The sequence below is a fragment of the Clarias gariepinus genome, chromosome 7 (assembly GCF_024256425.1).
Source record: "Clarias gariepinus isolate MV-2021 ecotype Netherlands chromosome 7, CGAR_prim_01v2, whole genome shotgun sequence".
Lineage (NCBI taxonomy): Eukaryota > Metazoa > Chordata > Actinopteri > Siluriformes > Clariidae > Clarias > Clarias gariepinus.
The window spans coordinates 29,369,092-29,441,180 of NC_071106.1; the positions used below are offsets into that span (position 1 = coordinate 29,369,092).

A 72,089-nucleotide genomic window follows, 5' to 3' on the forward strand; every position below is an offset into this window, starting at 1 on the left:
ATGTTTTACACACACACATGGTCACAGTGTTATAGTAAACAGAACACACGTGCATGGATGTTGAATATACCGGTAAGAGATGAGCACTAAGACCCAGCAGGTCAAAAGTAAAAAAATTATTAAAAATCTTTGCTCGTCTTGCGGAACACTCGTAAACTGCGTTATTCGTAATCCGAGGTTCCACTGTATTTTTTTTCCCTCACTGCAGTCAAATGACATGTGCTCGGCCCTTCTAGTGTTAAGTAGATTTAATGCTGTGCTTCAAATGATTGCTTTATTGCATGGCCAAATTTTATCCAAGCTTTAGGTGTTGAAAAGAGGCTTCACATTCATCACTGGAATATTATGGTGTACAGAGGAGTTCATGGCCAGCTCAATGACTTCAAAGTGCTGTAAGCATTGCTGAGATGTCTACTCTTGGGAATGCTTTACATTTGTGAATAATCTTTCTCACTGTAGAATGTTGAACTTGAATATTCAAATGGCTGAGGATTAGTACACTTACCTCAAGTCAAAATCAAGTCAAGTCAAATTTTATTTATAGAGCACAGGTTCAACACAACCGTAGTTGATCAAAGGTGCTTTACAATAGAAATAAACAGCAAAAAATAAAACAAATATAATAGGAATTGAAAAGAAAATTCACAACACAACAATTAAACACAAATTTATTATGCAAAATACTTGCACATCACCACCCAAATGCTAATGAGTAAAAATGTGTCTTTAAGCTTGATTTAAAAACTTCCAATGATGTAGAAGCTCTAATATGCAGTGGTAAACTGTTCTGGAGCAACTACTGAAAAGGCCCGATCACCCTTCGTTTTACAACATGAACGGGGGACGAATATTAGTAACTGATCATTAGATCTTAAAGACCTAGAAGCTGCATAGGGTGTAATAAGATTGCAGATATAGTCTGGAGCAGAATTATGCAATGCCTTATATGCAAAAAGAAGAATCTTAAAATCAACTCTGAATTTTATAGGAAGCCAGTGCAATGAAGCAAGAACTGGGGTGATGTGATCCCTTTTCTTAGTACCTGTTAAGAATCTGGCTGCCGAATTTTGAACCATCTCAAATTCAAATTCAAATTTTATTTGTCACATACACAAACATACACAGTACGAAATGTAGTGAAATGCATTTTACGGCTGCCATTGACCCTAGAAGAGAATTAAAGTTTACAAATAAGAAATAAATATGAATAAAAGAAATACGATAGAAATTAAACAAAAATTTAATTAAACTAGGAAAAATAGAACTAAAAATAAAAATAGAAATAGAAATATGATGTGCAAAAATAGAAATCTCCTGTACAAATTGAAATATACTGTGCTGTGTGTGCAAATATGCATGGAATAAAGTGACTTTGTGCAGAGGTTATTAAAGTGTCTTTGTGCACTGGTCCAGGATGTAAACGTAAAACTGTAAAATGTAGTGTAGTTGTGAAGGTAGGTGTGCAAAGTTATTAAAGTGACTTTGTGCAATGGTCCAGGATGTAAGCAAACGACATGTAGTGTATATATGAAGGAAGGTGAGCATGTAATTGTCCATAGTGTTTATGGATGTAAGAAGATTGATGGATTTGATCAATTATGAAAAAGATGAAAAGATTGTTAGTTCTGCATAGTGGTGTGGTTGTGGTTGAGAGACCTTATCGCCTGCGGGAAGAAGCTCCTCCTCAGTCTCTCTGTGTTGGCCTTCAAGGAGCGGAATCGCTTCCCAGACTGCAACAGAGTAAACAGTCCGTTATTGGGGTGACTGAGGTCCTTCACGATCTTCCTGGCCTTGGTCAAGCACCGCTTGCTGTAGATTGAGTGCAGGTCAGGGAGCTTGATGCGGATGATGCGCTCAGCTGATCGCACCACCCTCTGTAGAGCTCGTCTGTCCTGCATGGTGCTGTTCCCGAACCAGGTCGTGATATTTCCCGTCAGGATGCTCTCTATGGTGCAGGAGTAGAAATTCCTGAGCACCTTGGAGGGCAGTCTAAAGTCTCTCAAGCGTCTGAGGTGGTAGAGACGCTGCCGGGCCTTTTTTACCACGGTGTTGATGTGACAGGACCATGCCAGGTCCTGCGTGATGTGAACACCGAGGTATCTGAAGCTGTCCACTCTCTCCACTGGGCTCCTGTTGATGACGGGGGTCTGGTAGTTCCTCACCTGCTTTGTACTAAAGTCCACTATCAGCTCCTTTGTCTTACTGACGTTCAGGAGGAGATTGTTTCTCTGGCACCAGTTCTCCAGATTTCCAACCTCCTCCAGGTAGGCCGTCTCATCGTTGTTCGTGATCAGGCCCACCACAACAGTGTCGTCAGCGAACTTGATGATGGTGGTGGAGCTGGTAGTGGCCACGCAGTCGTGGGTGTACAGAGAGTACAGCAGGGGGCTCAGAACACAACCCTGGGGGGCTCCAGTGCTGAGAGTGAGGGAGGCTGAGACATGTCCGCCCATCCTTACTGCCTGTGGTCTGCCAGTCAGAAAATTGGAGATCCACTGACACATTGATGAGCTGAGTCCCAGGTGCTCCAGCTTGGTGGTAAGTGTGGAGGGAATTATGGTATTAAATGCAGAACTGTAGTCGATGAAGAGCATTTTCACATAATTCCCCCTCCGAATGTCCAGGTGAGTGAGAGATGTATGGAGGAGATGAGAGACTGCATCGTCCGTGGAACGGTTTGTACGATAAGCGAACTGTAGTGGGTCTAGTGTGTCTGGTAGTGAAGAGATGATGAAGTCTCTGACCAGGCGTTCAAAGCACTTCATCACTACTGAAGTGAGGGCTACAGGGCGATAATCATTGAGGGAAGCAGGATGAGGTTTCTTTGGGACAGGAACAATGATGGACTCTTTGAAGCATGTGGGGATCACCGACTGAGATAAAGAGATGTTGAATATCTCAGTGAACACAGGTGCTAGCTGGTCTGCGCAGGCTCTGAGGATACGGCCTGAGATGCCGTCTGGTCCTGCTGCTTTCCTGGTGTTCACACTCTTGAAGGCTCTCCTCACGTCATGCTCGGTGATGATGAACGCGCTTCCGGTGCTGGCAGTGACTTCCTGTCTGCAGCCGTTAGCGCCGCTAGCATTAGCATCGCTAGCGTCCTTAGCTGCAGCCTCGAAGCGAGCATAGAAAGTGTTGAGCTCATCTGCCAGAGTCACGTCTGCGTTTATCATACCGGATGTTGGTGCTTTATAATCCGTTATTGTTCTTAATCCCTGCCACAGGCTCCTAGAGTCACTCTGTTGGAGTTGTGACTCTAGTTTCCTCCCGTAGCGCTGCTTCGCCTCTTTCACCGCCTTCCGGACGCTGTATGACGCAGCCTTGTACGGTTCCATGTCCCCCGACGCGAGTCCCGTGTTGTAGGCAGCGGTGCGAGATCTCAGAGCGTCGCGGATGGTTTTATCCACCCACGGCTTCTGGTTGGGAAACGTTTTAATAGTCTTTTTTTCTACGGTATCCTCCGCTAGTTTCCCGATGAATCCCACAACCGCTTCCGTAAACACGCTGACGTCACCATCGGAGCTGTTTCTGAACATGTCCCAGTCTGCGTCATCGAGTGCGTCCTGTAACGCGGCCACCGATTGGTCCGTCCAGCACGCGACCTCCCTCTGAACCGGAACTTCCTGTTTCAGCCTTTGTTTGTATTTTGGCATGAGGAAGATGGCGGCGTGGTCGGATTTACCAAACGGTGGACAAGATTGTGCCTTGTAGCCGTCCTTGACCGTTGTATAGCAGTGATCCAATGTCCTTTCGCCCCTGGTGGGGCAGGTGATGTGCTGATAAAAGTTCGGCGCTGCGCGTTTGAGGTTGGCACTGTTAAAGTCCCCCGCCACAATAAGCGCAGCGTCCCGGTGTTGTGTTTGTTGCTGTGTGAGTGCCTCATGCAGCTCGCATAAGGCAGTGTCCGTGTCCGCTTGTGGTGGAATATAAACGGCACTGATTATGACCGATGTGAACTCCCGAGGAAGGTAAAAAGGACGACACATGATGGACAGTAGTTCCAGGTTGGGTGTGCAGGAGCGTGTGAGAGGAACAACGCTCGCGCTGTTGCACCAGCTGCTGTTCACCATTAAACACACGCCGCCTCCCCTTGACTTCCCCGAGTCCCGCGTCCTATCCATGCGGTGAACCGAGAAGAACTCGGCCGGCTGGATGGTGTGGTCCGGCACCGCTGGGTTCAGCCATGACTCGGTGAAGCAGAGGAGATTGCAGTCCCGAATGTCTCTCTAGGTCATCTGTAACCGAGAGAGTGTAAATTGAGGTAGGCTATCATACAGAGAGTTACAGTAATCCAGATGAGAAGAAATTAACGCATGAATTAAAATTTCAAGGTCTTTACCGGATAAAAAGTGTTTACCTTAGCCAATGATCTAAGATGAAAAAAAAAAAATACTCTTTACAACTGCATTTATATGCTTGTCATAGAGAAGAAAAGGATCAAGATGGACTCCAAGATTCTTTACGTAGCCGTGTAGGTTGTTACTTAGAGAACCTAACTGTGTTTTGATAGAATTATTAATAACAGCAGGGCCTAATAGCAGCACCTCGGTTTTATTTTTATTAAATGGCAAAGAGTTTTTTGCCATCCAGGTCTTGACTTCACTAAGACATGACAAAAGATGATTCAATGAAAAGTCATTTCCTGATTTGAGTGGAAAATATAACTGGAGGTCATCAGCGTAAAAATGGTAATTAATATTATGTTTCTGAAGAATTGAACCAAGAGGAAGCATATAAATGGAGAACAAAAGAGGCCCAAGAATAGATCCCTGTGGACAACCACACTGGATAGGTGCAACGGGAGAAGTAAAACATCCAATATTTACAAAAAAAGTTCTCCCCTTTAATTATGAGGCAAACCACTCTAAGGCTAAACCCTGCACACTCAAGTTGATTCAAAAGAATATTATGATCAACTGTATCAGATGCAGCACTTAAGTCCATAAGTATTAAGATAGCAGAAGATCCTGAATCAATGGAAAACAGAATGTCATTTGTGACGTTCAGCAATGCAGACTTGGTACTATGCAGTGCTCTAAAACCAGAGTGAAACTGATCTAGAATATTATGTGTATCCAGGTATGAAGTAAACTGTGATAGTACAACTTTTTCCAAAACCTTTGAGATGAACGCAAGCTTAGAAACAGGACGATAGTATGTACGATATAACTAGTACATAGTTATGTACTGCGGGGTAAAGATAAGGGCGTTTCAATGAAGGTTGAATAACAGCATGTTTAAAACTTCCAGGAAATGACCAATTTATTAAAGAGCTCTTAACAATAGCTAAAAGAATGGGACTAATTGTGCTCAAAACCTCTCTAAACAAACAACTTGGCAATACATCAGATTGACAAGATGTGAGTTTCATCTGAGAGATTATTTTGAGCAATTGAGATGAAGACACTGGCTGAAAGTTTATAAAACTACTGGTTGAGTGTGCCAGATTAGTGAGATCTAAGTCAGAGAAGAACTGTGATCTAATGTCTTCTATTTTCTGAACAAAAAAGTCTGAAAATTGTTTACTGAGAGTATTGACATCAGGAACTTGACCCCTGTCAGCTTTCCAATTACAGGCCGATATCAAACCTCCCGTTTATCTCTAAAATTCTGGAAAAGGTAGTATCACAACAGCTATGTTCATATCTACATAGGAATAGCATACATGAACTGTATCAGTCAGGATTTAGGCCTCATCACAGCACAAAGACAGCACCCGTTAAAGTAGTAAATGACCTCCTAGTGGCCTCTGATCAGGGTTGTGTCACTATACTTGTGTTACTCGACCTCAGTGCAGCTTTTGACACTATTGATCATAGTATTCTCCTTCACAGATTAGAAAATGTAGTAGGAATTAAGGGAACGGCCCTCTTATGGCTCAGATCCTATTTGACTGATCGTTATCAGTTTGTAGATTTAGATGGTGACCATTCCTCATGTTCTCAAGTTGAGTTTGGTGTTCCACAGGGTTCTGTTTTAGGCCCACTGCTTTTTTCCCTTTACATGCTTCCTCTAGGCAACATAATTCGTAAACATGGTATTAGTTTTCATTGTTATGCTGATGACACACAAGTATACGTTTCAGCAAAACCAGATGAGAAAAAACAGCTTACTAAAGTTGAGCAATGTGTGCAGGACATAAGAGATTAGATGTTATTTAATTTCCTTTTGCTTAATCCTGATAAGACAGAAGTTCTAGTCATAGGACCACAAGCAGCTAGAAGGAAGCTTTCTGATCACACTGTGATTTTAAATGGCCTTTCTGTTCCATCAAGTGCAACAGTAAAAGACCTCGGTGTGATTATAGATTCCAGCCTTTCATTTGAAGCACATGTAGATAATATTACCAGAATAGCATTCTTTCACCTCAGAAATATTGCCAAGATAAGAAATATATTGTCACTAAACGATGCAGAAAAACTAGTTCATGCTTTTATCACATTTAGGTTGGATTGTTGTAACGCCTTACTGTCTGGTTGTTCAACTAGGTGCTTAAACAAGCTTCAATTAGTCCAGAATGCAGCAGCGAGAGTCCTCACTCGAACCAGAAGATATGAGCACATCACCCCTATCTTATCCACATTGCATTGGCTTCCTGTGAAATTTCGCATTGATTTTAAAATACTACTCTTGACGTATAAAGCATTAAATGGTCTCGCGCCGCAGTATCTGAGTGAACTGCTAGTGTTTTACAATCCGCCATGCCTACTTCGATCAAAGGATGCAGGCTGCTTGTCAGTACCGCGTATTATTAAAACTACAGCAGGGGGCAGAGCTTTTTCTTACAAAGCCCCAAAGTTATGGAATAGTCTTCCAAATAGTGTTCGGGACTCAGACACAGTCTCAGTGTTTAAGTCCAGGCTAAAAACCTATTTATTTAGCCAAGCATTTTTATAAATAGATTTGCCTTAGGTAAAGGAGCAGATCTGGGGAACTCAAGGACGTAGAGTATTAGGTGAACTGGTATGTTTAGATGCTGTCTTCCCCACTCTCATTGATCACTCAGGTTTGTTGACGGTGAGGTGATTGGTTGCCTTACATCTCTGGAAGCCCTCATGTTTGTGTTTCCTTCTGGCTCTCCCTTTTTAGTTATGCTGTCATAGTTAGTCCTGCCGGAGTCTCTGCTTGCACTCTGCACTAAATATACATTCACTTTTTGCATTGTTCGACTGTGACCATACCTAACTGTTATTTCTCTTTATCTCTTTGCTCTTTCCTTTTCTGCTCTCTCTCTCTCTCCCTCTCTCCTTTTTCCTCTACCTATCTCTCTGTTGAGTTATACATGTCGCTCCTGAGCTGCCAGTGATCCAGACCCCCTCTGCCCGCTGGACCTCTCTAACTCATCCTGGAGTCCTGCTTCTGGTTGGAGATCTCATCACATGGATGGCTGTTCTCTAAGGACCTGTGACTTCAGTCGCTCAATAGTTCAGGACTGGAATTTCTCACAGTCTACCTGAGCCTCCAGAAACAAACTGGACTTTAATCTTACACATCTCCTCTTATACTGAACTTCCAGTCTCGCATATTATTATGCACATCAATCCCTGCTATCTGTTTTCACCCAGATGAGAATGGGTTCCCTGTTGAGTCTGGTTCCTCTCAAGGTTTCTTCCTATTACCATCTCAGGGAGTTTTTCCTTGCCACTGTCGTCCTAGGCTTGCTCATCAGGGACAATCATTTAATTTTAATTTTAATTAACACATTCATATTTCATACAAACTTAATTCTTTTGATTGTGTAAAGCTGCTTTGTGATGATGTAAATCGTTAAAAGCGCTATACAAATAAAATTGTATTGAATTGAATTGAACTGAACAAGCAGCAGGATTAAGGACAGAATTTATGGTTTTAAAAATAACTTTAGGCCTATTGGCACTTTTTGCAATCAAGTTGGAAAAATATTTGGATTTTGCCTCTTTAACATAATCTTGATAGGAGATTAAGGAGTTTTTAAAAAATTTGGTAGGACACCTGAAGTCCATCTTTTTTCCACCTGCGCTCGGCCCTCCTACACTCTTGTCTGAGAGGGCGAGTGAATGCATTTAACCAGGTGTTGATGTATTCCATTTGCAGACAAAATAGACCATGTGACTGTTTAGTATTTCTTTTAAACAGCTGTGTTCATAGGTTTAATTAGCTATTTACAAGACGTTGAAGCACTAACGGCTAAAATGCCAGTGTGTGTGTGTGGGTGCGTGTGTACAGATCTGGCCTTTACAAAACGCACGTTTTGAGAAAAGGGATCTCATGACTTGCCGCGGCTACGCGCAGCAAGCTGTGAAAATGCCCTTCATTACCTTTAGGGGGCAGTCGTGTTTCAGTCTGAAGTATTGTGTGTCTACTGAAGCCAAAAATGTGTTATTGACAGCAAGCGACAGAGCTCATAAACGTGTCAAGCTCAAACTGATATGTATTTATTATTCATTATCTTCTCTCCTTCAATGATGGTACTTCTTTGAGTGTGTTTTCTCTATTCAGAATTATTATTATTAGTAGTAGTAGTTCTCCGAATTTATTATTATTATTATTAATATTATTATTATAACATGCGCGTGTGTGCAAAAAGACTACACATGTATGATATGTTAGCCTATAACATTGTTTTATAGTTTTTATGCGCTTTAAATATACACAGGCACTGGTGGCTCAGTGGTAGGTGATTCGCCTGCCATGCTGAAGGCCGGGGTCGATTTTCAGCCAGTCCCCAAGGTGCCAGTGTTATGTGCTGAAATGCCCCCCTGCCACGATATAACCATGCCATTACATTATCAAGGTATGCTTCAGTACTAAATGCATGTTTGCAATTGAGATTTTTTTTTTCTTAAGTTATGAAAAACATAAGCACTAACACCACAGTTGCTAAAATTTAATGATAATCATAAGCAAAAAGTGTAAAACAAAGGATTCACATTTATTAAATTTTTACCCAGAGCGGGATTCGAACCAGGGTCTGGCCGATTTTATACTATTATTTAAACAACGCCACACCACGTGGAAAGCTGCAAAATGCTTCAATTTCTTTGGCTGTCACTGAGTGTCAGCTTTTCACGACTGGCCCCCGCGGAACGCGGAATCCCCGGGCTTTGACTGTGCTTTCTCTATTCGTTATTAACGGGCCGGACTGGGACCAAAAAGTGGCTCTGGACTTCCTGGCCCACAGCAGCCCATACCATAATACATTGGCTCATAAATGTAGAGATAAATTTTTAACACCAGTTACTAGTATAAAAATATATCACAATACTGAAATCAATGCTATTTAAACATATTATTTGAAGTATAACTAAACACATATTGGGTCATATTAGTAAAACAAAGAAATGAAGAAAAGAACATCAAGACAAACAACATATAAATCTATAAAGATAATATTTTAAAAGGAATGGCAATAAAACTGAACATGTAAGCTGAAATAAAATCAGCAGCAGCATTAGCTTACGCTAGTAAACTAGTTACTCATTTTAATTATTATGGTAGTCAATATTAATACGAAATAATGCTGAGAACCATTATTTTGAATTAATATTGACTACCATAATAATTACTAGCATGAGTTAATGCTGCTACTAATTTTATTTAGTTTGATTGCCATTCTTTTTACTTGGCTCTGGTAGATCAGGGGAGACGTGTTGGTCATCATCAGCAGGCACTGGTTCATCATTACCGACCTATTGCACTTGCAGCTTACACTGATAAATGGTACATGGCGTACTTCCTGGACCTCGGACTAAACTCCGTGCCTTGCTTTTATATTGTGAAACAAGCCAGAGATCATATTAACGTTAATTATCGCCAGCCCAACAAATAGGCGGCTCTTTCCCTTTGCCGCCTATTTAGGGAGCCTACGGAGTAAGCGAGTAGCGATAGTAAATTTGGGCGCACACCCATCACAATATGATAATCTGTCACGCCGTGCACGCCGTGACAGATCATCATAATTTTCTTTTAAGGTAAATAATGACCCCCGTTGCCCTGTACCACCGCTGGCAAAACCTTATAAAATACAAGTTAAACATTAAACGAATTTACAAAACTTTATGCGTGCGGTTAATCACTCATTCTACGTACAGTAGGAAAGTAAAGAGGAGCAGTGGCGGACTGGTCATCTGGAGCACCGGGAGTTTTTCCGGTGGGCCGCTGGCCAATGTGGGGCAGTCCAGTCAGTACGCAAATATATGTATATATAAAAAAAAAAATGACAGAAACCATAATATTGCATCCCTTTTCTACGCATATGGATGCGCAAGTGCGCCACCAACAAAGAGCGCGTGTTTGTTACTAAGGATGCGGATGTATCGCCCCCCCCCCCCCTCGACCCCTTCACTTTTAATTTACAGAGGGAGAGATATTGATACTTTCTCGATACAGCGAATTTCTCTGAGCAAATTAATAATAATTTCCATGAATGAAAAGAAGGAAAAAAAAAAAGGTGGAGCTGAAAGTTACACGAAAATAAGAAAAAGCTTTAAAGGTAAATGCTGTGAAATGCTTAATATGAACAGATTCTGCCTATGACTGTAACTGGTCAGGGACAGCGAGGCTGGATCCAGCAGCCCACCACATCCCACATCATAATACACTGGCTCATTAAAGTGGAGATTAAATTTTAAAACTACTTACTAGTATAAAAATATAACACAATACAAAAACATTTTTAAAAATGTATCACTGAACATATATATATAGAGAGAGACCCAGGAGGCTTATAAACAGTTTGACAGCAAGTTGAGACATTTTCGCGATATTGTGATTGTAATTTTTTTAATTTATTTATTTCAAAAGATGCAGGACAGTACTGCTAAAATATATCATTTACAGGCTGTTAGAAAATATTTTGTGCATTGTCTCTTGTTGAGTCACAAGGGTGCTAAAAAGCATTCATCATTCAAAGTTATTCATATCAGTGTAAAGTTAGTGTGATTTTGAAAGTGCTACAACTCCACCTGGCACAGTTTTATCCCAGTGGAACAATCTGACTACATGTGCAGAAAAAGTATTTGCCCCTTCCTTATTGTTTTTCTTTGCATATTTGTCACACTTTTATAGGTGGAATTTCACCCAAACATTTTATGACGGAACGACAAATTGAAAAAACAATGCAATTTATGCTATCATAAGGAAAATATCAATTTCTTCCATTCCAAGGATTAAAAACGGTAACAATGTTAACTTTAGAATCTAGAATCCAGAAGATTAAATTTACACAAATTTAAAAAGAGGCCTTAACACTAGAAGCGCCGAGCAGCCGTCATTTGACAGCAAGGGGGTAAAAAAAAACAAAAAAAACTTCACACTCGATTAAATTCCAGGACCCTCCTTTCATGACTTTTCCGAGTTCTGTGAGCTCAATCACCCTGTATGCTTACATTTTCAATATCGCACCAGTAAAAGCCAGTATAAACTATTTTGCTCTTATTTACGTGAAATCGCTGACAGCTGTGCGCCGGCCATGCCGTTTCCAACCTGCGATTCTCATTTCTCTTAGCAGATGGCGCAAGGGATCGCGCATACTATCTATGCGTCTTTCAGTGCGTATATGTAACTATCTCAGGGTTCATTCCATATATGCAGTTTATGTTATATATATATATATATATATATGCTTCCGTGAAATATTGACAATTCGCCATTCATTCTTGATAATCAGCAATATTTTATATGGACATTTAGAGGATTTCGCTTTACTTAATTTTATAACGTTTTGAGAAAATTCATTAGTTTGTTCATTCTGTTAGAAGCTTCGTGAAATTATCTCTAAAACAATGTAATAACCCCTGCTGAGGATATAAAGCCTCAATATTGAATTTGAATAAATCAGATCTACCACAGCAGATAATAAACTATGCTATGTCATAACCGAAGCAAACACCACGATTATGCCTCCTTTCGTTCAGTGTTGCTAGGCAACGAACCACGCGCCTAATCGGCGGGAACGTGGTTCACTTTGCCGCGGTGTATTATAAACCTGCGAATTGTTTCACTGCTTATGCTCATGTAATAAAAGCGTGGAAATGTGGACGTTATGTGTGGCCACTGAATGAAAACTAAATCAAAGATTTTGGTAACTACACTAAGTGTAACATCTGCATAGTGACACTAAACAGCTGAACAACTTCCCTTTTCCGTTTACCTCTGAGAAAAAAAAGCTGTATTTTGTTTGTTTATATTTAGAATGTTTATAAAAGTACAAAAAGTAGGCGTGCGTGCGCGCACACACACACACCTCCCCTGAGCCCTCGGTCAACATCTGATCACCGTCAATATGCAAATGAGTCAAGACGTAGCCTAACGTAGTGTCATGTCGGATTTCAGCGGTCATGAAGTGGAAAGACTTTAAAGCAGTTGCAGCGTTTTTTTAGTTACAGTACAACAAGCACAGCGATGAGTCCACGTTGTTTCACTGTTTATGACATAAGGACACTAAACAGCTGAACAACTTCACTTTTCCTTTTACCTCTGAGAAAAAAAGCTGTATTTTGTTTGTTTATATTCAGTAACACCTTCCAACCACCTCTCATAGGCTATTGTTAGTTTTATTGATTTGGCAGAAACTAATTATCACTACATAAGTACCGCAACACCATTGATCATGTGTTTCAGCTGAACAGAAAATGTAGATGCAGATTCCAAATGTATAAAGATGCATGCTAGGGGCAAGAGGGGCAGAGCCCCCTCAACTAAATGTCTGCACGTGGTTCATTGCCTAGCAACACTGAACGAAAGGAGGCATAATCGTGGTGTTTGCTTCGGTTATGACATAGCATAGTTTATTATCTGGTGTGGTAGATCTGATTTATTTAAATTTAATATTGTATTAGCGATAATTTCACGGAAGCAAATTCAGAACAAAATCGCTGAGCGCGTCAGAAAATGAACGCATGATGGTCAAAGTCAAATGGTCAGAGTCAGTCTGCTTGCTGTTTTCCAGACGCATTCATTATCATTAGTCTACTTCTGCCGGTGCACTGCGGAAAACTATGTAGTAAATTAAAGGGGAGAATCACGATGCCGAAGTCCTGAGCCCAAACCTCATTTAAATTAAATGAACAAATATTATAAGTAAAAAAAACAATAGCCCACGTTTAGAAAACGTTTATAAGTTCTTTCCGACATGAGTTGGCCCGGTGTTATGTGCAGAGTGCCGGGAGATTTCCTGAAGCTCCAAAATCACTGGGGCATTTTTTCTAAATAAATGCCATCTTTAATGGAGGTTATTGGAGGTTTTGAGCTGTATACACACGCGTTTTTGAGGGGTTTAAAATTAATTAATAACTCCGAGCAGACCTACATGAAGGGCGAGAAATGGGATTACATTAACCGAGCGAGCTGTCGCGTTGTACAGTATATACTGTACAACACGCATTTATCAATTTTTTTAAAAAAACGCTGCCTTTTGTAAAGTGAAAGTATTTTACAAAAGAGGAACAGCTTTATTTCAGTCATAAATTCACAATCACATCACATTCCAGCTATTATTTCCAGCAGTGGTTAATAAATAGATGAAATAATTATTCAATGCTGGACACAAACAGCAAATATAGGGCAGCCGCATGCCATTCGCATGCCATTCACACAGCTGCAGCTATTTGACATGGCACCCTCTGTATATGTCGTTCCTGAGCTGCCAGTAATCCAGACCCCCTCTGCTCTCTGGGCTTGTCTGACTCGTTCTGGTGTCCTGCTTTTGGTTGAAGATCTCGTCACATGGATGTCCCATGTGGTCTGCTTGGGATGCGTGTGGGGACTGGGGATGGTTCTATTTTTCCATGAACACGGGCTTGGCCTCAGCTCATGCTGACAGCTGTTCTCTGAGAATGTAGGACTGCAGTCACTCGATAGTTCAGGATAGGAGTTTCCTAAAGTCTACCTAAGCCTCCAATAATGACCTAGACTCCATATTAACCTAAACACATCTCCTGTTATACTGAACTTCCAAATGAGGATGGGTTGACAGTTGAGTCTGGTTCCTCTCAAAGTTTCTTCCTACTGCCATCTCAGGGAGTTTTTCCTTGCCACAGTAACCGTCGTCCTTGGCTTACTCATCAGGGACAATCTTATCATTTTAATTCATCCACATTTCATATAAAACCCCTGTCACATCTGGGCCACCTCAGTCCTGGGGAGTAAGATCGGGCTCACCGGATTACTGAGCCGTGGCTTTTTGTCTCCCCCTAGTGTGTCTGTGTCGGTACTGTTTCCCCCATTTATTTAATCAAACACTAAACAAATATCACCTGTGTCTACCTCCTGTGTCACTCTATTTAACCCAGCCGAACCCATACCACCTCGTCTGGTCAGTGATGTGCACGTTATGTTTGTGTCTCACCACTTTGTGTGTTTTTTCTCTCTCCCAGGACTGAGTGGCGTCTGCAGGAGGTGGCGGTTAAAAAGAAAGGACTTGCATTAAGGTTATACGTATGTTTTTTGGAAAGTCATTCCACGTAGTGATTTCTCTCCCGTAAAAGAAGGGAGTACATGCATTCTCAAGTGCGCTTTACACAGCCCCCTGCAGACCCAGCCTGGGAACACGGTCGCTGAGTCATTTAGATTTCATTTTGCCTGGTTCTGTTTTAGTTTGTGCTTTTGTGTTCATTGTTTTCTTTTTTCAAAATAAACCTGTGTTCTTCCTGACAACCTGCACCTGCGTTCGTCTCCTCTCTATGGAAGTCATGACAACCCCAATATTTATTTTTATTTTGATTAGCTTATTTATGACAATGTCAATTTTTAAAAGCGCTATACAAATAAAATTGAATTGAATTAAATGTGTCTGTGTGTGTGCGTGTGCACTTGGTGGAGTGAGAGTCTCTATCGGGATGAGGAATGCATGAGTGCATAGGTGTGAACTGCTGACACATCAATAAGAGTCAGCAGGTGTTAATAGGTTTTACATATTCATGAAAAGTTGTGGATTATTAAGTTAAACGATGTCTCTGCTTATATTAGGCACATCAGTCAATTTACCCCAAACAAAAGTTCTGTCTATTATTTAGTATTTAGTTGTTTTTTTATAGACATAACCAAGACCAGGGACACACAAACACGGCGGCACCTGCGCAATTGATGCACTCATCTATCTGCACAGAAAAGAGATGCAATATCATGGTTTCCGTCATTTTTTATATATTTCCCACATTGGCCAGCAGCCAACTGGGAAATCTCCCGGTGCTCCAACTATGAAGTCTGATTTTATTGCTACAATTAAATATTTTTTTTAAACTATTTTATGTTTTGCTGGAGAAATAAATGTTAAACAGAGACATCTGCGTTTGTTAATTCATCTTTAAACCTCCTATTTTCCACCAGCAAAACTGGTTTGATAACTCCTATAGTGTATGAAAGGTGAGAAAAGATTCCAGCAGAATTCCCTCACATGAATCCCATTGAGATGATGTTACATGCCCTGTAGGACTACAGTATATTTCACAAGAATTTAGAGAATAAGAATCTTTTGTAAAAGAAAAAAAAATACTCGTTTTGTGAACCCACAGAAACACTTTTGGCATTTTTTTTTAAATAATAGTAATCATCATGCTTTTTGGCTGTTTTTTTTTTTTTTGTCATTAAATAATTATTTGTGATCTGGTTATAATAGGACTGATCCCCCTGAATGATTAAATAAACAAAATAAAATTATTCTTTTTGTATTTTCCATTTGAAAAATAGCATAAAATAAATCATGGGTTGTGTATTGAGCAATTAAAAACAATACAAGGCATGTTATGACAAGGCAAGTTTCTATCTATTCCATTCCGGTAATAAAAAATGGTAAAAATGTCAATTTTGGAATCCGCAGAAGCTCAGTGGTCCGAGCACACCGTAATAATCTTTGTATAATAAAATGACTCGTGGCATGAATCTATACGCTTGTTTCAAATAATCATTAAACGCTGAACAAAAACAGCAAAAGAACATGATAATAATAATCGAAAGAATAATAATCATCGTGCTTTTGCTGTTTATGTCCAGCATTGATGCAGTGTTTAATTAGCAAGTATATATTTGTGCTCTTTTGGTTTTTCTGGGGTACTGATTTTACATTTTGTCTGTTTTGCAAATATCACCCCTCTTTATGATAGATGAATATTATGACTGAAACAAAGCTGCTCGTGTCGGTTCATATCGGGAGCATTTTGATCAAAGGGGAGATGAAAAGTGAAAAGTAAAAATGTGTACCAACAACAGTGCACAATGCATGTCTGCAAATGGCTGAAATGTGGTTGTAAATAAGCCTTTTAGTAAATGTAAATTCGCGCGTAAAATCCATGGCACGCGTGTTCTCACTTACTTTGCCAACTTTTATTTTAAAGTCAGATGAACGCGTGCTTCGATATGAAAGATTTATAAGAGATTTCTCTTTCCAAGAAATACAACAAACACAAATTTATTCTTGTTAAATCAGTGCTGTTTTGGTGGCGCTATGCAAAACGCACGCAGATGTGAGCCGCTTTATTTCAGTCATAATATACTAACATGTTTTTGCTATGTAGTGGACCGTGCACAATCTCTCGCAAGCAAGCCTTTCTCTGGATACGCCATTTTAATGGTGGTGGCGATAAAAAACACCGCACCGGCAGAAGTAGACTAATAATTATAAATGCGTCGAAAACAGCAAGGAAGCTTACTTTGGACATTTTAATAATTCATTGATAAGTTGATATCTTTGGTTTCGGCTGTAATGAAGGTGATCATGTCATCACGTCATCTCCGCAGCAGTGGATGCGCAAATAATTTACGTTTCATACGAATTACATAAGCTTGAATTTTTTTTTACCATTAGTTTATATAAAAGCAAACATTATGCTTTCTCTAAGTATATATTTTTCACGTCTGTGAGGCGAGCATACACGGAGTATAGGTTCATTTTCAGACCCGCTTAAGTTCAGAGAAACCGCTACAGAATATTGCTGTATCCCTGTTTGCTTTCATTATTTTACAACATCATAACGTTTTGTCATCATTGTGCTTGCACTTAAATGAAAAAAGAGTCTTTTAAAGGCTATGTAGCTTATATAATTTTATTATATAGTTTTCGCACATTAATCTGACAACACCTGTGGCTCACCCACTTTTTCTGATACACACCCAGAGTTTTCTGGCTATGCAAGTGTTACACATGATTAAATATAAAGGCTCACTGTATTAACATTTACTTTGCTTTAATTCGATGAAACTAAGAAATGCCTATATTTAATTTAAATTCTAAATTTGTACTGCAATTTTAGTACTGTGATTGTAAATTTGTTTAATGTTTCACTTGTATTTTATAAGGTTTTGCCGGCGGTGCAGTGCAGCAGGGGTGCAGGGATGTAAAAATGTAATTTTTAAAAATGTTTTCATTATTAATTAAAGAACATTTTGAACATTATGCATTTAAATCTTATAATAACACAAAAAACATCAACATCTGCTGACACAGTAGCACGTCCTGACAATGTTTGAGTTTTTATGGTTATTTAGTTTTGTTTATTTCAGTTCAAAAATCTACTACAAATTAAAAAAAAAAACACAAAATATAAGATAACAAAAAAACCTACAGTACACATGTAGCTTTTTTAATTACACATGATTAAATCTAAAAGCTCCTGTGGTTAATGTTTACTTTGCTTAAATTCGATCATAATAAGACTTAATTTAATTTGAATTCTACATTTGTACTGTAATTTTAGTACTGTGATTATGAATTCCTTTTAACTACAATTTCACTTAATTTTATCCGCTACTACGTGCAGCTATAAAGGAGCTCCTTAATCCTTGAAAGAATTAACTGATGCCCGGGGCGTCGGTCTATAGTTATATAACACCACTCAGCGGTAAAAGCCAGCAAACGCACAAACCCAAATGCTGTTACCGTGAGGCATGGCGATAAAACCAGAATACCGCTTGAGTACCATCTGTAGCACAATGCACATTGTCTATGAATAGCTGAAAGTGGCGGTGAATATGCCTTTTAGTGAATGTAAAATGTTCAAGTGAATCCGCGGCACTTCTACTTTACAAATGGCAGAGAGAAATCAGAAAGAATAGGGGTGAACAGCTAAGACATGAATTGACAGAGATTTTCCTCATCGTAACATGCGTTGTATTGTTTTTAAATCAACACAACCCATGATTTTTTAATAAAACTAGTTATTGCACTATATTTCAAGACACCCTAATTTGACTTAGTTACCTTAGTTTACAGGGGGATAATTGATAATCAATGTTAATATTTTGCAATGTTAATGTTATGGACAATAAGTGTATGTTGTAAAAGTATTTGTGGACATATAATTGGGACAAAACATTAAGTACTAAAGGTAAATTAAGGATGTCTTGAACCATAATGCAGTAACTAGTATTTTATTTATCTAGTTAGTTAGTTACTTATTTGAGTATTCTACTGCTAACAAAACTATTTATTGCATTATTTAAAAAAAATTCCTAGTTTACAAAGGCAGATTTAATTGCCATTAATAAATAGGTTTTTTAATGTTCTTCCAGTTGCGATTAAAAATCAGGGTGGACACACTGAAATGTAACTAAAACCTGCATTTATTAGTCAAAAAAAAAAAAGTTTAGAAAATCTTTTATGTATTTTTTTTTCTATATGAGCTCTGTTGCTTCCTGTCAATAGGCATCTAAGAGAGATTAATACATTATCGGCTTCAGTAGACACGCAATATCTGAGATTAAAATATGACTGCCCCCTACAGGAAATGTATGTTATGTGCCCGAAATCTTTACAGCTGTCCGCTCACTGCTGTAAAATAAAAAATTAATATTTTATTGTACAATACAATGTACAATGCTTAAATTATTATGTATGTACACTATGGAAGCAGATCGGTCTCATAAGTAATTCACACAAAAAACACGATGTTCACGTGCGTATCCCAATTCACATGCGTAAAACCCAATTCACGTGCACAAAAAAATATATATATTCACAAAAAACACATTCACGTGCATAAAAAAAATACATATTCATAATATACAATTCACATATGTACAACTGTGTAAAAAATTTTGAATGTTTAAAATTTACGAGTGCATCATGGGCTGTGCATGTGAAAATCAACTTACGTGTGTGAACATCGCTGGATTTGTGTGTGTGTGTTTTTGAGACTTTGCTGGCACGCTGGAGCGTCATTCGTACTCTTTAGCCAATCAGATGCGACCTTACTGTTCAACCAATCACAGCCCTGCAGGAGCGCTCGAGTACCTCAGCTTTGCACACCTTTTGCGCAGTCTGAGTTCATTACAACAGCAATCAAGTTTTACCTCCTCAAACCAGCATGGCGAACCAAGACCGGGATGCACGTGTAAGTTATTACTTGATGTTTTATTAATTAACTTCGCCAAAAAAAAAACTTTATCATCTTTATAAACACTTCACCAATTTTACGTTTATTAAAAAAAAAGATAGATATTAGAAATTTCTTTTAATTTGTTTCATGAGGCTGAATAGGTTACAGCAGAAAACGGCAATGATAGTAGCTTTCTTTGCCATCAGTTTTTAAAGTAAAGCATGACATCTAAGTGACTACAGCCTATAACATATATTAGAATGATGAGTATTGTTGTTTTAACATTTATTTATGTAAGGTTTTTAAGGTAAAAAAAAAAAACAGTTTGACAGGAATTATCATCAGAAGTGGAATCCGCAGCAAGAGCTCTTATCAATGTGTTAGCCAGGGGCCTGGCTCCATCTTCATCTAGTGGCACTGGGTCATTAAGGAGTGCTAATGTACCAATAAGAGAAAACATCCGACCGAGCGGGACAAGTGGTCTTACTCCTTTGCCCACTCTACCAGAACCTGAAAATAGGGTGAAACAGGCATTGAGAAGGTAAATTTCTGTGTTCAATATTTAGCATTATTCAATTATTTTAAAACACTTTTAAATGCCTAAAAATAGAGCTTTTCTTGTATTTCTTTTAACCTTCTGCTGCTTGTAAATTTGTCTTTTTGTCACTTTTATCGTAGGCAGTTCCCAAGTATGTTTGGGACTGAAAATGATCAGCCTAGGAGCAAAAAACTTTTTCTTTTGCCAAACCAGGCATTGTGAAAAAAACAGATTTTCAAATTTATGTGCTCTCCAAACCAACCCTGTTTACTCCAAAAGGAGATGAAGACCTTGATCTTGTACATGCTGGGCTTGGGAAAAGGCTGTTAACTGTTCCAGACAATTTTAAACACTCTGAGGTAATTGCAAACATTATAATAATGCAAGTAATTATATGATGCAAAATTTTCTTTCCATAACTTACAGTAAATGAATTATGATTTTTTTTTTGTGTGTGTGCTTGTTTTAGATTGTCGTTCTGCTTGAGGAAGAATTTCCTAAATTAAAGTTCTTCAGGGGGGCTGGATGTTTTACAAGTCTACAGGTATTTATATTTTGCATGTCAAGTATAGATAAAACATGTAATAAAGGATTTACATCTTTCTGATTTAATTGAGAAAAGGGTATGAAAATGGAAAATTAAGCTGCTGCCTTGTGCTATCTAAATTGTTCTACGTCACACTTCTTAAGTCCTAATTACAAGCTTGTAACATTAAATTGCTGCTTTGCTGTTTCTGGAATCTTTGTCCAATACAGACAATTTTTGCTTTGTGTAAAACATAAACACTTAAAGTGACATTTCATTAATGCAAAAATCCATTACAAAGTAATGTCGCTATTGTGTAAAAAACAATAATGCATAGCAGTCATAGGAGGAGTTTAAAGTTTATGGTCTGAACAACTTGGGCATCAAAATGATCACTGAGCTTCCCAGTGGTAAATACAACAAAAAGAGAACATTCATGGCCACATTTCAGTTTTGATAGCACATGATGGCAGCATTCTGAGTTTGATTCTTCTCTGATTTTACTGTTAGGTGGTGGTGGGCGGCGTGAGCTGTCTATAATTCCCACAGACTCTGATGGATACTCTACTCGGCTTCTGAAATCGGTGTCGAATAATGGGAAGAACATGCTTTTTGTGGTGCCACTTCAAGAGCAGCTTTCCATTGAACCATTACCCTTTGATTCTGTGGAGTTTGCAAAGATGCCAATGTCAAACTGTATGAAATGTGGCAGGAAGATACCTCTGCCATTGCTGCCCGTACACATTGAAAAGTGCAAAGAGACTGAGACTGTAGGTTCTAATTACAGTGTTTGTTTTTTTGTTTGTTTGTTTTCTTTTTGTTTTCTTTTTTTTTTAGATCATATTGTTTCTTAATATTTTCATTGCCACTATTACCATTATTTCATCAGGAGTCTGTTACTGATGTGACTGTTCATGATGATGATGAAAATGTTAGTGGAGCCACTGACCAGCCAAGCTCACCTTACACAGATTTGGAACAATCAGCACAGGTATTTCAATAAAATGAATTTCTTAATAAATGCAAATATGTATTGTTCTTTAGCAAAATCTGCACCCAATAATCTGTGGTTCCATGCAAACTGTTGTGAGGCTGTTCTGTAATTTGATTAGACTCATTTGAAAATTTTACCCTTTTACCATCGTATCTAAGGTAGGAAATGCATAGCCTGCAAATTTTTTGAAAAGGTTATCTTTTAAGTCAACAAGTTGATTGCTTTTGCTGGGAACCAAGCAGTAACATATTACAGGAGTAACTTTTCTTTTATACATTTTATTTTCACAGATTTGTCCCATTTGCCAGATTACTTTCCCAGCTGATGTCTTGCCTTATCATGCAAGCATGTGTGGTGAAGGGTAAAGTTATACTACAATATGAATGACATTTGTCCTTTCGGCCCTTACTTTAATAACTTAATGAAGTTCATCCAAAGTTGATTATTTTTTTCATAATTTCATCCATTTCATCCAAATCCAGCAGTTTAATTTAGAAGGCACACTATTAATTCATATTGATCCAGTTGCTCAGTTTTCTAAAGAGAAGTGACCTGAGAGAAAAAAACATCTACCAAATCTAAAACAATATAACCATATAATGTGTTGCTGGGCAAATAGGCAAATGATCAATGTTGATAAAGACCTGTTTTGTTTAAAATATTTTACAATAGACTAAGATGAACATAAGTAGAGGAATGAAGTGAAGATGAAATTGAGAAATATAATTTTTGAGTGGTTCTTTTTTTATTAATTCTATAAAGCATAATGGACTGGTATTAAAATGAGTTATGAGTAGGACTTAAGAAATTAGGAGATTTAAGTAAAGTAAACATTATTTTTGTCTGTGTAAAATTAATGTTTCTTTTAAATTTTAATGGCATTTTTTTGGTTTGGTTGGATAAACAACTGAAAATTTGTATGTGCCGTGCCTATTTTAGAGGGAGGTCTTTCAGTGACATCGAGTCTCCAAGCACATCAACAAAAGAAGAATTGCCAGGACCCTTAACTGCACAATCATCCACATTGCTATCAGCAGGTTATACATGACATATTCTGCTTAAGTAGCCTTGTTGTACTGCTGTGAAACAGCTTTGCCATACAACTATGCTTGTAAAATGCCCTTTGCATAAATTATTTTCTTTTTCAGCATGGAAAAATGAAAATGACCCACAGAAAGCATCTAGAATGTTTTGTGAGGAACTGCTCTGCCTAAGTGAACATTGTCCATCTCTGTCACTACTGTTCAACCAATTTGACACGGTGGAGGAGCAGGACAGTTCATTAATTTCATTTTATAAAATGAACAGTGCTAACTGGTCAGCTCCATTTAAATGTAGATTGGCAGGTATTACTGTCATTATTAAAAACATTATTTTAGGCAATTTTTGTACAATTTGTGTAATGTACATTAGCTTGCTGTTCTTTTGTTGATCCCATTTTAGGAGATGCAGCTGTTGGCAAAGGAGTCAACCGTCATATTTTGTCAATGATGATGCAAAAATTGAAGACTGGCTTCGCTTTAAATTTGGGTTTGTAATCAGTTGACATTCTTTTCCACACATACCCATACACTTTATTGATATAGTGATCACATTTTCTACTCATTCCGATGGTTAATGTAAAATCAACAGAGACTCCTGACATATTTCTGTATGATTTATGCACTGCACCTCTGAGACATAATTGGCTGATTAGATAATGGATGATGGTGTGTTAGACAAACTGCTTTGAGTCCATCTGCCTATCTTATCCCAGCATTCTGTCTGTGGAGTAGACCTTTAAACTTAAAAGAACAATAGTGTGCACACTTCATAGGGCAATTTTAAGTTGGCTTTTTTTTTCTTTTTTTTTTTTTTTACAAACACATTAGAACTGTTCTTCAGTTCAAAAGAATCTGGTGTAATTGATATAACTGTAATGTCCTATTTTTCCCCTCAGAATAAAAGACATCATAAAAATAAGTAAAATTAATTATTTCTTTATCTTGCTCAGACTTTGAGTACAGTGCTGGATTTAGTTGGGTGAAATTTCTAATGGAGAGAATCTTATGGCTGTTAAAAAATAAATACTGCCATTTAAGACGATTCTTATAGTTCATATTTTTCTCAAGGGTCTTCTACCACAGCCCCTTTTGAGGGGGAAAAAAACCACCGTGTCCCCTCAGCATGTGCTGTACTACGGGACAGCAACCTGTTTCAGATGGCTGGCCGAATGATTGGTCATTCCTTTTTACATGGAGGTCCTTGTCTTTCTGGACTGAGTTTACCTGTTATCATCCTTCTGACTGGAGGGGATGCTGACAGTGCGGCTTCAGCTCTGACACTGCAGGACTGCCCAGACATAGACCACAGGGAAACTATTAGTTTGGTGAGTACTTGCAATTTAATGAGGTACTTTAGTACAAGATTTTTACTTTTTGTATGAAAATGGCACTGAATTATTGTAATATTTTTTCACATTTTCAATTTGCTCTTGCAGCTCAAGAAAACAGAACTCACTGAAAAAGAAATGACTCGATTGACCGATCTTTGCCTTTTCTGGGATCTTCCTGTTCCATCGTCGAGTAATCAGGACTGGCTGTTTCAACAGCTATTGTCTCATGCTGTAAGTTTTGCAGTTTTGTTTGTTTAATAATGTTGTGGCAAGAGTCATTGAAAAGGATTCTCTCTATTTACCTAATCAAAATCTTCTAATATGCTGAAAAAAAGCTGCATGTGTTGTTACAATACTAAATATAACTTGTAACACCCTAGCAATAAAATATGCATGAATCTCCACTTCAAAACAATCTCTTTGTCTGTCTTTTTCATGTGTATATATATATATATAATATATTATTATTATTATCATTATTATTTTTTGGACCAGGCTTTTTCAAGCTAACCTCAAAGTTTGTCTGTTTTCAGGTACTTGGACGTGTCAAGTGCCAGATTAAAGATTTGAGAAAAGGCATCAAAGATGCCGGCATCTGGCCCCTTCTCTCCCAGAGACTCGACAGTCACCACATTGTTTTCTCAAGGGAGTCAGTTAGGGACATTACATCACAAGTAAGTAAAGGCTACTTGTACATGGAATCTGGTCTTCTATTGTATTAATTCTTGTGTGTGGAAACTTGGTATATTGTCTTGTATTTACATTGTATAATTGAAGTCCTACTGCTGAAACTACTCATTGCTTACTTTCTTGGACATGTGATGTCACATGGTCAAATACATCAGAACAAGAACAAATTCACAGTGACTTTCAAATGGTCTCACCTGAGCCCTACTCAATATTCAAACCCCATAGGAAATTCTTCAGCAAATCGTGTGGCCTAAACCTGTGGATGATGATGACAATGATGATGACATGACTGTTGAGAGAATGAGTGTCATCACAGGATATATGCGAAGCTTTATTGAGGAAGGTATGGGTTTATTTGTGCTACTTGCATTGCAAATAGGTTTTCACTTAAAAATTAAAGTCTCTGTTGTTTAATAACATTTATTGTTGCTTTGTTATAAACATTTTTTTTCCATAGCATCACCAACCATGCTGAATCACTTAATGAAGTTCTGGGTGGGATGGGAGTTGGCAGAAGAAAACCTGGTGTTAGAGTTGGTGACTGCCAAGTTCCCTATTGCACAAACATGTTTCAACACATTGCGACTTCCCTGTCACTACCATAGCTACCCTGCATTCAGAGCAGATATGCTAATGTGTCTGAAGTCTATAAACAGTGGATTTGGCCTGGTTTAAATAAATTGCTGTGAGGGGAAGGGGGGGGGGCATACTGTATATTAAATTGATTTGGGTTCATTTAACAAGAGTTCTAAAAAGACAAGAGGCCAATGTGTTTAAACTTCAACAATTTTAAATGTTGGACCCTTTTGTTTGTTAGTTAATATACATTTTTAAACATTGTCTTTTAAAACAAACTTTTGTAAACAAGCAAAACGTACAGTGCACTTTAAGGTAAGTTTTCATTTCAATTTGATTACGATGTTTTGATTCCTACTGACTTTCATTGCATAGCCCCAGACATTCAAAATTAATCCTTTGCTATGCTAAAAACAGGAAATACACTTTGTTAGCTCTTTACTTAGAAAAGTTGCAATTACACTAAAATTGTCATAGTAATACTTGTTGGTATATATACACACACCACTTTGTTGAATGTTGAAAATGTTTATTACCTGCTGGACTGGTATACACATAAGTTATAAGAAAAAAAAAAAGGAATGAAGCACAGTTTAACTTCATGTTTAATAACTTAATTCTTTTTGCATGTGTTTTAAAATAAAGTCTTTTTTCAGTAATAACATGAATAATCTTATTGTACACTCTGGGTAAACATGCAAAATGACAGCTCCATACATGCAGAGTTATACAACAAGATAAATGGTACTTGACCCAGATTAACGTAATCTGTCAACATATTGCACAACAGTAAAATAGATGTCCACTCCAAAAGACTCAGAATGCTGCATTGGGTCGATGGATCTTTGCAGTTCTGCTATTTCATTGTCTGTTAATGGAATGTCAAGCACCGGAACATGCACACCAAGAGTTGGGTCCTCAGAGTATCCGCTGTACTCCCATTCAATGTTTGGTATGGCAACATGCTTAAGAAAACAAATGTGTTAGATATTCTGTGTGCACAGATTTTACTTAAATTTTTTACTTTTTCCTTGATCTTATTGAATTTACCTCTGGATCCAAAACTGGATTCTGCAACTGGCCCACTTGCCACAGCTGATTGGGTGTCAAATTGTGTTCTGTCCTTATGGGATGGTTGTCCCAACCCTCACAAAAGGCATCCAAGCTGGCCTGGATGCGCGGCAGGAACACATAATGGCAGCAGAATAAATGCAAGGAGTTGCTTATATCCAGCAGGTGATTGTCCTCCAATGTGTGCAGAATGTTGTAGTAGACACTTGTCACACCTACAAATACATCACGCCAGAGACGTTCTATTCTGTATTTAAAAAACAAAAAGAAACATGAATGTATAGCCCAATATTATCACCACACAAAAGTAATAAAAATTATCCTGACCTACAGTAAATGGTAAGCAAACGATATCTTGTTTAGAAGCCTTCCTGCAAAACTACATTACTGGTAAAAGTTTGTCATTTAAGTAAAAATGCTGTAAAATGAAGATTGTCAAAATAATGTAAAAAAACCCAAAAACAAATGGAACTAAATGAACAACATTTAGTGCGAGCATCCTTTGTTTTAATGCAGGTTTTGCTTCCTTCACTTGCTCATAGTTTTTTAGTGAATTTTGCAGGAAGGTTTCTTGAAGCATCTTGGAGATGTTGCTCTCCACAGTTCGTCTGGATTTAGTCTGTTTCAGTTTGTTCTGTTTCTTCATGTCATTGCAAACTGACTGATGGTTACATAAGACAAAAATCTCACTGGATTATTACAAGTTGGAAAATATAAACTGATATTTCCTACTGACACTAAAAGATAGAAATAACTGACTTAAAACCATTTATCATCTGGTGCAAAGTCTAGTGTTCTAATAATTTTGGCCACAGCTGTATAAGTATCTACATTTGCGTGTGGTTACTACTGTAAATGCTGAATAAAGTCAGTTTAATGGTAGTATTAATGCTACTGTGAATTAATTATTTACAGTAATGATTAACTAAATCTTAATGAAATGACTGATGACCATGAAATTACCTTTGATTGTGAACACTTTTGCCAGCAATGAAGCTGTTGTCATCATTGCCACGAACTGAAAACATAAGTTCTGCAATCCCCACATTTTCACCTCCATGATCGCCTCTTACTCTGCAACAAAAACATCACTCATTGTGTTGGGTTGCATTTACACACAATTAACTCTATATTATACATATTATAACATTCTTAAATCATAATTTAGATAGACAAATAGTTTATTACAACAAATAATAAGCATTTTGAAATTTAATACTAATAACTCTGTGGAAACCCGTGTGTATTCACAGCCTCTCTGAAAAATGCCAAATGGGTGTCGGAGCGGTTGTTGTTATACATACGTAGAAAGACTGTACCAGTAGATAAAAATACAGATATAAGTGCAAGCAGCCATTACCAGGGTTCAAGCAAGGTATTGCTGTTAATGTGTAGTCCAAAACGTTTATAAATGAAAGGGTTAAACCAGGGGTGTCACACTAAGTTCCAGAAGGGCAGAGGACCTGCAGAGTCCATAATTGAAAACACCTGATCCAACTAATCAAGTCATTAAGACTTATTTAAAACTACATGGTATGTATGTTTGAGCAAGGCTGGAACAAAACTCTGCGGAGCTGCGGCCCTCCAGGGACTGAGTTTGACACCCCTGGGTTAAATTATAATTTATACAGGGCAGAAGATGAAACACCTTCAGTGCATGGCACAAAAAAAAGAAAAAAAAAAAGATTATACTAGGGTTTCAGAGTTAAAAGCTTAAATCCCTTAAAACCGTTCCTACCTTTCTTGAATAACCATCTATTCCACCAAAGATAACAAAGTTGTACCTGTAAAATAAATAAAATAAATTTATTTATAAATGTTATTTGAAAAATTTTTATGTATGCAAAATTAATGTTAGGGATGGTTTGCAGACATACCTGATGAGTTTATGGTTGGTGTCTATGTGCACCATGTACTTGGGGTGAGGAACACAGTATGTTCTGCGAGCAATACATCGCAGGTTGGTCATCCTGGAGAGAACACCGACACCGTCTACACGATGCATGGATGCACACACCCTATCAAACTGTACCCGGTGCCCCTGTGCTAGTAGAGAACCTCGAACCATATGATATCCTGCATCTGGCATTGACCTCTTAATCTCTGTGATGAGAGCATCAAGCTCTTCATCTGTACATGTACTGTACATAGCTCTCACAGATAAACCGTTTTCAGTCATCCATCTGAACAGCGTAGCACGAGACACACCCAGTAGCTCTGCGATAGACTTGACTGGCAGCCCGAGTTCTATTAGATGGGTAAGACTGGTTTCTGAAATGGAAATTCTTGGGCGTCCACATCCATGTTCTGTTTCCAACATCACTGTGACGGATAGCTCCTCCATATCTCTCTGACGCTGTATGAGGTTGGTTAGACTTGACAGGGCTGTCATGACATCTCCTGGAACATGTATTATATTATCCAAGGCACTAATAACCACCAGCTCCTGTCTGCAAATGAAGTGAAGGTAATCCATGTTCAGTGGCCGTCTCTCCAAGACATGAACCAAACGATCATGAAGTCGTTGCAGAATGTACTGCTGGAGAGATTCCTAAATTATTAAAAAGAAAATGTATTTTAATGTACAGAAAGTTATACTGTTTAAAATAAATGTATTGAATTATGCTTTATATCTTATTCAAATCATTGTTTCAACATAGTTGCTACATAAAGTATAACATGCTATATGTATTTATTGATGTAACTAAGTTCAAACGGACCAAACACCAGTTTAGAAAGTCCTAATAAATGATCAATTTACCACTCAAACTGTAAAGACAATAGTCAGTCACATGATATTTTTACTATGCTTAGTGTTTGCATTTTCATTTAAAAATGAAAATCTGTGATAAATACGTAATGAGGGTGAAGTGTTTATAAAGATGATAACGTTTTTTTTTTGGCGAAGTTAATTAATAAAACATTATGAAATCAAGTAATAACTTACACGTGCATCCCGGTCTTGGTTCGCCATGCTGGTTTGAGGAGGCAAAACTTGATTGCTGTTGTAATGAACTCAGACTGCGAAAAAGGTGTGCAAAGCTGAGGTACTCGAGCGCTCCTGCAGGGCTGTGATTGGTTGAACAGTAAGGTCGCATCTGATTGGCTAAAGAGTACGAATGACGCTCCAGCATGCCAGCAAAGTCTCAAAAACACACACACACAAATCCAGCGATGTTCACACACGTAAGTTGATTTTCACATGCACAGCTCATGATGCACTCGTAAATTTTAAACATTCAAAATTTTTTACACAGTTGTACATATGTGAATTTTATATTATGAATATGTATTTTTTTTTAATGCACGTGAATGTGTTTTTTGTGAATATATATATTTTTTTGTGCACGTGAATTGGGTTTTACGCATGTGAATTGGGATACGCACGTGAACATCGTGTTTTTTGTGTGAATTACTTATGAGACCGATCTGCTTCCATAGTACACAGACTAAAGTGACAGGTCTCTAAAGATGCTGTAATGTTGATGATGAAGATGTTGATGATAAAGAACAGCTGAGCTACAGTGACCAAGCTGATAGTGAAAGTACAAAGGGTGAATGATGATGAGGAAGATCCACCTGAGCCACCTGGTATAAAAGACAATGGATACTTTGTATGTACTGTCATGCACACTCGGAACACGACCAGCACTAGGACCCGGAAGTGAAGCGGTCGCGAACCAGGAAGTATAAAAGGAGTAAACAAACCATAGCATCTTGTTTAGTCATTGAGTTTGGCCCATGTCTCGTCCGAATCGTTCGTCGAACCGTGAGTACTCACTTTATTGGTCTTGCTTTCTAATTGAGTGTGCATTTATAGGACGCGGGTTAGATTGTGTCTTTCCCTTGCTCCCCATTTGTGAGAGTCCTTAGATTAAATCGCGTGATTATCCTGCCCACTCGTGTTCTTCCGCGTTTGGGTTTACCATTCACGCTACAAAGGGCTAACCGCTAAAGCTAAGTCTTCTGGTCACCTCAGGTTAGTTCTTGACAGAATGACTGAGCCATCCGCGGTGAACCCAGTGGATCATGCGCGCCTCTGCGACGTGGTAGATCAGCACGCCGAGCTGATCAACAAGCTAACCGGGGAGATCGCTAATCTGCGCCTGGGCCTCCAAGACGTCGCGGCCTTGCGCCGCGAGGTCGCGGAGCTCCGGCAAGAGAACGCGGATCTCCGGCGGCTGTGGATCGCATGGCTAGCTGGTCTCCCGTCGCGGCGGTCGCAGCGCCGCACCAACCCCCACCCTCCTTCTGATGTATTTCTGGCACTTTCAGATAAATGGGATGGCACGGATTGGAAGTGCAGTGTGTTTTTGACAGCGCTTAATCTGGTGCTCCGGACATCTTTCTACAAGGGACTGGCTTCACGAATAAAAGACGAGCTCGTCGGGCGGGAGCTTCCCGCCACGCTGGAGGGATTAATCAAGCTCTCCCTCCGTATAGACCAACACCTTCTCTCTCGCCCAAAGCCAGCCCCAAGGACCCTGCCGCCTGCACCCACCTTCTCCTACACCTCGCCACGACCACCTACAGCCTTCACCACCACCACTACCGGACCTGTCGGATCTCCACCTCCTGCCGTGGTTGACACCGGAGCCGGGGAACCCATGCCACATGCAATGTGCCACATCCGCAGAGGCATCACCCAGCGACAGCCGTGGATGGCGCAAAGACCTGAAAAGGCCCAGTATCAGCCTGGTGAGGACATTGAGAATTATCTTCTCCGATTTGAACTGATGGCCCAAACGTGGCAGTGGCCAGTGACGGGACGAGCACTGGAGGCATATACGGCAATGAATGAGGAGAGTTCCAACATATACCAGGACCTGAAGGCGGCGCTACTACAAAAGTTCGACATATCACCTGAAACCTACCGTCAGCGGTTCCGGCAGTGCAGTGTACCACCTGGAGAGTCACTGACTGAGACCTACCACCGTCTGAAGGGCCTCTACAGGAGGTGGATCTGGCCCGAAAGCTGCAGCAAAGAGGAGATCAGGGAGGTGATCATCCTAGAACAGATGCTACGCGTTCTCCCACCAAAGGTAAGGACCTGGGTACGAGAACATGAACCTGCAGATGGGCTTACAGCAGCAAAGCTGGCACAGCAGTACACCAACGCCCGCAAGGAACTGTCAGCACGGCGCCAGGTAAACCTTAGCACAGCAAGCAGAGACAGACTGGACACTGGAGGTAAGCTGGTGGGGCCTGGGGCGAGTAAAGCAGGAAAAGACTTGCCAAAGAAGGACTTTGTATGTTTTTACTGCCAGCAGCCTGGCCATAAAGCCGCTGTATGCCCTGTGCGTAAGCCTAAATTAGCAGGAGTATGCTATGTGCCTAGGGACTTGGACATTTGTAATATAAACAGGGCGAAGGACCGGATGGTGTGTAATGTCTTGGTGAATGGTAAACTGTTGCAGGCTCTGATGGACACAGGTAGTGCTGTTTCCCTTATTAAGAAATGTCATGTTTTGGACTCTAATATTGATTATGCTCCATTAACCTGGATTCAGTGTGTGCATGGTGATGAACGTCCTTACCCAATGGCTGACGTAACGGTGGCGGTTAATAATGCGTGATTTTTGCTAAAAGTTGGGGTGGTAGAATGATTGCCAGCTGACATGGTTTTGGGGAGGGACATGCCTATGTTAATAGAGTTGCTTAGACATTTTGATGCTGAGCCTAACTGTAGCCATAAAGCAACTCCAACAGAATAGCTGTCATGTCCGGTGGTAACTAGAGCTCAGGCCAAAGCGGGTTTGCAACCTTTACCTGAAATGTGTGACAGTTTAGGTGAAGGGGGAAGTAAGGGACCTAGTAAGATGAGGCAGCAACGACAGCTAGCTAAATACCTGGGGACACCAATAAGAACAGAAGATGTAAGTGGGCTAAAATGTGTGAATTGGAATGTACCTGAAAATATTAGTGAACTGCAAGCAGCAGATGTAATGCTAAAACCATTGTTTGAGTGTGCACGTAAGGGGAAGAATACTAATGTAGGGGAGACCTTTTACCTTGAGGATAACATTCTGTATGTTAGACTTCCGGTTATGGCGGTGGCGTAACAAGTCACAGTTTTTTAACCCTCGTGCATTAGGCTAAAATCAATCCCAATTAAACCCACTTAAGATACTTAATTTAAGTTGGTGGAATAGCTAAAGCGATTACTAAGACAATGCCGTTAAAGAAAAAGATAAAAAAATAAAGGGAGATTGGAAGCGGAATTACAATTTATGCCTTCCGAACCTGAAAGCCTGAGCGAGCACGAAGAGACGGAGGATGAAGGGGGTGAGGCATCAAACGAGAATCCTAGTAACATGGAGATGATGAAGGCCTTTAAAGCAATGGAAAGACAAGTAAGCGGCAAGATGGACGAAATTCTTTCGGCGGTCGTGGATGTCAAAGTGAGATTGACAGAGGCGGAGGAACGAATCTTAGGGGCAGAGGATGAAATCGTCCAACTGAAGGCCAGAAATGATATGCTGGAAAAACAGGTGAAATCAATGGCTGATAAGGTAATTGATTTGGAGAACAGAAGTAGGAGGAATAATCTTAGGCTGGTTGGCTTGCCGGAGAAAGAAGAAGGATCGGATACGTGTGCCTTTCTGGAAAAATTCCTACCAGAGACTTGGGAGTTGGGAGAAAGTGTTACGCCATTGATAATAGAGAGAGCTCATCAAATACCCAGCTCAGGTCAAAAAAAAAAACAAGATGGGAAAGTGCAGCCAAGGACTGTCATAATGAAGTTCCTCAATTTCAAACAGAAGGAATATGTTCTAAAGGCTGCAAAGAGCAAGGGAGCAATTGCATACAAATGTTCCAATCTTCGTTTTTTTTCCGGATTTGTCGACAGAGCTTCACAGGCAACAAAGAAAGTACGATGCTATCCATCAAAAATTGCGTGACAAAGGAATCAACCGACACAGAGTAATCTTTCCTGCTCGATTGCTTCTTACGCATGGAGACCGTACTGTGATTATGAACAGTCCAGAAGAGGTGGAGAAATTTATGCAGCAGGTCAAGGACTAGTGCAACAAGTTGAGAACAAGTAAACTAAGGTATTAATACGAGGTACTGAGGACTAAATGTAAAATTGAAGTTTACTTTTTGTGTTTGTAGGTTGTATATGCGTCCAAAGTAGATATTCAATTTTGTTTTAATAAGAGTAACAAGTTAAGTGTTTGACGTTTAAGTTAATTCATTTAAGGTTCAGAAGAGGGCGCATTTGATATAATATTTGAAAAAAGAAAAGACACAAAGTGAAAGTTTGACTTTATTCTGAGATAATAGTTTGAAGATATGAGGTTAATATTGTGGCGTGGGCGGGGTTTTGATTGGCTACCATCATGCTTTGTGGGAGGGATTGTTTTGTGTTCACCCTGTTGGGAAAAGGTGTTTGGGTTAGTGGCTTCGGCCAGGGGTGTGTGTGTGTGTTAAAGGTGTGTCTTAAGGAGATTGAATGTGCCATTGTGATTTCGTGCTATTACTTAATAAACTACTCCCAGCCATTTGCATTGGGCAGCAAGGAAGCTCACCTGTCTCTCCAAGTGCCTGCTTAGCGATGAAAAACGCTACATTTGGTGTCAGAAGTGGGATGGAGAGAAGCGGGTTGGAGCGCACCCCGGAGGAAATCCGGAGGATTCAGGTAGGCCGCCGAGTACCAGAGCGGCTGAGGAGGAAGAAAACCCTCCCTGACGGGGCCATTGGGGCATTTTGGAGGGGATTCCTCCAGTGACGCAGCGCAGAGCTTTGTCGGTACTGCGAGAGGGTGGAAGCGCGCGCGGGTGACGCAGTCCTCCGGAGCCCCCCTCGGTAACCAACCGCCCGAGTCGGCGTGCAGCCGAGTTACTGCGTTGCCTAAACCATCGCCTATAGTCGTTGCGCCTGTGCCACAGCTGGACTGTGAACAGCTAATCGCCGAGCAGGAGAAGGATCCAGCGCTGCAGCAGGTACTAGGTTGGGTTAAAGAAGGCCGGAAACCGGAGTATAACGCGGTCGCCCACCTGGGCCTAGAGGTAAAAGCGCTCCATTCGCAGTTTGACAGAACTGCCATTGTGATTTGCGGGCGGGCCTACTTTATCACCACTGGGAACGGCCGTGCGGCGCTGGCGAGTATTTTCAGCTGCTGGTGCCGCGGACTTTGCGGGCACGTGTATTAGGGATGGTCCATGGGCACGCGGGCGCGGGACACTTCGGCGTAACGAAAACTTTGCGGCGGCTGCGCGCTCGTTTCTACTGGCCGGGCTGTCACACTGACAACGAACTCTTTGTGCACAGATGCGACGTCTGCACGGCGAAGAAGGGCCCTACCCAGCGCTCGCGAGCACCCCTGCAAGACTTTTGGGTGGGGGCACCTATAAAGCGTATGGGCGTGGACATTCTCGGGCCGTTTCCCATTTCCGATCGCGGGAACCGGTATGTGCTGGTGGCCATGGACTACTTCACCAAGTGGCCGGAGGCGTTTGCTGTTCCTGACCAGAGCGCTTCCACCACGGCTCGAGTGCTGGTGGATGAGGTGTTCAGCCGTTTTCGCGCCCCGGAGCAGTTGCACAGCGATTAGGGGTGTAACTTCGAGGCGGAGGTGTTTGCGGCGGTGTGCGAGCGCCTCGAGGTGAAAAAGACCAGCACCACGCCCCTCCACCCGCAGAGTGACGGCCTCGTGGAGCGTTTCAACCAGACACTCACCACCCAGCTCGCCGTGCTTACCAGCGCCCGGCAGAAGGATTGGGACGAACATTTGCCCCTCGTGCTGTGGGCCTATCGCACAGCAGTGCAGGAGTCCTCACAGCTGATGCCAGCGGCGTTAGTGTTCGGTCGCGAATTGCGCACGCCCGTGGACCTTGTGTTCGGTCCCCCTTCACAAGTGGCTTTACCTACAAAGCCGGGGTTGGATTATTTTTGTTCGCTAAAAGACAAACTGTTCCGTGTCCACGAGTTGGCGCATAGACACTTGCCGGATGCTGGTGTTAAGCAGCACCGCGTGTATGACACCCACAGTCGGGGACGAGACTTTGCTACTGGGGAGCAGGTTTGGGTGTATTCCCAAAAAAAAGAGGGGGGGGGTTTCGCCTAAGGGGGGAAAAAGGGGGCTTTCGCCTAAGCTTATGTCTCACTGGGTGGGGCCCTGCACGGGACTGGCCCAGCTCTCCGATGTAGTCTACCGGGCGCGGTTGACGGGGCGGTCGCGAGTGGTCGTGCTCCACCGGGACCGTCTCGCTCCCTATTAGCCCAACGCCAGCGCCATCGAACTCTGTGGAGGCCGGGCCGCCTCAGGAGGACGGTTGCACCCCTCCTTCCTCCGCAAAGAGACTCCGGCGTTTACAACACCAGCGCCGACCACCGGCACGCCTCCTAGACTGAGTTCGCCATGATGACCGGGGACGGTCACAGCTTGGGTGGGGGCAGTGTGGCGTGGGCGGGGTTTTGATTGGTTACCATCATGCTTTGCGGGAGGGATTGTTTTGTGTTCACCCTGTTGGGAAAAGGTGTTTGGGTTAGTGGCTTCGGCCAGGGGTGTGTGTGTGTGTTAGAGGTGTGTCTTAAGGAGATTGAATGTGCCATTGTGATTTCGTGCTATTACTTAATAAACTACTCCCAGCCATTTGCATTGGGCAGCAAGGAAGCTCACCCGTCTCTCCAAGTACCTGCTTAGCGGTAAAAAACGCTACAATATAATGCATATAGTTGAAAAGTATTTTATTGGATAAGTCATGGCTTGGTTAAAATATGTGGGTATAAAAGGGAATAAGAGGGTTGAAAAGGTAATGATGGATAGAGGTGTTGGTGTTCATTTTTTGAACAACCGAACAAGTAGGAGAAGACCATTTAAGAAGTCAAGTGTAGGGAAGGGGGTTACTAATACAGATGGTAGCAGTAAAGCATGGAAAATGCTGGGGTAAGTTCATATTTTATGTTATTAATTTTGTCTTAGTTATTATAGGTTCGGCCTCATATATTTTGGCAAATACATGGTTCAAGGGTATGAGGATGATAAAAACAAAAAATGTCACAGACAGGAGGGATTAAGCTTTTATCATGGAATTGCAGGGGAAGAATTGTGTATAATTACTTAGTCTAAAACAATATTGTTCCCAATGCTGAAGCAAACATGAATTTTATTTTGCTTTACAACAGATCTTTCATGATAAATGTGTGTATATGTGCTTCATATTTTTTTCATAATGATGAAATGAGATGCCCAAATTCGTGCTTTAAAATTCTTAATAAGTTTCTTCCATATTTTTTGTAATGTTTTAACAGGGAAAAAACAGTGAAAGACATGGCAATGTCTCGGGTTACATGGTGTTGAAATTAATTTAATTTCCTGATAGTAGGCTATCTGGTAGTCTTAACTATGCGAATGTCCTGATTCGTGAATATGCCAACATATCTTAATTAAAACGTAAAAAATGTGTCGACATCATCAGAAGACATGAATGAACTATATATATTATATTATTAAGTAAATATTATTTTATGACCACGAACTTCTTCTGGCTTTTTATAATAATCATCATATTTGCTGTTTGTGTCCAGCATTTAATAATTATTTCATACATTATTTAACCATGGCTGGAAATAATAGCTGGAATGTGATGTGATTGTGAATTCATGAATAAAAAATAGAGCAGTTTGTCTTTTGTAAAGTACTTTCACTTTACAAAAGGCAGCGTTTTTATCAAAAGCTTGATAAACGTGTGTTGTACAGTCTATACACCGCGACAGCGCGCTCAGTTACTCACTTCTCACCTTTCATGTAGGTCTGCTCGGACTAATTCGTTTTAAACCCCTCAAAAATGCGTGTGTATACAGCCCAAAACCTCCATCAGTTATTAACGATAGCATCTATTTAGAAAAAATGCCCCAGTGATTTCGGAGCTTCAGGAAATTTACGCTCTGCGCATAACACCGGACCAACTCATGTCGGAAAGAATTTATAAACGGTTTCTAAACGTGGGCTATTGTTTTTTTTTACTTATAGTATTTGTTAATTTAATTTAAATGAGGTTTGGGCTCAGGACTTTGATTCGGCATTGTGATTCTCCTCTTTAATTTACTCCATAGTTTTAATCAGCGCTCAGCCGCATGCATAAAGTTTTCCAGAGCGCACCGCCAGAAGTAGACTAATAATTATGAACGCGTCGGGAAAACAGCAAGCAGACTGACTCTGACCATTTAAAAAAACGTTTGCGTTCATTTTCTGACGCGCTCAAGTTCACTAGAAACAATACAGAACAGCGCAGCTTATTTGCTTTCAAACATTTATAAAATCAAGTTTTTTCGTTATTGTGAGTGCGCTTAAATAAAAGTTGAGTCTTATAAAGGCATGTAGTCTTATATAGTTTTATTATATAGTTTTTGCACATTAATCTGAGTCCTCATCTGTTACATTTTTGAGGACAATAGTTTTTTTTCAGCCTGTCACGGCGTGCGCCCAAATCAATATCGCTTCTCGCTCACTAGTTAGGCGGCCTCTCCTTCAGATATGCGAAGAAGCGGGGCTGCGGAATTAGGCACAAATGGTGAAGAAGAGCTATCCTTGCTAATATTCCCGGGCTTCCAATCCGCGCTATAAAATACTCGGGGTTTGTTGGTTTACAGTGGATTTTACTACGCGGTGTGAGTGAGACGCGCGCACACAACGCGGAAGTGCGGCATGCAAACGGGGCAATTGGAACGCGCCCCAGGGACTTCAAAGAAGAGCCAGCGCGAGCGGGCGGAGGCAGGAGCTGCTGTCCGCGGATGGCCGTCGTACTCGTATTTTATAGCGCAGGGTGCAAACCCGGGGTCATTGGCATGGATGAGCTATGTCCAGCTCTGTACCAGCATGTCATGTGGGCATTATAAGACTAAAAAGTGGCAGCTGGCACGCCTAAAAATAGACGCAGGTTAATTTTTTTATAGTCTAAATTAAAATCCTCCTCTTTAGTGCCTCCTATTCCTATTAATCCTATTGTTCTTTTAGTGTCACTGCGTGTGCTTACAATGCCAGACAACATTCAAATGCAAATTATTCACCCTCCCCAAGTGTGAATCAGCTGTTCTCACCTATACATATTAACCTATACGTTCTCACCTAAAGTGTTTATGTGAAATTCCACCTATACAAGTGTGACAAATATGCAAAGAAAAAAAATAGGAAGGGGCAAATACTTTTTCATGGCACTTCACATGTAGTCAGATTGTTCCACTGGGCTGAAACTGTGGCAGGTGGAGTTATAGCACTTTTCAAATCACACTAACTATACACTGATATGAATAACTTTGAATGATGAATGCTACGTTAATATGATCTCGGGCTTGCTCCACATTATAAAAGCAAAGCGCGGAGTTTAGTCCGAGATCAGGGAAGTACGTGATGTGGTGGAAAATAGGCAGTGGCGGTTCTACACTGAATTGCTCCGCGGGCGAGACTCCCTCCCACCCCCCGTCAGCGCCACTTCTAACCAACCAAACCCCCTGTTTCACGTCTACTCGGTCTTGTTAATTTGTTTTAAAACCCCCAATTCTGTGAATTACCCCAGCAGCGAAACCGGTTTGATGACTTCACACCTGTTGTAAAGGTGAGATGGGGGAATTACAGTAACTGTGGGTGCGCTTCACCTCGGAGCGCGCTGTCGCGTTGTATTCAATGAATAGACTAAAACTAAATCATTGGATCATTAGCATTGAAAACAATATTGTATTAGACTAACTTTATTAAAGATTATACACTTTTGTATTCTTTGTCCACACACGTGGGCATCTTTAAATTTTTAGATATTGATCCTTTCTCGACGCAGCGAATTTTCTGAGCAAATTAATAATAATTTCCATGAATGAAAAGCAGGAAGAAGAAAAGGTTACGCAAAAATAAGAAAAAGCTTTAGAGAAAATAAGAAAAAGCTTTAGAGGTAAATGCTGTGAAATGCTTCAAATGAACAGATTCTGCCTATAACAGGTCAGGGACAGTAAGGCTGGATCCAGCAGCGCACCACATCCCACATCATAATACATGCTGATGATGACCAACACGTCTCCCCTGATCTACCAGAGCCAAGTAAAAAGAATGGCAATCAAACAGAATAATCAATCAAAATCAAACAGAATAAAATTAGTAGCAGCATTAACTTGTGCTAGTTATTATGATGGTGGTCAATATTAATTGAAATAATGTTTCTCAGCATTATTTCGTGTTAATATTGACTACCATAGTAATTAAAATAAGTAACTAGTTTAAGCGTGAGCTACTGCTGCTACTGATTTTATTTCAGCTTACCAGTTCAGTTTTATTGCCATTCCTTTTAAAATATTGTCTTTATAGATTTATATGTTGTTTGTCTTGATGTTCTTTTTTTTCGTTTCTTTGATCCAATATATGTTCAGTGATACTTCCAATAACATGTTTAAATAGCATTGATTTCTGTATTGTGTTATATTTTTATACTAGTAACTGGTGTTAAAAATGTATCTCTACATTAATGAGCCAATGTATTATGGTGTGGGCTGCTGTGGGCCAGGAAGTCCAGGGCCACTTTTTGGTCCAAGTCCGCCCCTGTAATAACGAATGGAGAAAGCGCAGTCAAAGCTCGGGGATTCTGTGTTCCGCGGGGGGCCAGTCGTGAATAGCTGACACTCAGTGACAGCCAATGAAATTGAAGCATTTTTGCCGCTTTCCACGTGATGTGGCGTTGCTTAAATAATATTCGTATAATATCCGTATATCCTATAAAATCGCCCAGACCCTGGTTTGAATCCCGTTTTGGGTGAAAATGTAATAAATGTGAATCCTTTGTTTTACACTTTTTGCTTATGATAATCATTGAATTATAGCAACTGTGAGGTAAGTGCTAATGTGTTTCATAGCTTAAGCAAAAAAAAATTCTCAATTGCAAGCATGCATTTAGTACTGAAGCATAACTTGATAATGTAATGGCTATACCTATGGCATTTTAGCGAATAGCACCAGCATATCGAGCACTGGCTGGGAATCGAACCCTGGTCTCCCGCATGGTGGGCGAATCACCTACCACTGAGCCACCAGTACCCGTCTGCGTTTAAAGCGCATAAAAACAATAAAACAATACTGTTATAGGCTAACGTCATACGTCTTTGTAGTCCTTTTGCACACGCGCGGGTGCGTTACAATAATAATAATAATAATAATAATAATAATAATAAATTCGGAGAACTACTACTAATAATAATAATTCTGAATAAAAATGATGAATAAATACATATCAGTTTGAGCTTGACACGTTTATGAGCTCTGTCGCTTGCTGTCAATGGGCGCCTAAGAGACATAAAATTTTTCGGCTTCAGTAGACACACAATACTTTAGAATGAAACACGACTGCCCCCTACAGGTATTGAAGGGCATTTTCACAGCTTGCCGCACGCAACCGCGGCAAGTCGTGGGATCCCTTTTCCGAAAACGTGCGTTTTTAAAGGCCAGATCTGTAGATGCAGAAAAGGCATTCGACAGGGTGGAATGGGATTTTTTTTTTATGTTTTAATTCAGTTTGGATTTGGAGAAAAATACTGTAAATGGGTTAAATTGTTGTACCAGAATCCTTCGACAGAGGTCTTAACTAATAATATGATATCAAAATCATTTAATATTTCTAGGGGGTGTAGACAGGGATCGCCTCTTTCCCCTCTCCTTTTTCTGATGGCTATTGAACCCTTGGCAATTGCTATTAGAAAAGAAAGGTATAGAAATGTTTGGCAGTGAACATAAAATAGCGCTATTTGCTGACGAAGTTATATTATTTTTTAAGAAATTAGACTCAACCATTCCAGCTTTAATTCAAATTATAGAGACATTTGGGAAAATCTCGGGGTTTAGGATCAATAACTCAAAATCTTCAGTTATGTTGCTGAATGAAGAAGAAAGAAAAAGTCCTATCAGTAAGGTAGATATGTTTAACAATGTGGAAATGTTCACATATTTTGGGAATTAAAATCACTCCAAAACTGGAAGACTTGGAATCATATTTATATAATTCAGATCGTAAAATACTACAGAAAATGAAGGGTAATGTTACGAACCCAATGGTGTTAAATATGGTAAGGGTGTGGCATGAGACGCAGAGATATTTGAATATCTCCTATATACGTGAGATATCTCGCTATTGTCCAATTAGGAAAATCCTAAGTTTAGTCAGGGAAAAGTAGATGTTGGTTTTAAGATGTGGGCAGAAAAAGTTATTAAAAGTATAAAAGATTTATATATGGAAGACAATCTTATGTCATTTCAAGAATTGAGTAATACATTTGATATGCCCAAGAGTCATTTTTTTAGGTACTTACAGATAAGAAGTTTCATTTTATCATTTCAAAAAAGTACTGGAAATATACCACCATTATCAGTTTTGAAAAGAGAAGTCACCAGAGATTGTTATGATAAAGGTCGGATTTCTCTTCTGTATAATATGTTGGTAGAGGGCTCCCCGGAGTCTTCTAACTCTCGTTTAGGAGCATGGAGTAAGGATCTTAATGAGGAGATCACATCAGATGAATGGAAGGAAATTTGTCAAGATGCACAAGTACAAACAGTTAATACGAGATTAAAGTTGTTGCAATATAATTGGCTGATGCGAGTATACATGACTCCAGTATTATCAAACAAATGTAATGAAAATATACCAGATACATGTCCCAAGTGTAATGTTTGTAAAGGTACGTATTTCCATTGTATATGGGAATGCGTAGAAATATCAAAATTCTGGAAAGAAGTGCATAATATGATTGGTAAAATAATAAAGGTGAATCTTCCTTTTGGACCAAAGATTTTTCTACTGCATATGTATCCTAAGCTTAAGTCAAAGGAACGTATCTTATTTCTATGTGTAGCTTACAAGCTAAACGCCTCATTGCATTACAATGGAAGAATCTAGAACCACCCAGCATAAAAAGATGGCTCAGGGAGATGGTATTGAATATGTCAATGGAGAAAATAACATATGTTATTAAAGGAAAGGGTAAGACTTTTGAAGATGTTTGGAATTCCTTTAGATCCTTCATAGAGAAGGAGGATAGTGACATGTTTAAGGAGACAATTGAAGATATGTGAGATTATAGCCAGGGGTAGCTCAGTGGTTAAGGCATTGGACTACGGTTCGGAAGATCCCAGGTTCGAACCCCACAACCACCAAGTTGCCACTGTTGGGCCCTTGAGCAAGGCCCTTAACCCTGAACTGCTCAGATGTATAATGAGATAAAAATGTAAGTCGCTCTGGATAAGAGCGTCTGCCAAATGCCTAAATGTAAATTATAGGATGTATTTGTATTAGGAGGCCTTAATATTATGTATGTTTTTTTTTTTTAATTTATTTTTTTGTGTTTTTTTTTTTAATTATTTTATTTTTTTATTTTGGTTTTAATTTAGTAGTCTTGAGAATGTGAGTCCTGTACAAAGTGAGATATGCTATGTTGTAATGATGCGAAGACATTAATATGTGTCTATACTGCATTTTGTATTTTTGTTCATGGTGTGTATGTAATATGTCGTTAAAAAGTTAATAAATATATTGAAAGTAAAACATTCTGTATGTTAAAGATAATGTTTGTCGTAAACGGTTAGTGGTACCCTCCAGCTCCTGCTCTCTTGTGTTACATCTTGCACACACCATTCCATGGTCAGGACACCTAGCTCATCAGAAGACGTACATTAGAGTCAGTTCACGGTTCTTTTGGCCAAGAAAAAGTTAAAAAGTATTAAAATTTATTAAAAGTATAAAAGATTTATATATGGAAGACAATCTTATGTCATTTCAAGAATTGAGTAATACATTTGATATGCCCAAGAGTAATTTTTTTAGGTACTTACAGATAAGAAGTTTCATTTTATCATTTCAAAAAAGTACTGGAAATATACCACCATTATCAGTTTTGGAAAAAGAAGTAAAAAGAGATTGTTATGATAAAGGTCGGATTTCTCTTCTGTATAATATGTTGGTAGAGGGCTCCCCGGAGTCTTCTAACTCTCGTTTAGGAGCATGGAGTAAGGATCTTAATGAGGAGATCACATCAGATGAATGGAGAAAAATTTGGCAAGATGCACAAGTACAAACAGTTAATACAAGATTAAAGTTGTTGGTCTGACCAAGCTCCTTTACATTCCTTACCTGTTCTCTTAACTCCATTCCGCCGCATTGCCATGGACATTGTGGGTCCATTAGAGAAGAGCAGTTCCTGCTACCAATACATACTAGTAGTCTGCGACTATGCAGCCAGATTCCCTGAAGCATTACCTCTGAGGTCTATCACCACCCCTAAAGTCATTAGCACACTGGTGCAGCTATTTTCCAGGGTAGGCATCCCAGATGAAATTATAATGGACCAAGGCACCAATTTTACCTCACATCTGATGAAGCAGTTCCATCAGCAGCTGGGGATCAGTGCCATCAAAACCAGCCCTTATCACCCACAGACAGATGGCTTGGTGGAAAGATTCAATCAGACCCTAAAAAGAATGCTACGGAAGTTTGTTGCAGACACCGGAAAAGACTGGGATAAGTGGCTACCCTTTGTCCTGTTTGCCTACCGAGAGGTTCCCCAGACATCTACAGGCTTCTCACCATTCGAGTTGCTGTATGGGTGGCCTGTACAAGGGCCATTAGACCTGCTCCAGAAATGCTGGGAAAAACCAACATCCGAAACCCAGAAGAAGGGAATAGTAAGTTACTTCCTGGAAATGAGGGACCGGCTGGAAAGGTATCAAGAAGAGGCCCAGGTGAACCTGCTGCAAGCCCAGAAAGCTCATAAACGGTGGTATGACCAGCATGCTCAACATCGTGATTTAAACCTGGACAGAAGGTATTATTATTATTACCAACCTCTGCAAACAAACTCCTAGCAAAGTGGCAAGGACCACAAACAATCACAAGCGTCTAAGGTGGTAGAGACGCTGCCGGGCCTTTTTTACCACAGTGCTGATGTGACAGGACCATGACAGGTCCTGCGTGATGTGAACACCGAGGTATCGGAAGCTGTCCACTCTCTCCACTGAGTTCTCATTGATGATGGGGGTCTGGTAGTTCCTCTCCTGCTTTGTCTTAAAGTCCACTATCAACTCCTTTGTCTTGCTGACGTTCAGGACGAGATTGTTCCTCTGGTACCAGTTCTCCAGATTTACAATCTCCTCTAGATAGGCCGACACATCATTGTTGGTGATGAGGCCCACCACGACAGTGTCGTCAGCAAACTTGATGATGGCGGTGGAGTTGGTAGTGGCCACGCAGTCATGGGTGTACAAAGAGTACAGCAGGGGGCTCAGAACACAACCCTGGGGGCTCCAGTGCTAAGAGTGAGTAAGGCTGAGACATGTCCGCCCATCCTTACTGCCTGTGGTCTGCCAGTTAGGAAGTTGGAGATCCACTGGCACATAGATGAGCTGAGTCCCAGGTGCTCCAGCTTGGTGGTGAGTGTGGAGGGAATTATGGTATTAAATGCAGAGCTGTAGTCGATGAAGAGCATTTTCACATAATTCCCTTTTCTAGCGTCCAGGTGAGTGAGTGATGTGTGGAGGAGGTGAGAGATGGCATCATCCGTAGAACGGTTGGGGCGGTATGCAAACTGTAGTGGGTCGAGTGTGTCTGGTAGTGAAGAAATGATGAAGTCTCTGACCAGGCGTTCAAAGCACTTCATCACTACTGAGGTGAGAGCTACAAGGCGATAGTCATTAAGAGAAGCCGGTTGAGGTTTCTTTGGGACAGGAACAATAATGGACTCTTTGAAGCATGTGGGGATCACCGACTGAGATAAAGAGATGTTGAATATCTCAGTGAACACAGGTGCTAGCTGGTCTGCGCAGGCTTTGAGGATACGGCCTGAGATGCCGTCTGGTCCTGCTGCTTTCCTGGTGTTCACTCTCTTGAAGGCTCTCCTCACGTCATGCTCGGTGATAATGAACGCGCTTCCGGCGCTGGCAGTGACTTCCTGTCTGCAGCCGTTAGCATTTGCATCACTAGCGTCTTTAGCTGCAGCCTCGAAGCGAGCATAGAAAGTGTTCAGCTCGTCTGCCAGAGTCACGTCCGCGTTCATCACACTGGTTGTTGGTGCTTTATAATCCGTAATTGTCCTTAATCCTTGCCACAGGCTCCTAGAGTCACTCTGTTGGAGTTGTGACTCTAGTTTCCTCCCGTAGCGCTGCTTCGCCTCTTTCACCGCCTTCCGGACGCGGAAGAATGAAAAGATGAAAAGAAAGGCCTTGCAATTAACTGGGCTCTAAATGTCTACGTTATTACCTCCTGGGAAGGGAGTTTATGTTACAGACAGACCACCGGGCACTGACACAGATCAATATGATGAGGGACACCAATTCCAAAGTCACCAGATGGTATTTAACGTTACAACCCTTCGCGTTCCCGGTACAACACCGAGCAGGGTCCAGAAATGTGACAGCCGACTATTTGTCCCGATTGCCAATGTTAAGGAATGTTGGCAATCTTGGAGAGGAGGAAGGTGATGTGACGAGGAGCTCGCCACGGTCAGCAGGAACATACATCCACAACCCAGTGTAGGCAAGAAGCTAGCGCAGATGGATGCCCACAGCTGCACTAAGAATTTCTGCTACACACACGCACACACACACATAGTAATACCTCATTTATTCAGCAGTTATACATCATATCCATTTCTGTTGATACATGCATAACACACACGCTGGCTTGGTTAAATGAGATGACTGTTTGTGTTTGGCGCGGCATAACCATGATGTCCTTACTGGAGTCTTCCGGGTTTTGTGACTGCTTGCATCAATGCGCGTCATCACCAGGGCATTGGGGGAAACCGAGTCCGGAGCTCGCAGGTTATTATACACGGTTTTCCCACCCTGAGCATGCGCATTACGGATGAATCGGGAAAAGCCACGCTGTGTATAACCAGAGGGGTGTACATGTACATGTGTATATATTTAGGCAGTACCTTTTTTTTATTTATTAATATTATTATTATTATATGCATATTACTAATACATTTTAAATACTAAGGAATATAATTTTGCAGACATGCTGTTTGTGTTACTGTCTCTGAAATGTGGATAAAAGGGACAGTGTCAAATTTGGGAATGGTATATCCCAGGGGTGGAGCCTCTTACATATAAGGCCATCGTCGGCTAAGGTCAAGGGAGATTGTTGTTTGGAGTAGATGGAAGTGGAGTTTATTTTTGTGGAAGAAAGAAAGTTGAGTGGGACCCAGTGTAAATTTTTGTATATATTTTGTAAATTATTGTTTGTTTCGTTATTTATTTTTCTTTCACGGTTTAGATCACTTGAGCACCTTTGCACAATAAACACCTTTCAGCACCAAAGTGCTATTGTGGTCGGGCCATCATTGGACTTGTTGCCAAGATTGTGGGTAAAGAAAGAACCCCAAGTAGGGCGGTTCCGCAACACTGCCTCGCCTTTGTGACAGAGCTCTTGTGGTTAAAATATCTCTAATAACTGGTTTCTTCATTAACATTAATACATCTTTCCATTTCTTATTATTGTGTCATTATTTCTTTCAAAATCGGAATGTGCCTACCTCCCAATGAAACACTTGAACCAATAAATACCATACAAAACAATAAAAACAGATGGAAAAATGTAATGTATGAAAGAAAACATTTGCAATGCAGATATGTAGGTAAGAGGCCATTGGAGATTGAATTAATGTCTGACATACAAGTTGTAGAACTTGTCTAAGGAATTCTTACATTTGTCACTTGTTAAACATACAAAATTTGCAAAATCTCAGTTCAAATATATTATCATATTTTCTCTTTCTTGCTTGCCGCTGAAATAATAGCTCTGTGCTATTACGCATACAAAACATGGAAAGTTATTGTCTACCTGTCTTGTTGAGGTGAAGATCCCATGTCGAGAGCCATACCTCAGGAAGTTTTTCCTTGCCACTGTCGCCCTCGGCTTGCTCACCAGGGACAAACTGACCATTTTGATTCATACAAATTCACATTTCATACAAACTTAAATAATTTTTTTGACTGTGTAAAGCTGCTTTGCGGCAATGAAAATTGCTAAAAGCGCTATACAAATAAAATTGAATTGAATTGAATTGAATACCCGATCGCCTACCTGGAGCGGAGGACTTTCTCTCCTTTATCTATCGGCAAATTTATTGAAGCGGGAGACTGCTTGGGAGATGTGTGTGTGTGCATCCTCCCACTCTCTCCGCTCTTCGAAACCACTGATCCACAATGGGTACTTCGGTGTGAGTGGCATCCCAAGGACAGAGCGGAGGTTGATACCCGAGTATACACTGAATGGGCAGGCAGTCCGCTCTGCCTGCCCATTCGACTTGGGGTGATAGCCTAACGTCGGGCTATCACCCCAAGTCGAATGGAAGATTTCCCCAATTTCTGGAAGAACGCTTTCCAGACTTTGGCGATAAATTGAGGGCCACGATCGGAAACAATATCTTCGGGTATGCCATAGTAACGAAACAAACAAAGAGGGCTTTGGCTACTTGAATAGCTGACGGTAGAGAGCCAAATGGGATGAAATGACATCCCTTCGAAAACCGATCTACTATGACACTGGCAGGTCTGTGACGAAGTCTACAGCAATGTGGACCACGGCAGGTTCGGTGTCGGTAGGGGCATTAGTTCACCAACCAGGGGGCTACGAGGATTTTTGGTAGGAGTGCAAACTGCACAAGATAAAACCACTGTCTTTTTACAGTTTCCCTCATCCTAGGCCACCAATACTTTTGCTCTATAAGCTTGAAAGTGCGCATCACGCCGGGGAGTCCTGAGGACAAGTTGGTATGCGCCTCATTTGTGACGCGGTTACGAAGTGCCTCAGGGACATGGGTTCGATTGCGGGAACACTCGGGAAGTGCATGATTATAGCGCCCTCTCCGAGTGATCTCCGCATCAAGATCCCACATCACCAGGGCAACTACGAGTGGTGCGGGCAGAATAGGCTCAGGTTTTACTGTAGGTGTAGGAGAAAGATATTAACGTGACAGCGCATCTGCTTTCTTAGTTTTAGAACCTGGCCAGTACATGATGTGGAAGTGGAAGCGCGTAAAGAACAGCGCCCATCGGGCTTGTCAAGTGATTAATCTTTTTGCTTGCTGGATATATTCTAGGTGAATTCTGTTTTGAGTTTTTAAAAAGCGATCTCCGGTGGAGAGCACTTTCAGTTTTTTAGGTTTACGTTTAAGTAACAAGGTGAGGTGGCAGAACACCACGGCGAAAGAGCCGAGCGATCTCCAGCGGCTCGGAGACGCTCGGTAGCTGAGCCTAGCCGGGGACAGGGCTACCCGTTGCGGCTAGGCATTGAACAAGCCTCCAAGATTTCACGACGACGCAGAGGCCAGGGACCGCCGGACTACCGCTGCAACATTCTCAGGCCTGAGGACAGCGTACCCCAGCAGCCGTTAAACTAGCTCCGGGGGGCACCAAGGGGAAGACGCCACAGCCGTCTTTGTTTCCCCAACTGCTGGATTTAACTTCCGGTCGGGACGTGTAGGAAATTGCGCGGGGGTCTACGTGAACTGTGGCCTGGACAAGGGTTTACTATGGGTGCTCATAGACACTGGCTCTACAGTTTGGCTGTTGCGCTGGGGATTATTGGGACAAGGTGAGCGCGGTTGTACACTGCCGGACCCAGCCTTAAACATTCGCAACGTGACGGGGAGCTATCTGGAGATATGGGCCTGTTGAACAGTGCGAATACAAGTAGGTCTCATCATTCAGACATCGAGGATGATTGTATTTTGGGATTGGACATTTTGGAAAAACTCTGCGTGTTAAATTCGCGTTAGCCAGGTTGCTAGTGCCCAAAGCGCAGCCGGACGTGTTAGTAGCATGCACCAGGGGGCGGAACTTCCGGTGGTCGCGCCATGTAAACATCCAGTAGCAGACCGAGCAAGAATAATGGCCGAGCTTATGCAGCGTAGTAGTGTGGGGCTGAGTCAGACATGTACTGACACCGTGGAGTTCCTTTTACACGAGTTCGCGGACATTTTTACAGTAGATTTTTTGTTGCAGCACATGATCGATACAGGAAACGCAGCTCCTGTTCGGGTACATCCGAGACGCCTCCCATTAGCAAAACGAGCTATCGCCAGATAGAAGCTGCATAAGATGACCGACTCGGGCGTCATAGAGCCAGCGTCCGGACCGTGGTCTTTGCTGGTTGTGCTTGTGCGTAAGAAGGATGAGTTGTGGCGGTTTTGTGTTGACTACCGGCAGTTAAACGAGGTGATGTGCAAGGATTCTTATCCGTTATCGCGAATAGATGATGTGCTGGAACACGTTGCGGGCTCGGCTTAGTTTAGCTCGTTGGATCTGCGTAGCGGGTGCTGGCAAGTAGAACTCGCCCCGGAAGCACGACCTAAAACCGCGTTTTCGATCGGGCAGGGGCTATGGCAAATTCGGCGCATGCCGTTCGGTCTCAGTAACGCTCCAGCTACTTTTGAACGGCTGATGGAGAAAGTGCTGGCCGACATTCCTCGCAGCCGTTGTGTGGTCTACTTGGACGATCTATTGGTGCAAAGGAAAGAGTTTGAGGGCGGACCGAACGCGCTTCGCTGGTGTGGCTGCTTAGTTTTAAAGAGCCAGAGGGGGAGTTAGTGTACTGGCTCGAGCGGTTGCTGGACTACTATTTCACCATTCAGCACCGAGCGGGAAAATTGCATGCTAACGCCGATGCTTTATGGCCATGCAGTAAAGCGCGTTGTCGGTACCGCGAGCGGGTTGAAGAGCGCGTGGGTGGTTGCGATGTCGAACACTCTCTGAACCCCTTGAATCAAAACATTCTCCCTGCGCAGTCCCCCGGAGCCCCCGTCGGTAATCAGCCGTCCGAGCTGGCGTGCAGCCGAGTTACTGCATCGTCTAAACCACCACCTGTAGTCGTTGCGCCTGTGCCATAGCTGGACTGTGATCAGCTAATTGCCGAGCAGGAGAAGGATTCTGCGCTGAAGCAGGTACTTGGTTGGGTTAAAGCAGGCCTGAGACCGGATTATACCGTGGTCGCTCATCTGGGACTAGAGGTTAGCAGCCCTGGAGCAGTTACATAGCGATCAGGGGCGCAACTTCGAGACGGAGGTGTTTGCCGCGGTGTGTGAGCGCCTCGGGGGGAAAAAGACTCGCACCACGCCCCTTCATTCGCAAAGTGACGGTCTTGTGGAACGTTTCCATCGGACGCTTACCACCCAACTCGCCGTGCTTACCAGCGACCGGCAGAAGGATTCGGACGAATATTTGCCTCTCGTGCTTTGGGCATATCGCACAGCAGTGCAGGAGGCCTCACAGCTGACATCAGCTGCGTTAATGTTCGGCCGCAAGTTGCGCACTACTGGACCTTGTGTTCGGACCACCTCCACAATTGGATTTACCCACTAAGCCTGGGTTGGATTATTTTTGTTCTCTAAAAGACAAACTATTCCGTGTTCACGAGTTGGCGCGTAAACACTTGGCGGATGCCGGTGTTAAGCACCGCCTTGTGTATGATACTCACAGCCGGGGGCGAGACTTTGCTACTGGGGAGCAGGTTTGGGTGAATTTCGCCGGAAGGAAAAGGGGGCTCTCGGCTAAGCGTATGTCTCACTGGGTGGGCCCCTGCGACGTAATTGCACAGCTCTCCGATGTAGCCCACGGGGTGCGGTTGACGGGGCGGTCGCAAGTGGTTGTGCTCCACCGGGACCGTCTTGCTTCCTATCAGCCCCACGCCAGCGAAACATCGAACTCTGTGGAGGCTGGTCCGCCTCAGGGAGAGGGTTGCGCCCTTCCTTCCCACGCAAAAAGACTCCGCCGTTTACAACGCCAGCGCCGACCACCGTCACGCCTCCAAGACTGAGTTCATCATGGTGACTGGGGACGGTCACAGCTCGGGTGGGGGCAGTGTGGCGTGGGTGGGGTTTCGACTAGCAACCATCATGCTTTGCGGGAGGGGTTGCTGTGTGTTCACCCTGTTGGGGAAAGGTGTTTGGGTTAGTGGCCTCGGCCATGTTGTGTGTGTGTTGAGTGTGTGTGTTCTATTGAATGCTGATTTATGCTGAGGCCAGGTTGAATGTGGTTCCTGCTATACAGTGCTAAATAAAGTACTCCCAGCCATTTGCATTGGGCAGCAAGGAAGCTCACTCGTCTCTCCAAGTTCCTTCTTAGCGGTTAGGAACACTACAATATATATATATATATATATATAAAGTATATATGTTTTTGCTATGATGAGAAGCCAACTACTACTACTACTAATAACAATACATACACACGTTACACATTTTTTTTGTACTTTAGATACTGTAGATTAATTTTCACTTATTTTATCATTTTAAATCATTTTATGTTAAGAACTTTTTATTTTATGTTTAAAACATCATTATTAAATTAACAAATAAATATATCTGTATAGATTTGTGTGTAAATGTAAAGTGAATGAAAACTGAATGAAAGAACTGAGAATGATCTGCCTAGCGATCTCTTGAAACTAGCCGAGAATGAATAAATATCGTGTAAGTTCAGCTGGAAGGAGAATTTATCAAAAATTAACCCTGAATAATGTCTTTGAAACTTGCAAACAAGTAGTATAGCATGTTGCTTAGATGTACATTTTAAACAATGTCATTGAAAAATATGTTACATTGATGAGACATGAGAAAGCTGTCCATCTTGAAACACTAAGATTAAAGGTTAAATTAAGAGAGAGTGATTACTTGGAATCAGAGTATCTTGCCTTGTCAAGAAAAGGAAATATGCTAATGTAAAGTTTAACTGGGCTTCTTTAGGCATAATATCAGACTTGCCATAACTTGAGCCAGGCATTCAATTCCCAGTCAGATATAATTAGCAATTGAGCCCCTGACACTCATCAAGTGGACTGACCTAAAGGGTTGGGCAATATCAACACACTCATCCTAATACTCGAAAGCTCCTCATGCATTTTGATGGCATAATTATGATTAATGAGAATTGAAATAAGCTGCAGCTCCCCCTAGGATTGTTTATCATTTCTGTTTTCACGAACTGTATTTATGCCAATATTTAATTTCAGCATGGGAATTATATAAAAATTAATCTGCTAAAAATTATACTAAAGCTAACCAGATGCTGGATGCTAAATTGTTTACAATCTCCACACAATCACACCCATAATTTAGTCCATGGAGTAAGCTGATAGTGCTGTCAAGGTAAATTTGGGCATGATAAATAAGATTGAGGATCACAATTTATTCACAGTGTAATGATATATTTCAAGCCAAGTAATTTTACTATTCCAGTATATATGGACAAATTTACATGTGGAAAGTTACTTCTACAAAAGTTCTCCCAAAATTGCACATCTGCATTCAGAAATAAAATACTTTATTTCCACATTATCCCTTATACTCCTTTAACCTGCATGAATTAATCATAAGCGCTTATTTCTTGCCAACAATGTAAACTGGAATTATTAGGTGAAAATACAATTATGTATATTTTTCTTTGTCTCTCAGCTGGAAACAAAATTTGAAAAGAAAATAATGAGCAGATGTGTGATCTAAGGCATTGTCATGTAAAATTCAAATTGTTTATGCTGATTTATATGCAACATTAATTAAATATACAGAGGACAATATGTATTTGTGTTTCAATTCCAATCTGTAAATCTATTATCGTCTAGATATGATATGTTTCTGTTGTAAAGTGCTCACTTTATTTGACAATTAAAATAACTTAATGATACCAAAGGAGGCGGCATGATGGCTTTGTGATTAGTAATGTCGCCTTGCATATCTATAGTCCGGATTAGATTTCTGTCCAGGTTGGATTGCTGCCTTTGTCTGAATAGAGTTTGCATGTTCTCCCTGTGCTTGCTGGGTTTCTCTGGGTACTTCGACTTCTTCCAACAGTTTAAAGACATGCAGACTAAGCTACATTGCCCACAATGTGTGAATGAGTATGTGTCTGTGTGTCCTGCGAAGGATTGGCACCCTGGACGGGAGTACCTCATCTTGTAACGCTTGGATTTATTAAAATCTCTAGTTACTTTGCTACGGGGTCGAGAATCAAAATATGGGTTTTTTAAACAACACTTCCGGTATTGCGCAATCGAGACAGGACAAGTAAAGACGCGACACAATAACTAGATGTAAACCAAACCAAAGTGTATTAAACCAAACAAACCAACAAACAAACCAACAGGGTGCACCACAAACCAATATATACAAAATATATACAAATTTAAACGAAGGTGTGGAGTGTATGCGTGTGTGTGTGTGTGTATGACAGTCCAAAGTCAATGATATTGTTGTGTGTGAAATGGTGTACGGGAGAGATGGCTTGGCCTCGCCGTTATATGATGGTAAATCCAGAAGCGCGAGAACACGGAAGGAGATGGGAATTGATGTGAGTAGTTGGTAAGAGTGGGTGTTGACGGGATATTAGTGAGCCTTGCTAGTGGTCTGCTAGGTTTAGGGTTGTCTGTTCTGTGTCGCTGACAAACGCTGCAGATTTTCAGAGGTTTTTTCGCACCGTCGGTCACCATGCCACATCTAGCAACCTCAGCAGAGTTTTTAGTTGCCCCTGGTGTCCTCCCCTGGGTTTTAAGTAATACCTGGGGAACCACCCGCTGGAACTTTTCTCCATGTTTTACTGGTACCCGGCGATATAATTGCCCCTTGATGATGCCCGAAGGAGACCTTCTGATCTAGTGCGCTTCTTGGGTGGTCCATAGAGAGCAGCTTTAAGATAGTAGGGTCCTTCTGTTGGGCTTGGATTATCTGCCTCAGGTCGCTGGGTAGGTCGACGGAAGCTTTAGTGTTCGTGATGGCTAGACATGGTTCATCACCCCTTTTCAGTAACAGGGGCTCTTGGGAAATGGTATCTGGACCCAGCTTTAAACAGTCCTCGCAGTCTTTCTCTACCCTGGAACCTCTCTTTACCAGTTGTTTCACTGTTTTCAGAGTTGCTCTTAGACATCCGGCCACTTTTGGGTTAATGTTCTGCAGGATTCGCCCCACTAGTTCTTCCTCTGAGATATCCGGCTTCCACTTTAGACAGCGGGCCCGGTAGTCATGGGCAAAGTCCCTCAGGCGTTGTCCCGGCTGCTGTACCCGAGACCTTAAGTTGACTTCAACTTCCGTGAGGTAGTCCTCAGGTAAAAAAGGCCGCCATGAATGCCTGTTTAAATGCACGAGAAAACGGAAGGAGATGGGAATTTATGTGAGTCCAAGGAAAAGTAATCCACGGCAAACAACAATCTCTCTGTCTCTATTCCACATGCAGCGCGTTGTCTCCATCTCTCCGTGTCGGGCCGCTAGCCGGTTTCGGCTTTATACCGGCACACGTGACCCGACGCCGCTTCCAAGTTCTCTCGAGCTGCGATCGCGCATGCTCGCGAGAGCTTACCCTGTGACCAACACTGCCTATGGGAACAAGTAAAACCAGATAGGGCATCTTTCTGTGCACAGGTGAGCAGCATTAGCTCCTTAATCCATTTCCCTGTTATTTAAAATGCCCCTTTACATGGCTGCGCTACAGTCTCATGCCCTAAGTTTTCTGTGATAGGCTCCAGGTCGCCGCAACTTTGTATACAGAATTTAGCGGTACAGACGATGAGTGAGTAAGTTGGTGAGAGTAAACGAAGTTGGTGAGAGTAAACGACAGCAAAATAAAGTAATGTGTGTATGTGTGCCCCCAACTTTTAGTCACTTAAGAGTTAATCATGGAAAAAATAGTACCTAACAACCTTTCGTCAAACTCAATCTTGACAGTTTTATTGCCCCTTTTATGACCTTTTATGACCTTTGAGTTGACCTTTGGATGACCTTTAGGATTTTTTATGACCTGGAGTTTCCGATAAAAAAAAGAGGGGGGGGGGGGGGTGGTAACGATGCTTATGCGCTAGACATCGTTTTATTCACTTATTTAATTTATTTATTCCATAGATTTATTTCATTTATATACGTATTTATTTATATACGTATTTATTTATTTATTATAAGAATTTGTTTAGGGTGTTTTTTATATGAAAAAATATGCTTGGTGCGGGGACTCGATTTCAAGGTGCTTGTGTTTAACTATTAAGACAGGGTGAATTTATTTATTACCAAAGGGTGAACAATGAAACATTTTATTAACTTTGGTAAAAAAACTTGATGAGTTTTGTATGACTGAAGACTGTTGAAGTTGTTAGTTTTTAAGTTACTTAAAGAGAAGAAGAATAAACGTTACCAGAGGGCGAGAGCCCCGAGTCGTTGAAGAAGAAGGAAAAAGTTGGTTTTGATGATACGCCTAAAACGTTGTTGCGAACATGCCCGCGAGTCTAAGAAAAGAGTAAAGAAGACAAGCGCGAGGTCTGCGCGTAAACGTTTTTGCAGCGTGAGCTTGTCCGATGTTAAGAGCGTGTAGCGCATGAACAGCGAGTTCGCGTCTGGTACGGCCAGGGTTTGGTGAAAGGGGAATCAAACGGGTTTCCTCTCGAGCGCTGTGATTGGCCGGATCTGCGTGTGACGGAACCCCGCCTCCGCCTCTTCTGCTTAGTCGCGAAAGGTGTTTATTTTTCAGTGCTCATCTAACTCTGTTGTTCTGAACACAGTTTTTAGGTAGGACTGTGCCTATTATGTCTTTTAAAAAGTTCTCTAAAACTAGAGCTGAGGTGACCGTGTGTGTAGTGATTAGTAATAATAGAAGGAACAAAAGTTGATCCGTGAATTATCAGTGCACTTTGTGCCATGATCATTTTGTCAGGAATGGTATGATGAACTGATCCAACAGATCGGGTAAAAGTCTAGCCGGTTTTACATATGCTTATATATATACGAGGACCATGCGTTAAAAACCTGGTACTATAGTTTTCTTGAAAAGAACAAATCTGCGTTCTGTTTGTCATAGCAGGGGTTGTAAAGGCATAGAGGTGTTAGTTATCATCCATTATCAGATTAGGATGTAATAAAAGTTTAGCCAGATATTTTTTTCATGGGGAGATGGGGCTAATGTTTAATAGCATTGTTTATAAAATGTTTACGCCAAGTGTGTGAGTGTGCGTATGTGTTTATGTCCATGCATGTGTAGCAGATTTTATATTTAAATTTAATTTCACTCAGAATCTGTCTTTTTATATTAATTCTTTAATATTTTGATATTTTACACTCTGGAAATGATTGTTTTATTGCTTATTTATTTTAATCTTATTGGTTTGCACTTGTGTTAAAATATTCGGATATGCTTTGTGACTGCTAAAAATGGGACACGGCCCCTTTAAGAGTTACCGCTTTTCCGGTTCCGGCTGCTCACCTTTAGTTCGCGCGCGGTAAGCGTGGCTGGAGAGAGGTGAGTTCTGATGGAGCTCTAGCGAAAAAGAAAAGTTTAATTATAGTTGGTTTATTGCGAGTAAAATGTATTTTTGTGATAAATATGCAATTTAACTGTAAGGAAGCCAGAATAGAGATTGTTTAATGCATGTTTTCTTTGGAAGTGACACTGTATGTATGTTTGAATTCCATGGCTAAAATGATCTATTTTGACTCGCAGGTCATTTATAAGCAAACATGAAGTTTTTTTCTATTCATTTGGTTTTTAATTCATTTAGAATAATAAAAAATATATGTTCTTTTGGAATATTTGTTGTCCGGTCACAACGCAGAGACAAACCGGTCAACACATGGGGTTGTAATAATATCTAGGTAGAGAAAAATTCACACAGGGTTAGGAATCCCCCTTACAGTTTTAATTTGATGTTTCATTAGACCCTAACATATAAGTTGAGTTAGCTCTCAATGCTCTCAAAATAGCCGGTAATATAGCCGGTAATGGGAGTTACACAAAGTATTTTCTTCAAAAAATCTTAACAAAAACTGATGTGAAGTAAACAGATCAGTAAATGTCTTGGCTTGTTCTTGAGGGGGTTATTTTTTTATTTTTTATTTTTCTTCCTCCTCACACTAAACCTTCACGCTCGAAAGTTCGGTTAGCTGCCATTGCTAGGTGTAAATATAATGTCATTTTAGAAACTTTTCAGAAAACTCTTAGAAAAACATCTGAGGTAAAAGTTTTTTTTTCCTCTTCTTTTTCTTCCAGGTTTTGTCTTCCATTACAGTATTTCTTAACCCAAGTAAAAGTAATTAGACTGGATTTTTAGCTACACAAATAATTGTTTGTAAAAAAAATCTAACATACTGTATCCGAGTTAGAAGTTAATACTGTTGAATGTTTACACTTGTTTCATCGGTCATTAAACTTACACATATGACATTTCTTTTAGGTTTTATTAGTAAATGTTGTGAGCAATACTTTTTTTTTAGAAACTCTAAAAAAAAAAAAAAAAATCTAACAAAATGTAAAAGTAGAAGTTCTTGATTGTTTAGACATGGTTCCTTTGTCACTAAACCTTCACGCAAGATCTGTTAAGCATCAAGGCTATGTGTCTAAGTATAATGTTGTTTTAGAAACTTTTCAGAAAACTCTTCTAACACATCTTAGGAAATAGTTTTTGTTCTCGAAGGTTTTGTCTTTGATTACAATATTTCTTCACCCATGAAAGTTATTACACCGGAATTAGCTGCACATTATTTTTCATAAAAATCCAACAACGTATTTGAGTTAGAAGTTGATACTGTTAAATGATTAGACTTGATTCCTCTGTGATTAAACTTACATGCATATTTTTTTTTTTAGTAATTGTTGTGAGTAATCATTTTATTTCAGAAACTAAAAAAGAAAAAAACATCTAACAAAATTTAAAAGTAGAGGTTCTTAATTGTGACTTGTTTCATCTGTCACTGAACCTAAATGTATGAAAGATCTGTTTAATCGTCAAGGCTAAGTGTAAGTACAATGTCGTTTTAGAAACTTTTCAGAAAACTTACACATCACGGGCATTAGTTTTTGTTCTTGACGGTTTTGTCTTTGATTACAATATTTCTTCACCCAAGTTATATGTTATTTCACTGGAATTTTAGTTATGCAAATGATTTCTTCATTCATAAAAATCAAACAACGTATCTGAGAAAAAAAAAATGATGTCCTTCGTAATTTTGTCTTGTTTTCTAGTAGGTGTGTCTGTGTACCTGTGTTTGTGGGGATGCAACAAGAGGGTGAATAAAAAAATAAAAAATAAAAAAAAATGCACATTGAGTTCTTAAACTTCTGTTACAAACCTAAGTTAAAGTCAACGTTCTTTATGGTTTTGCCCTGTGCCGCTAGGCCTTTACTTTTGAAAGTTCGGGTAACTAAATGTAAATATTAAATCTTTATATGCACTGTAATTTTTGAACATTAAACATTTTAAAAGTAAAAATTTAGCAATATACTTTATTTGAGGTAATTGTTGTTTTTTTCCCCCATGTTTCCTCTGCCTCTAATGCCTGAAAGTTCGGTCAGGGGTCATAGGGTGATAGTTAATAGAAGATAAGCCTTTAGAAGCATTTACAACGTTTGAGTGTCCTTGTGCCTGATGTAGTAAAAGCTTGGACAGACAACTGTCAGGTCAAAAGAAGATGCTAAACTTCTGTTAGAAACTTTTCTCAAAAATCTAAGGTAAAAGTCAGCAATCTTTAGGGATTTATCTTGTTTCCCTGCATCACTATGCCTTCACCTGTGAAAGTTCTGGTAGCTAAATGTGAATATTAAACTTTATATGCAATGCATATTTTGACTTCAAAGTCTTTTTTTCATAAACTTTTAGCAGCATACTGTATTTGAGGGAAATGTTTACGATGTCTGTTGCTAAACCTTCATGTATGAAGATCTGTTAAGCGTCATGGCTATGTGTGGTTTTTTTAATTTTTTTTTTTTATAATGTTTTAGAAACTTTTCAGAAAACTCTTCTAACACATCCCGGGTAACAGTTGTTTTTGATGTTTTTCTTCCATTACAATATTTCTTTACCTATGAAAGTTAGTGCACCGGAATTTTAGCTATACAAATTATATATAAAATGATATATAAAATCAAACAACATATCTAAGGGTAAAAAAAAACTGATATCCTTAATAATTTTGTCTTTTTTTCTAGTAGGTGTGTCTGCGTACCTATGTTTATGGGGATGTAACAAGAGGGTAGATTAAAAATAATAATAAATGCACAATGAGCTGTTGAACTTTTCCTAAAATCTAAGTCAACGTTCTTTATGGTTTTGCCTTGTTTTCCCTGTCACTATGCCTTCACTCGCGAAAGTCCGGGTAGCTTAATATGAATATTAAAGTTTATATGAATTGCAGTTCTGACTACACAGTCTTTTTCTTTTCATAAACATTTACCAACATACTTTATCTGAGGGAATTGGTTGTGTTGTCTATCCCTAAACCTTCATGTATGAAAGATCTGTTAAGCGTCAAGGCTAAATGTAAGTATAAGGTAGTTTTAGAAACTTTTCAGAAAACTCTTCTAACACATCCTAGGCAACAGTTATTGTTCTTGTTGTTTTTTTTCTTCTATTACCAATATTTCTTTACCTAAGTTAAAAGTAATTAGACCGGAATTTTAGCTACACAAATAATCTTTTTGTAAAAAATCTAACATACTGTATCCGAGTTAGAAGTTGATACTGTTGAATGATTACACCTGATTCCGCTGTCATTAAACTTACATGTATGAAATTTCTTTTAGTTTCTTGTAGTAATTGTTGTGAGTAATCATTTTATTTCAGAAACTTAAAAAAAAACATCTAACAAAATTGTAAAAACAGAAGTTCTTGATTGTTTAGACTTGGTTCCTCAGTCACTAAACCTTCACGCTTGAAGGAGCTGTTAAGCATCAAGGCTATGTTTAAGTATAATGGGGTTTTAGAAACTTTTCAGAAAACTCTTCTAACAAATCACGGGTATTAGTTGATGTTCTTGGCGGTTTTGTCTTTTATTACAATATTTTGTCACCTTAGTGACAAATATAGGCTTAGTGACAGACACCGTAACAAGTCCCTCAAATACAGTATGTTGCTTAAAGTTTTTAAAAAAGAAAAAGACCGTGTAGTCAATATTGCAAAGCAAATAAACTTTATTATTCACATTTAGCTACCTTAACTTTCACAGGTGAAGGCATAGTGATGGAGGGAAAACAAGACAAGACCGTAAAAAAATTTTTGACTTTTACCTTTAGGTTTTTGAGAAAAGTTTCTAACAGAAGTTTAGCATCTCCTTTGAACTTTAAGTTGTCTGGCCAAGCTTTTACTACATCATCAGGCACAAGGACACTTGCCCGTCGTAAATGCTCCTAAACCCTTTTCTTCTATTAACTAACACCCTATGACCCCTGACCGAACTTTCAGGCATTAGTGACAGAGGAGACATGAAAAACATCAACAATTCCCTCAAATTAAGTATGTTGCTAAATGTTTATAAAAAAAAAAAAATAAAAAAAAAAGACTATGTAGTCAAAATTGTCTAAAGTAAAGGAATAACGGCGCAGGACAAAACCATGAAGAACGTTGACTTTAACTTAGGTTTATAACAGAAGTTTAACAACTCATTGTGCATTTTTTTTTTTTTATCCACCCTCTTCTTACGTCCTCACAAACACACATACACACGTACGCAGACACATATACAAGAAAACAAGACAAAACCTTTTTTTTCTGATACGTTGTTTGATTTTTATGAATGAAGAAATCATTTGCCTAGCTAAAATTCCGGTGCTATAACTTTCAACATTTATAGGTGACAAAATATTGTAATAAAAGACAAAACCGCCAAGAACATCAACTAATACCCGTGATTTGTTAGAAGAGTTTTCTGAAAAGTTTCTAAAACCCCATTATACTTAAACATAGCCTTGATGCTTAACAGCTCCTTCAAGCGTGAAGGTTTAGTGACTGAGGAACCAAGTCTAAACAATCAAGAACTTCTGTTTTTACAATTTTGTTAGATGTTTTTTTTTAAGTTTCTGAAATAAAATGATTACTCACAACAATTACTACAAGAAACTAAAAGAAATTTCATACATGTAAGTTTAATGACAGCGGAATCAGGTGTAATCATTCAACAGTATCAACTTCTAACTCGGATACAGTATGTTAGATTTTTTACAAAAAGATTATTTGTGTAGCTAAAATTCCGGTCTAATTACTTTTAACTTAGGTAAAGAAATATTGGTAATAGAAGAAAAAAAACAACAAGAACAATAACTGTTGCCTAGGATGTGTTAGAAGAGTTTTCTGAAAAGTTTCTAAAACTACCTTATACTTACATTTAGCCTTGACGCTTAACAGATCTTTCATACATGAAGGTTTAGGGATAGACAACACAACCAATTCCCTCAGATAAAGTATGTTGGTAAATGTTTATGAAAAGAAAAAGACTGTGTAGTCAGAACTGCAATTCATATAAACTTTAATATTCATATTAAGCTACCCGGACTTTCGCGAGTGAAGGCATAGTGACAGGGAAAACAAGGCAAAACCATAAAGAACGTTGACTTAGATTTTAGGAAAAGTTCAACAGCTCATTGTGCATTTATTATTATTTTTAATCTACCCTCTTGTTACATCCCCATAAACATAGGTACGCAGACACACCTACTAGAAAAAAAGACAAAATTATTAAGGATATCAGTTTTTTTTTACCCTTAGATATGTTGTTTGATTTTATATATCATTTTATATATAATTTGTATAGCTAAAATTCCGGTGCACTAACTTTCATAGGTAAAGAAATATTGTAATGGAAGAAAAACATCAAAAACAACTGTTACCCGGGATGTGTTAGAAGAGTTTTCTGAAAAGTTTCTAAAACATTATAAAAAAAAAAATAAAAAAAAACACACATAGCCATGACGCTTAACAGATCTTCATACATGAAGGTTTAGCGACAGACATCGTAAACATTTCCCTCAAATACAGTATGCTGCTAAAAGTTTATGAAAAAAAGACTTTGAAGTCAAAATATGCATTGCATATAAAGTTTAATATTCACATTTAGCTACCAGAACTTTCACAGGTGAAGGCATAGTGATGCAGGGAAACAAGACAAATCCCTAAAGATTGCTGACTTTTACCTTAGATTTTTGAGAAAAGTTTCTAACAGAAGTTTAGCATCTTCTTTTGACCTGACAGTTGTCTGTCCAAGCTTTTACTACATCAGGCACAAGGACACTCAAACGTTGTAAATGCTTCTAAAGGCTTATCTTCTATTAACTATCACCCTATGACCCCTGACCGAACTTTCAGGCATTAGAGGCAGAGGAAACATGGGGGAAAAAAACAACAATTACCTCAAATAAAGTATATTGCTAAATTTTTACTTTTAAAATGTTTAATGTTCAAAAATTACAGTGCATATAAAGATTTAATATTTACATTTAGTTACCCGAACTTTCAAAAGTAAAGGCCTAGCGGCACAGGGCAAAACCATAAAGAACGTTGACTTTAACTTAGGTTTGTAACAGAAGTTTAAGAACTCAATGTGCATTTTTTTTTATTTTTTATTTTTTTATTCACCCTCTTGTTGCATCCCCACAAACACAGGTACACAGACACACCTACTAGAAAACAAGACAAAATTACGAAGGACATCATTTTTTTTTTCTCAGATACGTTGTTTGATTTTTATGAATGAAGAAATCATTTGCATAACTAAAATTCCAGTGAAATAACATATAACTTGGGTGAAGAAATATTGTAATCAAAGACAAAACCGTCAAGAACAAAAACTAATGCCCGTGATGTGTAAGTTTTCTGAAAAGTTTCTAAAACGACATTGTACTTACACTTAGCCTTGACGATTAAACAGATCTTTCATACATTTAGGTTCAGTGACAGATGAAACAAGTCACAATTAAGAACCTCTACTTTTAAATTTTGTTAGATGTTTTTTTCTTTTTTAGTTTCTGAAATAAAATGATTACTCACAACAATTACTAAAAAAAAAAATATGCATGTAAGTTTAATCACAGAGGAATCAAGTCTAATCATTTAACAGTATCAACTTCTAACTCAAATACGTTGTTGGATTTTTATGAAAAATAATGTGCAGCTAATTCCGGTGTAATAACTTTCATGGGTGAAGAAATATTGTAATCAAAGACAAAACCTTCGAGAACAAAAACTATTTCCTAAGATGTGTTAGAAGAGTTTTCTGAAAAGTTTCTAAAACAACATTATACTTAGACACATAGCCTTGATGCTTAACAGATCTTGCGTGAAGGTTTAGTGACAAAGGAACCATGTCTAAACAATCAAGAACTTCTACTTTTACATTTTGTTAGATTTTTTTTTTTTTTTTTAGAGTTTCTAAAAAAAAAGTATTGCTCACAACATTTACTAATAAAACCTAAAAGAAATGTCATATGTGTAAGTTTAATGACCGATGAAACAAGTGTAAACATTCAACAGTATTAACTTCTAACTCGGATACAGTATGTTAGATTTTTTTTACAAACAATTATTTGTGTAGCTAAAAATCCAGTCTAATTACTTTTACTTGGGTTAAGAAATACTGTAATGGAAGACAAAACCTGGAAGAAAAAGAAGAGGAAAAAAAAACTTTTACCTCAGATGTTTTTCTAAGAGTTTTCTGAAAAGTTTCTAAAATGACATTATATTTACACCTAGCAATGGCAGCTAACCGAACTTTCGAGCGTGAAGGTTTAGTGTGAGGAGGAAGAAAAATAAAAAATAAAAAAATAACCCCCTCAAGAACAAGCCAAGACATTTACTGATCTGTTTACTTCACATCAGTTTTTGTTAAGATTTTTTGAAGAAAATACTTTGTGTAACTCCCATTACCGGCTATATTACCGGCTATTTTGAGAGCATTGAGAGCTAACTCAACTTATATGTTAGGGTCTAATGAAACATCAAATTAAAACTGTAAGGGGGATTCCTAACCCTGTGTGAATTTTTCTCTACCTAGATATTATTACAACCCCATGTGTTGACCGGTTTGTCTCTGCGTTGTGACCGGACAACAAATATTCCAAAAGAACATATATTTTTTATTATTCTAAATGAATTAAAAACCAAATGAATAGAAAAAAACTTCATGTTTGCTTATAAATGACCTGCGAGTCAAAATAGATCATTTTAGCCATGGAATTCAAACATACATACAGTGTCACTTCCAAAGAAAACATGCATTAAACAATCTCTATTCTGGCTTCCTTACAGTTAAATTGCATATTTATCACAAAAATACATTTTACTCGCAATAAACCAACTATAATTAAACTTTTCTTTTTCGCTAGAGCTCCATCAGAACTCACCTCTCTCCAGCCACGCTTACCGCGCGCGAACTAAAGGTGAGCAGCCGGAACCGGAAAAGCGGTAACTCTTAAAGGGGCCGTGTCCCATTTTTAGCAGTCACAAAGCATATCCGAATATTTTAACACAAGTGCAAACCAATAAGATTAAAATAAATAAGCAATAAAACAATCATTTCCAGAGTGTAAAATATCAAAATATTAAAGAATTAATATAAAAAGACAGATTCTGAGTGAAATTAAATTTAAATATAAAATCTGCTACACATGCATGGACATAAACACATACGCACACTCACACACTTGGCGTAAACATTTTATAAACAATGCTATTAAACATTAGCCCCATCTCTCCATGAAAAAAATATCTGGCTAAACTTTTATTACATCCTAATCTGATAATGGATGATAACTAACACCTCTATGCCTTTACAACCCCTGCTATGACAAACAGAACGCAGATTTGTTCTTTTCAAGAAAACTATAGTACCAGGTTTTTAACGCATGGTCCTCGTATATATATAAGCATATGTAAAACCGGCTAGACTTTTACCCGATCTGTTGGATCAGTTCATCATACCATTCCTGACAAAATGATCATGGCACAAAGTGCACTGATAATTCACGGATCAACTTTTGTTCCTTCTATTATTACTAATCACTACACACACGGTCACCTCAGCTCTAGTGTTAGAGAACTTTTTAAAAGACATAATAGGCACAGTCCTACCTAAAAACTGTGTTCAGAACAACAGAGTTAGATGAGCACTGAAAAATAAACACCTTTCGCGACTAAGCAGAAGAGGCGGAGGCGGGGTTCCGTCACATGCAGATCCGGCCAATCACAGCGCTCGAGAGGAAACCCGTTTGATTCCCCTTTCACCAAACCCTGGCCGTACCAGACGCGAACTCGCTGTTCATGCGCTACACGCTCTTAACATCGGACAAGCTCACGCTGCAAAAACGTTTACGCGCAGACCTCGCGCTTGTCTTCTTTACTCTTTTCTTAGACTCGCGGGCATGTTCGCAACAACGTTTTAGGCGTATCATCAAAACCAACTTTTTCCTTCTTCTTCAACGACTCGGGGCTCTCGCCCTCTGGTAACGTTTATTCTTCTTCTCTTTAAGTAACTTAAAAACTAACAACTTCAACAGTCTTCAGTCATTCAAAACTCATCAAGTTTTTTTACCAAAGTTAATAAAATGTTTCATTGTTCACCCTTTGGTAATAAATAAATTCACCCTGTCTTAATAGTTAAACACAAGCACCTTGAAATCGAGTCCCCGCACCAAGCATATTTTTTCATATAAAAAACACCCTGAACAAATTCTTATAATAAATAAATAAATACGTATATAAATAAATACGTATATAAATGAAATAAATCTATGGAATAAATAAATTAAATAAGTGAATAAAACGATGTCTAGCGCATAAGCATCGTTACCCCCCCCCCCCCTTTTTTTTATCGAAAACTCTAGGTCATAAAAAATCCTAAAGGTCAATTCAAAGGTCAATTCAAAGGTCATAAAAGGGGCAATAAAACTGTCAAGAGTGAGTTTGACGAAAGGTTGTTAGGTACTATTTTTCATGGATATTACTTTACAAACTGAAATCCTGAAGCTATTAGTATTGTACACATTTAGCCCTGCTGCCTTTTTGCACTGTTGCCTTGCACCACCAGCGTCTGGGTTTGACTTCCTCCTCAGGCATATTCTCCTCATGCTCTGGTTTCCTCACACTGTCCAAAGATGAACAGATTAGGCTAATTGGTGTTCCTAAATTGCCCATAGTGTGCGAATAGGATAGGTTCCAGGGCCACGTTCCTGCAAACCTGTATACAGGATAAAGCAGTATAGACAATGAGTAAAAGTGATACCCCACAATGCAGCAAGCAATGTTGGGTATCAGCTAATACCACTTCTTGACTGCTACAGTGAGCAGTCTACTAGCTGATACGCTGATACTACACTCTTCCAGACCCCTGGAGAAAATTCATTTGCATCATTACATAACTATTGACACTGTATATATAGACACTACCTATTAAAAGTTTGCTGTCACTTTCTAACTACATGATCGTTTCTGATTTTTATTTCTTTCTACATTGTAAAGGAATGCTGAAGGCGTCCAAAAAATGCATTAATCTCTTTTAAACAGTTAATGGTGAGATGTATCTGCTACTTATGCTTTGTAAAGACTTCATAACGCTTCTAATCTAAAATGCAGTTAATTGGTCATTTTTCAGGCTAATAACTCTAAATGAAATTCTCATCTGCGGCAGAGGTAGGTTTTGGTCTCGCCCTCCTGGGATGGCCTTCATGAGAGCCAGTTTTATTATGGTGATTGACGGATTTTGCAAATGCACTTGATAACACTGTTCTTGCAAAAACTGTTACAGAAAGGCTGACCTCTGTGTCTTAAAATAACAACTAACTGTTGTTGTTATTGTTGGTGTTACGTAATTACCTAATTCCATATGTGTTATTTTATTGTTTTGAAATCCCAAGTATTGTTGTAGAATGTAGAAAATAAATCACTAAACAAAAACAAAGTAATTTGCAAGTAATCCAAAACTTTTAAACGGTAGTGTATTTTATATATATATATATATATATATATATATATATATATATATATATATACACACACAGTACAAGACCTCGGTGTGATTATAGATTCCAGCCTTTCATTTGAAGCTCAAGTAGATAATATTACCAGGATAGCATTCTTTCACCTCAGAAATATTGCCAAGATAAGAAATATATTGTCGCTAAACGATGCAGAAAAACTAGTTCATGCTTTTATCACCTCTAGGTTGGACTATTGTAATGACTTACATGTCTGGCTGTTCAACTAGGTGCATAAACAAGCTTCAGCTAGTCCAGAATGCAGCAGCGAGCGTCCTCACTAGACCCAAAAGATGTGAGTACATCACACCTATCTTATCTTCACTTCATTGGCTCCCTGAATTAAAGCAGATCTGGGGGACTCATGGACGTAGAGTATGTTTAGATGCTGTCTCACTCTCATTGATCACTCAAATTTGCTGACGGTGAGGTGATTGTTTGCTTTACATCTCAGGAAGCCCTCATGTTTGTGTTTCCTTCTGGCTCTCCCTTTTAGTTATGCTGTCATAGTTAGTGCTGCCGGAGTCTCTGCTTGCACTCTACAGTTAATATACATTCACATTATACATTGTGTGACTGTGACCATACCTAACTGCCATCTCTCCTCTTCTTCTCTTTTCCCCCTCTTTCTCTTTTCTTTCTCCTCCTGTCTCCCCCTTTCACTCTTTCTCTCTCTCTGTCGAGCTACACATGTCGTTCCTGAGCTGCCAGTGATCCAGACTCCCTCTGCCCTCCTTCATTGTCACTTCTTATGACTGACACCTGGCCTCTCCTGCACACAAAGCGTCGAATGGCATTCAAACATTTAAACTTTCTCACAAGGGAGTCAGCAGTCGTAATCCAGTATTTCTGCCATAATTTTGAGGAGCGTGTAATTCCTTTTACAATGTCCAACCTTTTCATGAATGTCTTTGAAGATTAAAGTTGTGATATGTGAATGTTTAGGTATAATTACTGGGTGTTTTACATGCTCAGGAATTGCAGACCTACTAAGACGTCCTTCAACTCTCAGCACTTCATCCTGCAGTACTGGATCCAGTTTGGAGAGGCAATTGTTTCTTTTTACAGATGCATCACCCTTTTGCAACATGGAAAATTCTTCTTTGCATTTTTGTCTTTAAATGAACTTGATGACTTCATTTTCTGCTCTTGTTAAGTCCTGAATTGTCAGAGAGATATCTACACGTCTTTTAACCTTTTTGTTCTTTGTTTAGGCATGTCCTTGATATGAAGAATCCAGGCAACGGATTTTTTCAACTTGTACCAGTCAGAGTGATAATTGATCAGTTTGCTCACAGCCTCTGTGTTCTCTGTAGTACTCACGAGATTCACTGGAGCCGAATGTTTGATCTCGTTATCGTCCTCCTTTATCGACAGGTCATGAATGTTCTCAGGCAATCTACACTCTGGTTCTTAGAGAAAAGAGAGACCATGGATCCAATTGACATTTTTCATGAATCTTTTACAAGGAACTCCCCTGGATGCAAAATCGACTGGATTTTTTGATGTATTAACATACCTCCACTGCTGTGGCTTGGTTGACTCTCTTATAATGGCAATTCTATTGGCAACAAAAGTTTTGAATCGAAGTTTTTCATTGTCAATATATCTCAAAACAGTTGTACTGTCAGTTTAAAATATAGAGTCCAGCAGCTCCATTTCCAGTTGACCTTTCAACATTTTGTCAGTGTTCACAGCAACTACTGCCGCAGTCAATTCCATTCGCGGAATAGTGGTTTGTTTTAGAGGTGCTACACGAGAGTTCCCCATCTTAAAGGCACAATGTGTGAGTCCATCAGCATTTACCAACTTTAGGTATGAGACAATTCCATATCCCATCTCACTTGCGTCTGAAAGGTGATGAAGTCAGGCTGTAGTTGTAACTCCAAAGTCAACTAGTTTTATGCATCTTGCCACACTGAACTCAGACAATTGATGCAACTCTTGTAGCCAGGCCTTCCATTTTTTTGCAAATTGTTTAAGAATGTCGTCATGCCATGTGAGTTTTTCTTTGCACAACTGCTGCTTTAAGATCTTGGCTGGCAGTATGACAGGAGCAAGGAAACCAAAGGGGTTGTAAATTGAACTACAGTAGTAATTGACAAGATTCCTCTTCTGGTCACAGGCTGCTCTTTTAAACTAATCTTAAACATGTCACCACCCCACAACACCCCTAGAGCTCTCTCGACGGAAAGTGCATCTTTACTCAAATCCAAGTCTATCATGTCTTTGATTTTTTCACTCTCAGGAATAAAAGGCAGTAAGGCACGACTATTACTTGCCCACTTGGTGAGGTGAAACTCTCCACTTGCACAAAGGTTGGTGAGATTGTTATATAAGGCAACTGCTTGATCATGGCTCGAAACAGACTTCAAACAGTTGTCTACATAAAAGTTTCTAAGTACTTTGTTGACAGCCTCAGCAGATGCATTGCTGTGGTTTTCTTCTGCTGTTTTCCTAAGGGCGAAGTTAGCAACACTTGGAGACGATTTTGCACCAAACAGATGAACGACCATCTTGTACTTGACCAAATCCTGATTTACATCTCCACTCGGCCACCATAGGAAGCGCAGCAAATCTCTTGTCTTTTTCCGGAACTCTCATCTGATAACACATGGCTTCCACATTTGCCATCATGGCAACTTCCTCTGGTCTAAAGCATGTAAGCACTCCAATGAGTGAATTCGTCATGTCTGGTCCCTGTAGGAGCTCGTTATTCAATGATACTCCCTGGTAGCTGGCAGCACAGTCAAAGACCACCCTTAGCTTTTTCTTCTGGGGATGATATACACCATGGTGAGGTATATACCACACTTGACCATATTGTCGACTTAAGTGAGGTGTAGGGACCTTGACTGCAAGACCTTTTTCAAACATGTCATTCATGAAGTTTAAATACTCCTCGTGAAATGAGCGGTTATTCTTGAATTTTCTTTTGAGATTCAAGGCGCGCTGCATGGCTGCACTTCGGTTGTTGGTCATTTGAATAGCTGCTTTCTTAAATAGAAGACCGATGTAGAAGTGATTGTCGGTAAACTGCAAAGAGTTAGACATTTAAAAACTGATAATCCTCTTGTGACAACTCAGCCTTATTATGGTTGTACTGTTGTATCAGCATTTGTTCCACGCTTTCGATGGAAATTCTGTTGGCTGTAACACTCGCCTGCTCGTTGTCATACATGCTTTTCTGTACCGATTCTCGAAGAGGTCCATTTAGAGTCCATCCAAGAGCAGTCTTTATTGCATATGGCCCTTTGTGCCTGCTGTTAATTACTTGCAATGGTTTTAGAAGCTTATACTCTTTGTTGTCTATGAGGATTTCAACTCCACCATCAATCTGAGGCAATTTCACTTCACTGAGGTATGGCCACTTATCAATGTCATGCTGTTGTGGAATGTTTTCCACTGAGACTGGGATGCTCTTTTGTGTAAACACTTTGGAAAGTTCAACAAAAATGATTTCTTGCAGACCACTAACCTCCAAGTCAGTGAGCACATAGCTTTCTACTTGTTTCTTCGAGTTCATGGTGCTTAACATCATGTCAACTTTACTGCCTTGAATGTTTAATCGCCTTGCTAATGACTCCGTGCAGAAAGTAGCAGAATTACCTTGGGTCCATAAAGGCATACACTTCTACTGTCTTGTCACTTTTCTTGGACTTTATTTTAACAGGTACTATGGAGAGAATGCAATTGTCTCCAGCCCCAGTCCAGGCGCTAGTTTCATGAAGTTTCATGAAGTTCAAAAAGTCCAATTTGTCTTTATATGTCTTAACGTTGAACCGGTAGCATTTATCTAAGGTATGACTTTTCTCACAGAATGCACAAGGTTTAGTGAAAGCACTGATAACTAATGCACCATTACTCTTTGCTGTAATCAAGTCATTATGATTTTCACCAACCTGTTTTATGCTAGTTGCAAAGCTGCTACCTCTTTTTCCTTCCTTTATTAGCTTGGATCCTTGAAGAGATTTATTACAGTGTTTCTTATCACTAGTCCGAACGTTCAGGTCTCCAAAGAGTGGATTTGACAATACTTTTGCTTGTCGATCAACGAATTCAACCAACTGCACGAACTTGGCTCTTTTTCAACGGCGCTTCTCATATTCGTATGCATGGACCCTCCATCTTTCATGCAATTTGTAGGGCAGTTTTGAGATAATAATCCTCATGTTGGTAGGATTATCTAACTCATCCATGTATTCAATGTCTTCCATAACATTGCAGCAAGTAACCAAAAAGAGGGAAAGGCGCTTAATGACTTTCCATCCTCTGACTTTATTTCGGGCCATTTGAATGCCTTTTGCATCAGCACTGTTGCAATTTTTAGCTCATTTCCAAACCTGTCGTGTAACATTTTCATTGCTTCTGCATAACCACGACGATCTGGCATGTGCTGGCAGCTCTTTACAAAGTCTCTAGGCTCTCCTCTAGTGTACTGCAAGAAAGTATAACTTATCAGCATTACTATCAGCTCTAGATTCAACATGTTCAAACGCCTTCATAAAAGACCTGAACTCAAACGGGTCTCCATAAAACAAAGGAACGTCGCGCTGAGGTAGATAAAATTGTCTTTGACTATTCTCAAGCATTTCTGTGATATCTGTCTGACATTGCATCACTCTCTGAAGCTCTACTGTATCAATATTATGGAGTAAATATTCATTGTCTTGGGTAAAGCGCTCCTTCAAAACACTTGACTTCTTAGGTCTGACACTTACAGGCGCACTTGAATGGGCTGCCTCACGATGTGATGACATTCTGCCATATTTTGATGACACGCTGTACTTGTCATGTTTATTATGTTCCGATTTGGGAGCATATGCACCACTCGATTCGATGACCACACTCTGTCTTGCAGGATGTTGTCGTTCTTCACAATCCTGATATACCTTTAATTTCGCATCGGACATTGCAAGCGCCATTTCGATTTCCAGCTTTTCCATTTTAGCCCTTAAATGTGCTCCCTTAGTTTTTAATTGTGCCTTAAATTGTGCTTCCTTAGTTCTTAATTGTGTCTTTAATTGTGCTTTTCCTATTTCTAGCGCCTGCCGTTTTTCTAGGGTTGCTGCTTTAACCAACAAGGCTGCTCTGTTAGATTCTTCTTTAAAACGAGCTGAGGATGCTGCAGATGTTGAGGACCTTTTGGATACTGCCGTGGCTACACTTCCAGGCTTATTAGAAGCGAGTGTCTTAGATGCCACCATTGACATGCTGTCCATTGGTAAAACTTCATTGTTGAATGTTTGAGACATCTTAAAGCGGTTCTTAGTGTCCGCAATCCACTTCCACTTTTGCC

The 72,089-nt window shown here is 39.9% G+C and overlaps 2 protein-coding genes across 3 annotated transcripts; one reads left to right on the forward strand and one right to left on the reverse strand.

The window, feature by feature from the left end:
• The first annotated feature begins 19,582 nt into the window (after nt 1–19,582).
• LOC128527807 (uncharacterized) lies at nt 19,583–25,117 on the forward strand. Of its 2 annotated transcripts, XM_053500403.1 has the most exons (13): nt 19,583–19,830; nt 19,968–20,186; nt 20,297–20,371; nt 20,864–21,123; nt 21,243–21,344; nt 21,638–21,708; nt 22,287–22,384; nt 22,496–22,693; nt 22,791–22,877; nt 23,459–23,715; nt 23,827–23,952; nt 24,255–24,754; nt 24,869–25,117. In XM_053500403.1, the coding sequence occupies exons 3-12, from the start codon at nt 20,353–20,355 to the stop codon at nt 24,441–24,443; spliced, it is 1,407 nt and encodes a 468-aa protein (XP_053356378.1). In that variant the 5' UTR covers nt 19,583–19,830; nt 19,968–20,186; nt 20,297–20,352; the 3' UTR covers nt 24,444–24,754; nt 24,869–25,117. The 2 variants fall into 2 exon arrangements, with proteins under 2 accessions (XP_053356378.1, XP_053356377.1); XM_053500402.1 differs by lacking the exons at nt 19,583–19,830; nt 19,968–20,186; nt 20,297–20,371 and adding an exon at nt 20,711–20,763.
• A 2,635-nt stretch (nt 25,118–27,752) lies between these two features.
• On the reverse strand, nt 27,753–29,057 carry LOC128527811 (uncharacterized). The gene is made up of 3 exons (XM_053500411.1): nt 29,006–29,057; nt 27,936–28,609; nt 27,753–27,842 (listed from the first exon to the last, which is right to left on the reverse strand). The coding sequence occupies exons 1-3, from the start codon at nt 29,030–29,032 to the stop codon at nt 27,764–27,766; spliced, it is 780 nt and encodes a 259-aa protein (XP_053356386.1). The 5' UTR covers nt 29,033–29,057; the 3' UTR covers nt 27,753–27,763.
• Between the last annotated feature and the right edge of the window lie 43,032 nt (nt 29,058–72,089).

Coding starts and splice junctions, on each gene's coding strand:
- LOC128527811 (XM_053500411.1), bottom strand. CDS start 29,032: ATGGCGAACCAAGACCGGGATGCACGT. Junction 28,610..29,005: donor ACCAAGACCGGGATGCACGT/GTAAGTTATTAC, acceptor TTAATAATTTAG/GAATCTCTCCAGCAGTACAT. Junction 27,843..27,935: donor ACCAACCATAAACTCATCAG/GTATGTCTGCAA, acceptor TTTATTTTACAG/GTACAACTTTGTTATCTTTG.
- LOC128527807 (XM_053500402.1), top strand. CDS start 20,742: ATGATCACTGAGCTTCCCAGTG. Junction 20,764..20,863: donor GATCACTGAGCTTCCCAGTG/GTAAATACAACA, acceptor TTTTACTGTTAG/GTGGTGGTGGGCGGCGTGAG. Junction 21,345..21,637: donor ATTTGGAACAATCAGCACAG/GTATTTCAATAA, acceptor TTATTTTCACAG/ATTTGTCCCATTTGCCAGAT.